This window comes from Cebus imitator, unplaced genomic scaffold (genome assembly GCF_001604975.1).
Source record: "Cebus imitator isolate Cc_AM_T3 unplaced genomic scaffold, Cebus_imitator-1.0 Scaffold22, whole genome shotgun sequence".
In the NCBI taxonomy this organism is placed as follows: domain Eukaryota; kingdom Metazoa; phylum Chordata; class Mammalia; order Primates; family Cebidae; genus Cebus; species Cebus imitator.
This window is the reverse complement of record NW_016107337.1, coordinates 10,676,063-10,733,784: the sequence shown is the minus strand read 5'-3', so window position 1 is coordinate 10,733,784 and position 57,722 is coordinate 10,676,063. Positions and strand designations below refer to the sequence as shown.

Genomic DNA, 57,722 nt, shown 5'->3' with positions numbered 1-57,722 from the left:
TTTCCACTAACCACGGCCGCAATTTGGCTGGTCCTTGGGCAGAGGTCTCAGCGCTTGCTTGTACACAATAATTTTTCAAAAGGTAGGAAACCAGTTCCTGGCTTAGAGAGAACTTGGGGAAAAGAAAACAAAAATGAAACAAAACAAAACAAAGCTTACATTCTCTTGGGCCCATTTCTAACGTATCTGTGCATTCAGCAGATGAGTCCATTAATACTTTGAGCCCTTAATAAACAAAGGAAGCCCACCCAGCTTCACTGCAGATACGCCTATGGGTTCACCTGATTTTAATATAACTAGCCCCCCTTCTGTACTCACTCCACCACATTGAATGGAAAACTGGACAGCTTCTTTGCTCTAAAGTTCCACTAGCTCTTTGTGTCCTTTAAGGAGCCATTTACTTTATTGAAATAGTGATTGGAAAAGTGTTTCAGCCCCTAAGAGATTCGCTCTATTTCAGAGTTTAAACAAGAGGTGGAGGCTTTGCTAAGGCACCAAGGGGAGTATTGCTGTCATAAACACATTCTCTCTTTCTCATCTGGGGTTGGCTTCAGTGTTGGCGCAGTCTTTCCAAGGAGCATATGAATTTCTCACACACTACAGACAATACTCTTGTCTTCATATTCTGCCTTTGCACACACAAGTATATCTGGGACATTTTTGTGGAGGCTTCTGTGGTCTCAGCTCATATCAATACAAAACAAATAGCTTCTCTGGGTGTTGTGGAAGAATAAGAGCCTCAGAGTTGTTTTTCCAGTGGAGTCTCCCACACTGACCTTCTTCATAACAGGTGGGAAAAGTTTTCTTGTATACTTTGCCCTTCTTCCATAGAGGTTCAGCGCCACTGGAAGGACAAAGTGATGAAAGAATGAACTGCAGATTTCTGGAAAGTGAGTTGGTGTGAGTGAAGATGAAGGAATTATGAGCCATTGTGACGTCCTGGCAATGTCCATGTGCTTCTGCTGCTTGGGTCTTTTGCTGTTCTGTGTTCCCAATACTCTGGCATGCATTCATTCAGGAATGTCTAATTGGCAGTACATGTTGTATACCCGTATTTTTTTGGTTTATTTTTGGCTACAGTATTTACTATACTTACTTCTATTTGTAAGAATTCAGCTTGAAGAAAGACAGTCAATGAGGCTTGTCTGAGCAGTTGGCTACAGAGGAATCATCCCATACCCTAGAGCAGTTCCTGCCACATGGTGGGCTGAAAAATAGGCCTGTGGATTGAATAGCTTCTGCTTTGTTACTCTATAACATCAACTACTCTTTCAGCCCCACGACTCTCAGACAGTGTCACTTAACACTTAGGCTAACACTAAATGTCTGGAGCCTTCTACTTAAGCAAGAAGACAATAAGAGAACTTAGATCTATGCTAGGTGAACTTCCAGAGTACTACAAGACATAGTTTGGATCTGTGTCCCCACCAAATCTCCGTCAAATTGTAATCTCCAGTGTTAGAGATGGGACCTGGCAAGAGGTAATTAGCTCATGTGGGTGGATTTCCCATGAATATTTTAGCAGCCTCCCTCTTGTTACTCTCTCTGTGGTAGTGCGTTCACATGAGATCTGTTTGTTTAAAAGTGTGTGGCGCCTCCCCCTTCTCTCTATCCTGCTCCTGTTCTTGCCAAGAATCCTGATCCCCCTTCACCTTCTGCCATGATTGTAAGTTTCCTGAGCCCTCTCCAAAAGCCAAGCAGATGCCAGCACCGTGCTTCCTGTAAGCCTGCAGAACTGTGAGCTAATTAAACCTCTTTTCTTTATAATTTACCCAGTTTTAGGTATTTCTTTATAGCAATGTGAGAACAGACTAATATACAACTGGTGTCAAATTTTCCTCTGATTTGGTCTTGAGGTCTCTCTTTCTGGAGAGTGACTATAATTCTAGCCCTGACCTGTTGGTTCCATGGGAGGTGGTTGTGGATGTTTACAGAATGCCTTTCAGGGGATACTTCTTTACCTGGTGAGTGGATGGCCTAATAACTAAGTGTCTAACCCATGATCAGATGTTTCTTTCACAGGAAACTTGTTTTAACTAGCAGGTGTCCTTGAAGCTCTTGGCTGACCTGTGTTCAGTTTATTCTAACCAAGATAGCTACCCTTTAGGATGGCTCTGAGCAGGAGGAGTGTTATACTTGGGTGTGTCCACCAGGTGAGACACAAAGAAGACCACACAACAAAACACATGAAATAACACAAGCAGTGTATTACTTACAGATCCAGAGAGAAGATGGCAGCACACTTTGCAGGGCCTGTGAAGGGAAGAACCAGGACACTTGGTTCAGCCAGCAGGGGAGAAGAAAGTGAGACAGCGAGAAGGACCTGTGGGCCAAAGCCTTGACTGGGGTCCAGGGCATTACACAAGCAGATTACCTGAAGGGGGTTCTAATTAGTTGGCTTACAGAAAGCAGGCACAAGTTCTGTGGATCACTGTGGCCTGTCTGAACAGTCCATGCAAGGCATGGGGATCAGTGGGGTGAGTCAAGAGAATTGTATCTAGCTGTCCTTAGGCAGGTGGTTACCAGGAGGTGGTTGTCTAAGGCAAATATCCAGATTGATCCCATTGAAAAATTGGGAGGAGATGAAGAACTGGAAACTATGTTCAAAAGGGACTAAACTCTACTTCTGTTATGAGAAAGTACAACTCATTCAAAAAGGATACTGAGGCAACATAAAATTGCAAGAATTCATTCCAACAGCCAGTCTAGGACCTTGGTGTTCTAGCCCTCCAGTTCTTGAGTTTGCCTTTTCTGCTGGCTTTCCTTTCTGCCCTTATGTATCCATTAACCCGGCTCCTAACTGGTTCCTCTAGTCCTTCCACAGAATAAAGTTCCACCTCTGAACTCCAGCCATCTTGTGACTATGTGTCTGTTAGCAGTGGAAAACCTCCTGTGAAACTACACATAGACAGTTAAACTTGAAACACTAAGGTTGATTGACTCCATTTTTTTGGCTCAAGCCACCACTGCTGGATAAATGAAATTCTAGGCACCGGAATGTAAAATGCCTAACAGCTTCTGTGTACACATTTGTTTTTCTCTTTTAATTGATATTCTGGCTTTAGCCCCACTGCAGAGTTATATCTATTGAACAAATAATTCTGATGCTCTTATTTTCTTTATTCTCAGTCCTGGAGAGATGAGGAAGGGAGGAAAGTAGGTAGGAGACAGGATTTTGTGGACTTTTAGCTCACCCCCTCCTAAACACTACTGTTCCATCCCGGTACTGTCCAATCAAGCTTGTTTATGGAATCTTTATACTGGCTTCCTAAAACCTCCAGGACATGGAAGAGGCAAAATAGCATAATGGTATTCACCCTGGAGCCAAAAGCCTTGATTGACTCTGACTTTGAGACTTATTCATTCTCATTCTGTGTAAGTTTTCTCATATATAAAATGGGGATAATAAAATATCATAGGATTATTGGAATAGTATGTATAAAGGGCTTCAAACAGTGACCGACTCATAGAAATTTTTCAGGAAGTGTTGGATATTCCAACTAGTCTTCGCTCCTGAAGAAAAGGTAATGATTTCTTAAGTAGATTTGTCCATTTTACAGGACCTCTTAGGCTAACAATAGTCCAGAAAACTGTTTCAGTGCTTTCTATTCTTAGTTCTGGATCTATTCTTTTCCTCTGCTTAGAATCGTCTTTTCTAGAGTTTTGCATGAATTATCTTTTATTGTTCAAAACTCAACTTGAATAGTCCGCCCCCATTAGAAAGACCTGCCTTGGCCATGCTTGATGGAGTCACCACTGCCTATTTTCTATATTTGACCCTGTTTATTATGTCCTTATAGCATAATTTATAATTATTCTTAATGTGATAGTTAACATTTTTGTCTGTTTCCTCTACCTGATAGTAAATTTAGTGAGTGGAGACAAAGTTTTTGGTATGTTTATCTAACATATATATATATATATATATATATATATATATATAAATATATGTACACACACATATAAACACACTGTATGAGACAGAGAGAGAAAGAAATATTGATTCATATTGACTGAATGTTGACATACTGCAAGACCATCAGAAATTTCAAAAACGAAACACCCATGTTACATTTGTTTCCTTGAGTAAAACTGAAGAAATGCAGATATTTTCAGAAAATTGTCAGAACGATTTTTATCTGATTTTCCCCAAATAGCCCTATATTGGTTTAATATTTGCTAGTTTTGTTGATTCTTTCAAAACCCTACCTCTAGTTTTGTCAGACTTGGGCTTGAGCTAGAACTTGACATCACATTAAAGTTTGCCTAAGACACTGTTTAAAATATGATTAACTGGCAAATTTATTTCTCCTCCTGACCCAGGAGAATTTCGGATTGATTGAGTCAGATTCTAAGTAATGCAAATTCTGCCCTAATTGTACAAACACACTTCAGCTTCCTCACACTCTTGTTCCTTCTGGTTATCTGCTCATAACAAAAGAGAAAAAATAGGGAAAATAATTTGCTCTCTTATATCCCCTCAAGATGATATGTTCTAGGTGTGATTGAATATCTCCAAACCCTTATATAAATGTCAAGTCAATAACCTCTAGCTAATATTTATTAAGAGCCTAGTAGCAGGCACAATGCGGTTAAGTGTTAAGGATCCAGTTGAATAAGATACAACACTCCTCATAATTTACAAGGATAAAATCGAATCAGATATAGTTAGATACATGTAAAATGTAACTAAAATACATTACCAAATATAGTATGATAATGCTACCACTATTCAAAAACTTGGAAGGTACAGTAAAGAATATGATAACTAAAACAAGGCTTCTCATGTTCCTTTTAAAAAGAAATTATTCCTGGCTGGCCATGGTGGCTAATGCCTGTAATCCCAGCACTTTGGGAGGTCGAGGTAGGTGGATCACCTGAGGTCAGGAGTTCAAGACCAGCCTGACCAACATGGAGAAACCTCATCTCTACTAAAAATACAAAATTATCCGGGCATGGTGGTGCATACCTATAATCCCAGCTACTCGGGAGGCTGAGACAAGAAAATCACTTGAACCTGGAGGCAGAGGTTGTGGTGAGCCGAGATCATGCCATTGCACTCCAGCCTGGGCAACAAGAGCAAAACTCCATCTCAAGAAAAAAGAGAATATGATAACTATCATTTGTTACACAGTTAAACTCTATGTAGTTACTGGGCACTATATTTTTAATTTAACATTTAAATTTGGTTTTTGAAAGATGCTTTTTCCACGTATACTTGAGGGATAGAACAGGAAACGTGCATTTGTGAAACAGCAAGCAGTGTGGTGTGATGAAGCAAGGGCTCCCTTCCAGAGAAGCAGGAAATAGGACTGCGCAGGGAGGTCATGTTCAGGGCCTGTGGGACGTTTCACAGCAAGGAATCAAACAACCTCTATGGCCAGAACATCTGCATTCATTCACCAAAAATGTATGTGTAAAGACTGCACAGTAATTTCAAAAATACGGTATATTGGCTATTTAATTATACTTTTAATAGTAACACCAATGCCTTGCAAAGTATGAGGAGGTTTTGTTTACTTAGAATTATGGCATTATAAGCTAATTCTTGATTAGCTAAGCGATTTATATATTAATTTTGATGGTGTCAATTGAAGAACTGATATTTAATAAGAGCTAATATTCTCAGAGGAAACACATTTTGACACCTAAAGTTAAGTCTTTCTTGGTTTTGATTTTGGCAGCGTTTTTGGAGAAAGGATTTGAACAGAGCCAATTTGTCCTAAATATTACAAGGACTAGAACTTGACCACATGGGAGGACATTTCAGATTAAGAGGGATATTAGGCCCTTTTGAGAGGTGTAAGTTGTGATCTCTTCTTACAGATGAGCTACGGACATTAGTCAGAGGTTTTACGCTCTGGATGTGTGTTATGTATGTTATAGATACCATTTTGAATCTTTTGTTTTCTTTCTTTAATAGAGTCTAGGAGGCAAAGTTTCTGAAAACGTGATAGCCATTAATGAATTTAATAGACCTTTGAACCATAAGAGTATTTGGAATAATTTCTTTCTTTTTCTTTTCTCTTTTTTTGAGATGGAGTCTCGCTCTGCTGGGATGGTGCAATCTTGGCTCACTGCAGCCTCCACCTCCTGGGTTCAAGTGATTCTCCTGCCTCAGCCTCCCTAGTAGCTGGGATTACAGGCACATGCCACCATGCCTGGCTAAGTTTTTTATTTTTTAATAGATACAGGGTTTCACCACGTTGGCCAGGTTGATGTTGAATTCTTGACCTCATGGGGTCCACCCACCTCAGCTTTCCAAAGTTCTGGGATTATAGACGTGAGCCACTGCAGCCAGCCAGGAATAATCTCTTTTTAAAAAGAATGTGAGAGGCCTATTTTTATGACATTTTAAAAGATTCTAACCACTTTTTTGAACTACAGTTAGCATGATATGACTACATATATTTAAATTATGCAGCATAGTAAATGTTGGCATATGTATTTATCTGGAAACTATCACCGTAATCAAGATGAGGACCTTATCCATCATAATCAGGGAAAATATATATTTTTCACACTTAGAGACTCAAAAAAAATGTCAGATTCTAAAATTCGAAGTACTTTGTTTTATCCAAACAGTTGTCTGAGAATAACAAGGGGCATATTCTTCCTACTACATCTCAAATGAATACACAGGCATCGATTTTAATCATATTAGGACATTAATCTTAAAAAAAATCAATTGAGGTAAGCTCACTCCTGTTTACAAGACATCATTATAATTGGAGTAAAGAAAACTTAAAGAAGGATTAAATGACAAGCCATTTTCATTTTCATTTGAAAATTCAGACACGGAGAAGCATTTATCTTTTAGAATGTAATTGTCCAAAATGAACACATGTCGTTTATTACATGTATCTGTCAGTAAAGGAAAAAAAAAATACGTCTGAGATTAATGACATGCAGTTTCCTAACATAAGCTTCTGGGGGTTAGAGATGGTCTCAGAAGATCTCAGCCCTTCACTCTGCTGTCTCCCTGCTCTTAGAGGGTGTCAGTGGAAAATGAAGGTCCACATCTCCTCTCAATCCTGCAGACTTTTCTGGAGTGGCTTCATCATCTAACATCGCCACCCCTGGGGTGGGCCTGATTTGAGGCAGAATCTAGCATTCCCTTTCCAAGGAGCCCAATACCTACCAATCCTCAGCTGCTCTCTCATTTTTCCTGTCCTCCACTACAGGTTTCCTGTACGGTCTAGGTGGTGGTGAGGACGGCTAACTTTAAGTCTCATGGATTTTTAAAAAATTATATTGTTGTCTTTGGCTCAATAAGAAATTTGAGAAACAAGAATTAGTTTTCTGTTATCTGTGCTCCGCTGCCATCCCCTCACTGGGGCTGTGAAGGTGTAGCTGCTGCAGTGAGGGGAAGCTGAGGCGTAACTGGAATGCTAAAAGCAAAAGCATGACTTCCAAACTTTATCCCATGACTTTGACTTTGGTTGTTACTATTCTGTCTCCCATCAAATGTAAGGTCTGTGAAATAATCTTATTTTCAAATATATTGAGTGCCTTTTTTATATCATAAAAATATATTGAGTGCCTTTTTATAATATAAAAATATTTTATAATAAAAAATATATATATTTTTTAAACTAATTTTATTCCTAAAGTTAAAATCAGCTAGCAGGTAGCACTGAAAATACACCTTCACTATACAAAATGGTGTAAACTGATTACACATTAATAAAGAATTTAGCACACAGACTTCTAATAAAAGAAGCTAGATGCAGCCCTTGCTATAAAAAGCTATACCTGAACAAAAACGGACATGTGTAGTCTAAGGCCCTGGCAGTCGACTATAGAATGTCAGTTGTTCCCAATTATGTTTAAATGCAGAAACAGCAACAATGTGGAAACTTACATTCATCAAATGTTAGTTAGCATTTAAAATATACATGACTAAAAAAGCGAACATTCAGAGGAGCCCCCGCTCAGCATGTTCCATGTCGGCCACTTGTGGACACTGATCTCACCCAAAGAGGACAGAAGTTTCAAACATCTGAGCAGTTTAAGTTAAAAACAGGATGAAGGGGAAATAAGAGAACGGGGTAACTGTCCTCCAAAGACACAGTAGCTGTTGCCCACATGGCACAAGCAGGCTGACTTCAATGAGTGTTCAAGGGATGGGTGATAAAGCCCAGCTGAGCCCGGGAAGCTCATGTGTCCACAGGCAGACAGGCTCATGGCATGGACCAAGGTTTCCACAACTCAGCATGGATCTTTCTGTCCCCACTTAGTAGTGAAAATAATTTTTAAAAATAGCTTCAGCCTTTGAACAGTAACTTTCTAGTCCCTTCTGTAAATAGAAATGTTTGGGGTCAAGTTTGGGGTGACTGTCCTGTTGAGGGGAGCCTCCGTTTTAGGACTTGAACACATGCACGGCTAGCACCACATACTGCCGGCAGATGGGACACTCACTCACGCGCTTGCCGCACTCGGTGCAGGTAACCACGTGCCCGCACTCCGGCAGGACACAGTCGATGACGGCATCCATGCAGATGCCACACAGGCTGACGTCTTCCTCATCTTGCAGCTGCAGCCGCTCGCCATGGGACTTTTGATTTTCTTTATTCTCTTTGTATAACCGGTTTACTCTCTCTACCAGTTCCCATTTTTCACAACAGCCAGAAAAGTTGACAAAATTCCGAGCCAGGATTTCCTTCAGCTGGCGCACGCTCATCCCTTCCACATCATCGAGGCTTGACAAGTCAGACAGTGAAGCTCTCACTCTCTCCTTGGAGAGCCTAGGGGTCTCATCATCCACGTTTTCTTCTTCCTCATCGTCGTCATCCTCCTCCTCGTCATCATCATCTGTGTTTGCTGAAGTGATTTCACTTTCTACCTGTGCCGGCACTCCAGATCTGAATATCTGGTCTCCATCCATAAGCTTTACAAATATTGTATAATATAAAAAATATTTTATAATATAAAAAAGGCACTCAATATATTTGAAAATAAAATTAATAAGTAAGTAAATAAATAAATACTGAATTGGTCAAGACCTAATCATGCACACTGATTTTTCAGCTTCCTATTTTCTTTAGGTCAAAAATAAGCTACTAATTAAATAATTCATGCCTTAGTTTATCCAGGCTGCTGTCACAAAATACCATAAACTAGGTGACTCGTATAAACATTTCTCACAGTTCTAGAGGCTGGAAAAGCAAAGATCGAAGTACCAGCCAATTCATTGGGAAGGCAAAGATTGAGGTAACAGCAGAGCCAGGTACCACTTCCCAGTTCATAAATGACATCTTTTCGCTGTGTCCTTACATGGTGGAAGGGGCAAGGAGTCTGTCTCAGGCCTCTTTTATAAGGGCACTAAACCCATTCAGAAAGACTATTCCCATGACGTAATTATCCAAAGGCCTTATCTTCTAATACCATCACTTTGGGACTTAGGATTTCAACATACGAATTTTGAGGGAACACAAACATTCAAACTATAGCAAGTTGTATATTACTTTTTATGTCTTTGGGGGGATGCTTCCTTTACTTCCCCCTCTAAATGAATACACTTTATTTTTTGATTAATTTTAGGTTTTGATTAGTAGAAAGTACAAAGAGTTACCATATACCTCCTCATCCCACACAATTTCCCTTATGCTGGAGTGCAGTGGCACAATCTTGGCTCACTGCAGCCTCCATTTCCCAGGCTCAGGTGATTCTCCCGCCTCAGCCTCCCAAGCAGCCAGGACAACAGTTGTGCATCATCATGTCTGCTAACATTTTGCATTTTTGAACAGATGGGATTCAGGCTGGTCTCCATCTACCTTCCTCAACCTCCCAAATTTCTGGGATTACGGGAATGAACCAACATGCCTGACTAATTTCCCCTATTATTAATACCTTGCATTACTGTGGAACATTTATTACAGTTGATGAGCCAATATAAATTATGATTGACTAAAGTCCATACTTTACATTGGAGTTCCCTCATTGTGATGTATACTCTGTGGGTTTTGACAAACATGAAATGACATATATCTACCATGACATTAGGACACAGAGTAGTTTCACTGCCTGAAAAATCCTTTGTGTCCACCTTGTTATCCCTCCCTACCCCAACCCCTGACAACCACTCATCTTTTCAGTGTCTTCACAGTTTTGCTTTTCCCAGAATGGCATTAGCTGAGATCATATAGTACGTTTGTTTCCAAGTTTTAGCAATTATGAATAAAGCTGCTATAAACTTTCATCTGCAGGTTTTTATGTGAACATGTGTTTTCGACTCAAATACCTAGCAGTGCAGTGACTAGATCATATGGCAAGAGTGTATTTCATTTTGTAACTGCCAAAATGCCTTCCCCAGTGCCTCATTTACTGTATAATATTTATTATTTAAATGCATTTTAAGTCACTTTTAGGATGGTAATTAGAAAATGTTCGTTTTCATGTCTTACTCTTTTTTTCTTTGTGACTTGAGTAATTATCTGTGTGTGTCACAGTGTCTCACAATGGCAGTGATGCACTCACAGCCCTCAGCTCCCCCCACCATCTTCCCTCTTTTCCTGCACCTCAGCTGGAAAATTAACAAGCATTTAAAATTTATTGCTTACAATTAGGGAGAAGCACTAGAAAAGTATAAATGGAACTGTTTCCTAGTTGACTACTTGTCTATTTAATAGCTGTTTAACTTATTATTGCAGAACGTATTATAATTATTAAACTATTAACATTGCATTGAGCCTGACAAAGCGATTGTGCTAATTCCACATTTATTCAATAGCTACTTATTGATTTCCTACAATGTGTCACACATTATATATTTGTTCATCCTTTGATTAATGAGATTAAATGTTAGATTTTTGTAGGATTCTTTGTTATGCCCCCTGCAAAGCAAAACTACCGATTATCATATATAGGGATACAGGCTATTTTACTAGCTCAAAATGTAGTGTTTTGTATGTGCCTATAAGAATAGATAACACTCGTCGTAGGCAAACCCTGAGTCCTGTCCTGTCGCTCTCCTCCTGGGACAGCATGAGCTTCACCACTGGCTCCACCTTCTCCACCAACTACCAGTCCCCGGGCTCGGTCCAGGTGCCCAGCTACAGCGCCTGGCCAGTCAGCAGCATGGCCAGTGTCTGTGCAGGTGCCAGGGGCTCTGGTTCCCGCATCTCCATGTCCCACTCCACCAGCTTCCAGTGTGGCATGGGGTCTGGGGGCCTGGCCACGGGGATGGCCCGGGGTCTGGCAGGAGTAAGAGGCATCCAGAATGAGGAGACTGTGCAAAGCCTGAACGACCACCTGGCCTCTTATCTGGACAGAGTGAGGAGCCTGGAGACTGAGAACCAGCAGCTGGAGCGCAAAATCCAGGAGCACTTGGAGAAAAAGGGACTCCAGGTCAGAGCCTGGAGTCATTTCTTCAAAACTGTCCACCCGAGGGCTCAGATCTTCACAAATACTGTAGATAATACCCGCATTGTTCTGCAGATCGACAGTGCCGGTCTTGCTGCTGATGGCTTCAGAGTCAAGTATCAGACACAGATGGCCATGCGCTTGTCTATGGAGAGCGACACCCATAGGCTCTGCAAGGCCACTGATGACACCAATGTCACTTGGCTGCAGCTGGAGACAGAGATCGAGGCTCTCAAGGAGGAACTGCTCTTCATGAAGAAGAACCATGAAGAGGAAGCAAAAGGCCTGCAAGCCCAGACTGCCAGCTCTGGGTTGACTGTGGATGTGGATACCCCCAAATCTCAGGACCTCGCCAAGATCATGGCAGACATCCGGGCCCAATATGACGAGCTGGCTTGGAAGAACTGACAGGAGCTGGACAAGTGCTGGCCTCAGCAGATTGAGGAGAACATCACAGTGGTCACCGCGCAGTCCGCCAAGGTTGGTGCTGCTGAGATGATGCTCACGGAGCTGAGACATAGAGTCCAGTCCCTGGAGATAGACTGGACTCAATGAAAAATCAGAAATCTGAAGGCCAGCTTGGAGCACAGCCTGAGGGAGATGGAGGCCCGCTACTCTGTGCAGATGGAACGGCTCAAGGGGATCCTGCTGCACCTGGAGTCAGAGCTAGCACAGACCTGGGCAGAGGGGCAGCACCAGGCCCAGGAGTACCAGGCCCTGCTGAACATCAAGGTCAAGCTGGAGGCTGAGATTGCCACCTACCACCACCTGCTGGAAGATGGCTAGGACTTCAATCTTGGTGATGTCCTGGACAGCAGCAACTCCGTGCAAACCATCCAAAAGACTACCACCTGCTGGATAGTGGATGGCAAGGTGGTGTCTGAGACCAATGATGCCAAAGTTCTGAGACATTAAGCCAGCAGAAGCAGGGGACCCTTTGGGGAGCAGGAGGCCAATAAAAAGTTCAGAGAGAGGGAAAAAAAAGAAGAGATAACACTTTAGTTTTTTTGTTTGTTTTGTTTTTGAGACAGAGGCTGGAGAGCAGTGGCGAGGTCTCGGTTCACTGCAACCCCCGCCTCCTGGGTTCAAGCAATCCTCCTGCCTCAGCCTCCTGAGTAGCTGGGGTTACAGGTGACTGCCACCACGCCCTGCTAATTTTTATATTTTTAGTAGAGAGGGGGTTTCACCATGTTGGCCAGGCTGGTCTTGAGCTCCTGACCTTGTGATCCACCCACCTCAGCTTCCCAAAGTGCTGGGATTACGGGCATAAGTCATCATGCCTGGCCAATACTCTAGTCTTTAATTAGCATAGAAACATATATGTTGTCGGTTACATTTACTTTTCATACAATATACCATGTGCATGTGGCCTTTTTCAGTGACCTTAAATCATGTACTGTGGAAAACTGAGGGTTTTCTTTGGGAAACTTCCTCCACTATTGCTCTGTTGTTTTTCTTTCTCTGGTCACTCCACTGTGAATTGTGTTGGCCTCTCTTCCTCTACCTGCTGTAAAAATATTGTATTGCCCATATTTTCTGTCTTAGTACTTCTATTCTCTCTCGAGATGATCTACCCATTTCTCCAAATGTCGCTACACATTAAAGAATCGGCAGGGCTCGGTGACTCAACGCCTATAATCCCAGCACTTTGGGAGGCTGAGGCACTTGGATCAGAAGGTCAAGAGATCAAGACCATCCTGGCCAGGATGGTGAAATCCCATCTCAAATACAAAAATTAGCTGGGTGTGGTGGCACATGCCTGTAGTCCTAGTTACTCAGGAGGCTGAGGCAGGAGAGTCACTTGAGCCCGGGAGTCAGAGGTTGCAGTCAGCCGAGATCTTGCCACTGCACTTCAGCCTGGGCGACAGAAAAAAAAAAAAAAAATCACTAAGCTTTGTTTTTAATCTGCAGTTTCTTCTTCTTTCTCATCCTCTGTACTGCAATTGCAACTGCTTCTGAAAATATATCCCTGGATGTCCTGCAAATAGAGCATATTTTACTGATCTGAAGCTTAACTCATTACCTTCCTCCAAAGGTCCCCCTCCCCTTCCCCTTTCTCCCTTCCCCTTCCCTTCTCCTCCCCTCCCCCTTTCTTTTCCATGCGCATGTCAAAAAATGCAATCAGTACAAAGCAATTCCTCAGAGACAACCACTCTTGCCAGTTACTTATGTATTATTCCACAGACATTTGATGCAGATAAAAAACATATATGTATGTGTGTTGTCCATTTTGGGCACAAATGACAAATGATGACATACTGTGTACACTGTTCTGCATCTTGCTTTTTCTCATGTAATATATTCTGGAAATTAGTTCATAATCAATAATCACAGACTTGACTTATTGGTTTTAATAAATGTAAAATATTCACTAATGTGGGTGTACACACTTTTAACTTATTGATAGGCATTTCAGTTGTTTCCCATTTTTGTTCCTGAAGCATTTCTGAAATGAATGTTGAAATGTACAATGTGCATTTATTTACAGGTTTGATTTATAGAAGTAAAATTAAGTCAAAAGTATGTACATTTAAAATTTTAATGGGAAAAAGCATTAAAAAGCCCATGTGAGATCCTCCAGGGCGATGAAGAGGCAACATACCACCCCGCTCCAGCTAAAAGACAAAAAGAAAAAAATTAATAAATATTACTTATCTCCAACCTACCTCCATACTCTGGAAAAATATTATTTTTATAGTTTTCGTTTTATGATACATTTGATTAGAGAAAAATAATACCCCATTATAGATTTAGCTTATATTTCTCATCTTGTGTGTGTGTTTAACATTTTTAAAAAATAATTTTAAATGTTTACCCTTTGTCCTATTTGGTTGTTAGTGGTTGCTTTCAAATTTGCATAACCTTTTTGATCATTAAATATATTAACTCTTTGAAACTTTAAGAATATCTCTTTCATAGTATTTCATTTATATTTTGCAATTATTTTTGGCTTTTTCATATAGTGTTTGTTAAATTTTTGTGAAATAAAATTAATTTTTCTGTATTTTAATAGCTTTGGTATCAGTGTTGTATTGGGTTTATGAAAGAATGTGGAACTTTTGCTATTTTTCAATATTCTGACATAGTGTAAATAACATGAGTGTTACCTACTTTTAAAACTTTGATAGGAATTCTCTTGCTCTTATTTTTAGAAGAAGTATGTATTTAAATATCTTGTCTATATTTGTTGATGTCTTTAAATTTTCTAGCTTTTTCTACGTAGTTTTGACAAAAAACTTTCACTTTAATTCAGACTTCCAAATATAATTACGTAACTTTTTTGAGCCAAACAATATCTTTATATTTCTTTTCATTCTCAAGCATTTGTGATTCCTCACTGATTATCATTTGATTTCTGTGGATTTGTGGTATCTGTATTTGTTTAGATTAACTATATTTTTAATTTTCTAACATTTTCAAAAGATATGCCCTTTTTGTATTTAATTATTTTGTATTTAATGCTTTTAAATTTCATTAATGCTTTTTTTTTTTTTTCTTTTTTGAAATGGGTCTCATCCTGTCACCCAGGCTGGAGTGAGGTGGGGGGATCATGTCTCAGTGCAGCCTCCACCTCCTGGGTTCAAGCATTCCTCCCACTCAGCCTCCTGAGTAGCTGAAATTACAGGCACAACCCACCACGCTAGGCCAATTTTTCTTTCTTTTTTTATTTTTGGTAGAGATAGGATTTTACCATGTTGCCTAGGCTGGTCTTAAAGTCTTCTATGCTTTTGGTTGATTTTGTTACTTTTATCATTCTTTATTTGAATTTTTATTTATCTTTCATACTTCTTTTACTAATGTAAATGAGTAAAGCTATTTATTTCCTCTGATTTTGCTGTATCTATTCTATTTTGACATACAGGATTTTCATTGTCAAATTCCATATATTTCTCACCTTATTACCACACTGACATGGTATTTTAAAACATATTTTCTTTAAAATTTCCAGATGAAAGGTTACGTATTGTCGATTTTAACTCATTTTGTTATCTATTCCAACTTCTATTTTCTTATGGTTAGAAGAAAGTTTACACCATTTCTTTTTTTTTTTTTTTTGGAGGCAGAGTCTCACTCTGTTGCCAGGCTGGAGTGCAGTGGCACGATTTCGGCTCACTGCAACCTCTGTCTCCTGGGTTCAAGCAATTCTCCTGCCTCAGTCTCCCAAGTAGCTGGGATTACAGGTGTATGCCACTACACCGAGGTAATTTTTGTATTTTTAGTAGAGATGGGGTTTCACCATGTTGGCCATATTTACACCATTTCCACTCTAAAAAAAAAAATGACCATGTTCTAGGCCAAGTGTGGTTGCTTGATTCTGTAATCTCAGCATTTTGGGAGGCCAAGGCGGGTCGATCACCTCAGGTCAGGAGTTGGACATCAGCCTGACCAACTTGGTGAAATTGTATCTCTACTAAAAACACAAAAGAATTACCCAGGTGTGGTGGCACATGCCTATAATCCGAACAACTCAAACGGTTGAGGCAGGACAATGGCTTGAACCTGGGAGGCGAAGGTTGCGGTGAGCGGAGATTGAGTCATTGCACTCCAGCCTGGGTGACAGAGCAAGACTCTATTGCAAAGAAAAAACAAACAAACAAACAAACAAAAACCGTGTTCCTAATGATCAATTTTTAACAGTCTCTTTGTATAACTATTCAGTCAACTCTCAATTTTGCCCCCAACCCCTTTTCCTTCCCTACACCATGGGATGTGTGGGTCAATTACGATGTGTCCTGAAATAATTACAGTAGGATATCTGATATGTGTGTCACCATTTGTTCTTTCTGACCTTCAATAAGGTAAAGATTTGTCCTCTAAGCCTTAACCATTAGCTTTGGTCTATTAGCCTTAGTGCGTTTTGCTGGAACTGATAGTGTTCTCATGGCCTCTACTTGCTTCATTATCATATACTTTCATCTTTCTCGTAACCACTAAAGAATCTAATTGAAATTGAATGTTTTCACTTGTAAGTGGGAGCTAAATGATGAGAACACATGGACATATAAAGGGGAACAGCAGACACTGGGGCCTCTTGGAGAGTGGAGGATGGGAGGAGGGAGAGGATCAGGAAAAAAATAACTAATGGGTACTAGGCTTAATACCTGGGTGATGAAATAATCTGTACAAAAAAAACCCATGACGTAAGTTTACCTATATAACAAACCTGCATATGTACCCCTAAATTTAAAATAAAAGTAAAAAAATGAAAATGATTGGTCTATTGAAATTGGTTTTCTCAACATATATACTGATTGAGATGGTGAGGAGATATATACAACAAATAGAAATATAAATGCGTTGGATGGATGGATAAGTAAATAACTTTATTGAAGGTCAGAAAGAACAAATGGTGATACACATGATAGTCAACATGGCCCTGGAATGCCAGAGTAGCTGAGTCTGTGGGATAGTCCAGAGTGGGCCTACAGACTTCAGCTTAGATCAGTAAGTTGCCAGAAAAACACTGGGTAATTCTGAAACACTTTCAGCAAGGTGTGGAAACAGTTTTAAGGACCAGTCGGAGAGTAAACTTTCCTTGAGGAAAGGAGGATGAATAACACGTTGGTCTAAGACATAGGGATTGTGCAGGACTATGGATGTTGGCAGCAGATTGGGATTGAGGCCACTGTGCAAGACAGGAAGGTACAAGCTGAGGCCAGCAGGGACACAGCTCTCTCAATGCCAGAACAATTCATCAGCCACCCTGCCTACCTCTGCTTCCTCACTAGATGTTCTTTAACCAAGATCCTACCTCACCCCCTTGTCCTGGTAATAGGGGAAAAAGAAGCGGGTGCTGGAAAGAAATCCATGAGAAATCTAAATAGTTACCCAAAAAACACTGAGCTCTAATGGGGTCTGACTGAATTACACTGAAGCAACAAGTTACATTTTCTGTTACAACTGGAATTGATGCCTTATGAACAAAGTGACTTTTCAGGTATTAAGACATAAAGAGAATTACTTTTCATACATCTGACTTTCTGACTGTTTAAAGTACATGCCCATGTTACCCCTCTGGATGTGTGACCCACTTTGGAAAAATGCATGTTCTGTTGATTATTTCAAAAATCTGCAGCAATGGAATTACAGTAGTCCCTCCCTCCTTATCCACAAGGATATGTTCCAAGATCCCCAGGGGATGCCTGACACCATGGACAGTACTGAATTCTATATATATTATGTTTTTTTCTAGATGCATCTACTTTGCTAAAGTTTAATTTATAAATTAGGCACATAAGAGATTAAAAACAATAACAATCATAAAACAGAAGAATTATAACAATATACTGTCATAAACATTATGTAAATTGGTTTCTCTCTCACTCTCTTTCTATCACTTAATATATCCTATTGGCCGGGTGCGGTGGCTCACACCTGTAATCCCAGCACTATGGGAGGCCAAGGCGGGTGGATTGCAAGGTCAGGAGTTCCAGACCAGCCTGGCCAATATGGTGAAACCCCATTTCTACTAAAGAATACAAAAATTATCCAGGTATGGTGGCATGTGCCTGTAATCCCAGCTACTCGGGAGGCTGAGGCAGGAGAATCGCTTGAACTCGGGAGGCTGTGGTTGCAGTGAGCTGAGATTGCACCACTGCACTCCAGCCTGGGCGACAGAGCAAGAATCCATCTCAAAAAAGAAAGAAAGAAAGAAAGAAAGAAAGAAAGAAAGAAAGAAAGAAAGAAAGAAAGAAAGAAAGAAAGAAAGAAAGAAAATTCTACTGTACTCTACTCACCTATTTTCAGACCACGGTTGACTGTGAGTAAGTGAAACTGAAACTGTGGAAAGTGAAGCCATGAATAAAGGGATGACAACTGTGTCTCCTCCAATTTTTTCTAATCTCAATTTTATGGGTCACCAATCTCTCAGTCTCTCTTGTCAGAAAGCTTGGAATTACCCTAGAACATGCCCTTATTCTTCACATCCAATCTTTCATGAAGTTTTACCTCATATATATGTTCCAAATTCAACCTTTCTCTTTATCTAAAGTCTCTGTGACCCTCATCCTGTCTCAAAAAACTATGCAACTGCTACTAATTATTCTGCCTTCCAAGACTCTTCCTCTTCTCCCATTTGTTCCCAGGCATCTTGCCAAAAAAAATTTAATGTTCTTTCTCCTTTGTTTGCAACCCAAGCTGGCTTCTTCCTGACCACAGTGTAAAGTTCCAACAACTCACCATGATGTTGAAGGCCTGTCACCACCTGCCTGATGGCTGCTCTCCTCCATCGACACTTATGGATCCCACGCAGAAAACTTCTCATCATTCCTCACCTGCAAAACATATTAATATTTTCTGACAACAAGGCTGAATGGCAGCTGAGTTCTACAAGGCTCATCATCTGCACTGTCTGTTCCATTTATTTAACAGTTATAGCCGCTGTGACCCGAAGTTTTGTAGATTTACTAAAACAAATTTTTATTTTTATCAGAGTAATACAGACATTTCATTAAAAAGAGAAACATTTTTAAAAGGCTTCTATTAAAACAGACCAAGAATAGCACAAACCAGCCTCTCAGTCTGTACCCTACACAGCTGCAAGTCTAACTATTCACTACCAAGAGCCAGTTCAGCTATAGAGACCCCTACCCAGGCAGTGCTGAAGAAATTCAGAGGCAGACAGTCAGATAGAGCAACAAAGTGGGACTGTCCGAGAGGCCAGCAGCCTCCCAAGCTGGGAGCCTCAGGGGCTGACAGCATTCCAGGCTGAAGGCCTCAAGCAGATTCTGACCCAAACATTTATTCTCTCTGAACAGGTGATCACTATTAACAAACAGATGTTTGGTATTTTCTCAAAACACAAAATATGCCAAGTAGGCAGCTGGTGCCTGCTTACCACTGATCACAGACAAACTAAAAAGTATTCTCCACAATGGAGCCATGGGGGCAGGGTCAGATATCTTAATGAATTGTTTTAACTGTTATATGATATTTATATATTGTCCTGACCCTTCAGAATGCCCAATTGGTTTTCTGCTTGGTGGGGAGAGCAGCTAGATTTTCCTTGCCATTGTTCTTCCTAGCAAACAATATATTCTATCATGCACTCAGCATTTCTCCATATTCATAAACTTAACATTTCTCAACAATTTAATATTTCTCAACAATTCACACAGAATACTATGTGAAATAAAATGCACAACCAGGCTTTGCAAGGTACAGCATGCTCAACTGTACATGTACCTCTGTTTATATCTCTTCTTTAATGTGATCTCTTGTTTTCCATATCTGTGATATCACTTTAATCCATTTTTTCTCTTATAAATTCAGCTCATTAGCCATGTCTTATGAATTATGGTATTACCCAGCGTACATTGACTAGTGACTAGATTCACATTCACACTCAACATGGAAGTTTATATGTTAGTAAAATAGAAAGTAGCATTCAAAAACAAATCTCTAAAAAGTTATTTTGATTTGGTGATGGGGAGACTTCCAGAGATATAAGAAAATATAGTTTCTGCAGAAAAGTAAAGAAGTGTAGGAACTATGTTGCAAGGGATTAATTATAGTAGACTTGGGATTTCACCATGTTGAACAGTCTGGTCAAGAACTCCTGACCTCAAGAGATCTGCCTACATCGGCCTCCCAGAAGTGCTGGGATGACAGGTGTGAACCACTGCTCCTGGCCAACATTGTATGCTTCAAACCTAAGAAACACAGTATTGGAGACTTGTTTGACTAACTCAGTTTCTCCAAATTATTTTACCCTGAAATCCTTTTTTTCATTAAACTATTTTTGTTTTTACATTCTAATAATTTGGGAAACATTGGTTAAGGAACACGTTTTGAACAAGCCAACAAACAGCAAGACATGTAGCAGAAGTGAGGGCCCAGGGAATAAGAAAGGCTGCATGGAGTCATGAAAATTGGAGGTGTTAGAAGTTCAGTGCAGAATGATTTGAAGCTCAAGGGAGGAATCTATAGACCAGGAATGGAAATATCCTTCATTTCAAAGGAAGCTAAGTAAACTGTATGGAAAAATACACTCAATCCTGGAATCAGAGTGTAAAAGCAATGTGCTTGTATGTTTAAAGCTATCCCAGAGGTAGCTTCTGAGAGTGTGTGATTCTCACTAGCTCCTGAAACAGTTTCCTTTGGTAGTCTCAGTATCATTGCGTTTCAACCAAGCCAAGTCAATGAGTGACAGAACTCAATTTGCTTGTCTGGTGCCAGCTAGAAAGACTGAGGAAACTTTTAAATTACCTTTGGATAGCAATTCAGTGTTCTGTAAGCCATTATTTTTATTTTAATTATTTTCTTTATTTCAATTTGTTTCCTTCAATAAAATATTTTGAAAATTGCCAATCTGCCTGGTGAGAAAAGGGATTTTTTTTTTTTAAATAAACTGATTTCAGTAATACTACAGTGTGTGGTGGTGTTAGCAGTGGATTTTCCAATCAGATTCCACTAAAACTGGTAAAGCTCTGGGATAGTCTTGAGGTAAATCCTTCAGACCTGAATTATTTAGAAGAGCTATCTGTCTCCTTTACACAGACAGGGTCTGGCTTTCTTTATGTTTCTCCCTAGTTGGTGGGCAAATCATCCAAATTATGTCCTCTGTTTAAAAAGTATATAGCCCTGGAATGTTAATTCACATACGCTGTATAGCTCAAAGTTTCTTACTACATTCTTACATGTTATACGTAAGGATACAATTTCTTAACATGGAAGATGTATTTTTAGTGCTAAGCACACCTTAATGTGCCACACGTATTTAAATAAGACTAAAATAGAAGAACATATTTATTTCTCTGTCAATAGATGTCATAGGGTTTTCTCTCTCTCTCTCTCTTTTTTTTTTTTTTATAATGCTACGCCTTGGAGGGAAAGAACCAAAAAATGGAACTCCTTTTTAAGTATAATAAGACTTTTGGAAAAATTATCCAATATAAGAAGAAAGTTAAAAAAAAAAACCAACAACAACAACCCCACACAACCTCCCATTTAAAATGTACTAGTTTGATTTCCAATATAGAATTTGTGTTCATATCTTTATTTAGCAGCATTACGGTTGTTTTTTTCCATTTGCTGTCCTCATAATTTGGTAGTTAACCTTCTTGTTTTTTAAAAAGAAGTTCTGCCAAAACATGCTGAGCAAGTTGTTTGTTTCTAAACCCTAAAAAATCAAAAGTAGCAAGTGAACTTTATTATTATGACATTTTAATTATGAGTATATTTATGTATTTTTTCTTTTGATCTTTGAATCACTTCATGATTCTAAAGTTTAAATTTGTGAACCTGGGGGGTAATAATCATTTAACTAAAGAGTAATTCTAACCTATGTTTATGTATAAACAAAGTTATATAAATAAAATTATCCCTCAACTTTTCAAAGTAATTTTAGCAATTTGCATTCATGTCATGTCAAGACTTTCATATATACAGTTTCATTCAATTACCAAATAGCTTTGACACTACCAGGTCAAAAGTTGCTCTTCCTTCAGGGCTCTCCTTACCTTTGGTTTGTTTGTTTGCTTGTTTGTTTATATAAATAAGAAAACTGAAGCTTACAGATGGAAATGATCTCTCTATGGCAATACAAACAGGTGATTTATCCAGATATAAAGATAAAAATTTATCCCTCTTTCCATAACTCTAGGCTCTCTTTTAGTATGTAACCAGTTTAACTTAGACTTGGAAACGGTGGAATGAAAAATATAATTGCTCTTTCCTAAGCTGGTTATGAACCAAAAGAAACCTTTTGAATAGGTTGCAGAAAGGAAATGAGTAGCCCTTTGTTACAGGGTGAGAAAATAGTGCAATGGAGTCATGGAAGTGTGGAACCCATGCTTTTCTCAACAAATCATTTTTTGTTTTGTTGAGTGACTACTATGAGTGACTACTATGCAATCTGTGTTACATGCTCAGGATAGAAAGATAATATGACATGATCCCTGTGCTCCAGGAGGTCATACTCTGTGTAAATACAATCTACATATAGATAAATGTCTCTGATAATGTGTGATAAGTTGTTTTGCCTCTACAAAGTTCTTTGGAGCACAAGAGGGGTGGATCTGGTTTGTGGGGCCTGAAGCCTACACGATTTGATGTGTGTATAGGAGCGGCAGAGGTATTAGGGGAGATATTAAGGAAAAGACTGCAGGAACTGTAAATATAAAATTAGGTACAGGGTTTCAGTGGGGCTCATGCGAAGGAGAGTTGCTGACCTTGTAGTTTCACAATAATCTTGATAATAGAAGAGGGAAGCGCCTAGAGGAGACATCTGAGCAGTCATCACAGACTGGAGGAGCGTGTCAAGAGGAAAGTGGTCATAGCGGCTTAGTGGCATCAAAGACAGCAGCAAGGGATCCCAAGGAGAAGAAGGAAAATTAATTGATTCCTTACAGAAAGGGCATCAATGACACTATAATTCCCTAATGTAGTCCTCTGCCATAGAAATTATTCTCTAATGTTTAAAAATAAAGTGGTTCTACTTGAGTAACTACGACCACTTTCTTAGTGGGTAAAAGCAATGGTAACAAAAGCCAAAATAGACAAATGGGTTCTAATTAAACTTAAGAGCTTCTGCATAGCAAAAGAAACAATCATTAGAGTGAACTGGCAACCAACAAAATGGGAAAAAATTTTTGCAAGCTACTCATCTGGCAAAGAGCTAACATCCAGAATCTATAAAGAACTAAAACAAATTTATAAGAAAAAAACAAACAACCCCATCAAAAAGTGGGCAAAGGATATGAACAGACACTTTTCAAAAGAAGACATTTATGTGCCCAACAAACATGAAAAAAAGCTCATCATCACTGGTCATTAGAGAAATGCAAATCAAAACCACACTGAGATACCATCTCACACTAGTTAGAATGGCAATCACTAAAAAATCAGGAGACAACAGATGTTGGAGAGGATGTGGAGAAATAGAAATGCTTTTACCCTGTGGGTGGGAGTGTAAATTAGTTCAACCATTGTGGAAGACAGTGTGGTGATTCCTCAAGGATCTAGGAATAGAAATGCCATTTGACCCAGCAATCCCATTACTGAGGATACACCCAAAAGATTATAAATCATTCTGCTATAAAGACACATGCACACATATGTTCATTGTGGCACTGTTTACAATAGCAAAGACTTGGAACCAACCCAAATGCCCATCAAGCATAGACTGGTTAAAGAAAATGTGGCACATAGACACCATGGAATGCTATGCAGCCAAAAAAAAGGTTGAGTTCATGTCCTTTGCAGGGACACAGATGAATCTGGAAACCATCATTCTCAGCAAACTGACACAAGAACATAAAACCAAACACTGCATGTTCTCACTCATAAGTGGGTGTTAAACAATGAGCGCACATGGACACAGGGAGGGGAGCATCACACAATGGGGTCTGTTGGGGGTGGGGGACTAGGGGAGCGATAGCAGGGAGTGGGGAGGTTGGGGAGGGATAACTTTAGGAGAAATACCTAATGTAGATGACTGGGGATGAAGACAGCAAACCACCATGGCATGTGTATACCTATGTAACAATCCTGTAAGATCAACACATGTATCCCAGAACTTAAAGTACAAAAAAAAAAGAATTCTTTGTCACCTGCTATGGTTTGAATGTTTATGATCCTCTCCAAATTCATATGTTGATACCTAATCCCCAGTGCTAAACATTAAGAGGTGGGGCCTTTGGGATGTGATTAGGTAATGAAGGTGGAGCCCTCATTAATGGAATGTGTACCCTTATTAAAGAGACCCCAGAGAGCTGGTTTGCTCCTTTCACCATATGAGGACACATAGAAGGTATCATCTATGAGATACAGACCCTTACCAGACATTGCATTTGCTGACAACTTGATTTTGAACTTCCCAGCTTCCAGAACTGTGAACAATAAATTTATATGGTTTATAAATTACTCAGTCTAAGGTATTTTGTCACAGCAGCCTGAACAGATGAAGACATTACCATATTGCAAAATATATTTTAGAAAAAGTAATATCCTCAAACAGTCTTTGTTTTTAAAATGTGAATTTAAAATAAGTGTGGATGAAAATGATGAAAATGTTTGGTTGTGTGTAACAAGGCCTTGCTTAACAGCAAAAATAGGTAAAGGGTACAGTAAAGGGTGTAGTTGGGTGAGGAAGCAGCTCTGGACTTTACGAGAGCAATTTAAAAAAAAATACTGATGGAAAGATAGTATGGGGAAGTTCCTAATGTTACCCCTAATCATTAATTCATTAATTAATTTTCAACTTTTATTTAACTTTATTTTTCAGTAAAAGATTTGATTTATTATTTATATAACAAATGTAACAAATTAACAGAACAGGGTTGTAGACAATCTCAGACATGACATACACATACAATGAGTTAATGTATCCATCCAGCCATTTTCATACTTAGCACTCAGGACAACCCTGAGCAGTTGATGTTCATAACCCTGGTTTTATAGATAGGGAAACAGACTGCAGGAGGTTAAGGAATTTGCCCAAAGAAGTGAAAAGCTCAGGAAAGCATCGCTGGGATGCTTCTTGAACAACTGGGTGACGCTCTTTACCACATCACAGTTGAAGCTGTACAAGAAATAAATTTTAAAAATCACCTCAAAGTATACTTTTAAAACTTTTTTTTTCTGAGGCAGGTGGATCACAAGGTCAAGAGATCGAGACCATCCTGGTCAACATGGTGAAACCCCGTCTCTACTAAAAAAAAAATATAGAAAATTAGCTGGGTATGGCGGTGCAGGCCTGTAATCCCAGCTACTCAGGAGGCTAAGCCGGAGAATTGCCTGAACCCGGGAGGCGGAGGTTGCGGTGAGCCGAGATTGCGCCATTGCACTCCAGCCTGGGTAACAAGAGCGAAACTCTGTCTCAAAAAAAAACAATAACAAACAAAACAAAACAAAACAAAACAAAAAAACTTTTTTTTTTCCATTTTTTTTCTTTCTAACTTTTATTTCATGTTCATGGGGTAAATGTACTGGATTGTTACATGGGTAAGGAATAAACCTGATTTCATGAAGCTCGTTTTATGTAGAGAAAATGGTCAAAAATAACAAATAATTGAGTAAAAATATAGTATGTTTTGGAGAAAAATGAATACTTTGGAAAAAATAAAGCAAGAATGAGGGTGAGCATGTGCTGAGAAGGTGAGTGTTGCTATCTTAAAGAGTGCTACTGGGAAAGCCTCACCTATATGGCAAGATTCTAACAGAGGTGTGCAAGAGAAGAAGTCGTTCCAGCTAGGTCCCACATGCTGGAGTGTTTTAGGAATTCCATGATAAAAACATACGAACAACACAATTTCAATGCATTTAGTTTGTGGCTTAATATTTATGTATGCATAGATGTAAACATATTATAATACTGAATATAACTGATGAATAAGCTGTTATAAGTAGAATTCATTCATATTTTCTGTATGATTGGAAATCATTCAAATCCAAGCAGGTGAATTTCTTTAATACTGCAAGTTTTGTGTGCATTGTTTTCAGCTACTTGGGAAAGTAATCCTGTATAGTCCCTGAGCCTAACACACATTTTGTTTTATTCAGTGCTGAGTATTTTAATAATAGGCCCTGTTCTACATATTTTAAATATCTAATTAGGACATTGTTAGCTGGAGTCACTCTGTCCTTTGGGGTTGACAATGAATTTAAACCCCGCCTTCCATATTCCTCTGGGTGTTTGATGACCTTTTGATGATCTCTCCAAATTCTTGTGAACTTGTGATCTTTTTCAAGGTCCATCATCTCCCTGACTTCCTGTCTCCCCCAGGGTCTCATTCTCAATTAAGTCTTATTGCATTCCATTAGTTGGATCCTTTTTTCTACTTAAGGCCAGATGTGGTCCCAACTGTCCCTTAGGCTTTATTTCCCCAGACAATATTCTCAGTGGCATTTTGCCTGCAAGAGAATCGATTAAGTTTTCAGGCAATAAGGTCACTCTGCATCGCTTTACTGTTCTTTAGAAACACCCAACACTGGCAATTTCTCAGCACTGGTATTTCACCAAACCATCTATCCCTTCACCTACACCTGTGTCCTTGGACCCTCCTGACTTCCCACACACCCACCTTCTTTCTTCCCTGCTCTTCCTTACTCCAAAATGTCTATTCAGGAGTTTCACTTTCTCTTTTTTTTACCTCCTGGAAAATTATCCCTCAAGTGTTTTGTTTTCTTATATCTATGGGGAAAGATAAATTCATCATCTAGAACAGGGATTCCCAACCACTGGTCCATGGCCTGTTAGGAACCAGGCCACAGAGCAGGAGGTGAGCAGCAGGCCAGTGAGGGAAGCTTCATCTGCATTTACAGCTGCTTCACATCATTTATATTACTACCTGTGCTCCCCTTTCTGTCAGATCAGCAGAGGTATGAGATTTTCATAGGTTCGTGAACCTTACTGTGAACTCTGCATACAAGGGATTTAGGTGGCACGCTCCTTATGAGAATCTAGTGTTTGGTGATTTGTGATGATTTGTCACTGTCTCCCAACACCCCAGATGGGACTATCTAGTTGGAGGAAAACAAGCTCAGGGATCTCACTGATTTTAATTATGGTAAGTTGTATAATTATTTCATTATATATCACAATGTAATAGTATTAGAAACAGAGTGTACAATAGTAACGCCCTTGAGTTGTCTTGAAACCATAAGCCCACCCCGATCCATGGAAAAATTTTCTTCCATGAAGCCAGTCCCTGTGCCAAAAAGACTGGGGACCACTGATCTAGAAAGAAATGACACACTTCCTTTTCTTCCTCTCAGTTTGAATGTTAACGATTATTTTACTCTGTGCTGCACCTACCATAACTCTTCAAAGCTTATTATTTTTGTTTTATAGAAAAGGAATCTAAAACTTAAGGAAGTTCAGCATTTTCCCCAAGGCCGAAAAAGAAAAGTTGGGATAAAGCTCCAGAAGTCACATCTAGATCCAAATTTAAGGGATACTATGTTATATGCCCATTATTAAGATTGATAGCCTTGTATCCCAAACAGTGCCATGGGCTTTCCTAGCAGTTTTAAAATGTTTAATTTTGATTAAGATCTCCCATCATGAAGTGTAGCCTGACTCTTCCAAAACAATTCCCAGAATGATTGACTGATATGAACAGTAATTTTTACTACTATTACATGTTATAAAAATGGAAAATGCCATTTTTTCACAAGTTTTCTATTTTAACAGATATTACAATACAGAAAAAGCTTCTGTGAATGGCTAAGAAATAAAGAATGCTTTAACCTGTTGGTGTTGACAATAAGTAATGTTTTATTATTCTGAGCTTAATTTAGACATGGAGATGCGCGGTAAATTCTAGTATCTGGTAATTTACAAAGGATAATTAATGTGTGAAATTTGTGTGTGTTAACCTATGCCAGTAATAAAACCAAGGTATCCTTTGAATTAAATGATATATCTCAAACCTGAAGTGCATTTTCCCTAAATTAGAGAACAGTGTTAGTTGTCTACTGATGTAAAACAAATCACAACAAACTTTGTGGCTTAAAACAACACATATTTCTTATCCTGAAGTTTCTGTGGATCATGAGTCCTGGCATGGCTTTGCTGGGTTTCTCACAGGCTGCAACAAACTTTTTAGCCAGGCTAAAGTCTCATATCAAGACTCAAGTGGGAAAAGATCCACTTCCCAGCTTACATGGTTGGTAGAAGGATTCAGTTTCTTGAGGGTTGTTGACTTGAGCGCCTGACTTCCTTGCTGGCTGTTGGCTGGAGGTCACCCTCAGTTCCATACAGCCTTTCCAGATGCTGGCTTGCATCAGCAAACACAGCAAGGGAGAGACTCTGCTGGCAACATGGAAGTAAGTGTTTTGTGTAATCTAATCCCAAAAATGACATTCTGCTACTTTTGCTATAGTCTGTTTGTTGGAAGCAAGTGGCTGGGCCAGTGCACACTCAGGGGAGGAGATTAGGCAAGAGTATGCTAGGAGACCGGGGTCATCCAGGACTATCTTAGAGTCTAGTCACTGCAGGGATACTGAAAGACAAGACATGCTCCATGACAATCACAAGAAAGGCATTTTACACTCCATGCCCTTTAGCAACACCCAATTAAGATGAATTTCTCAATATAAGTAAGATAATGATATACTGAGAAAGTAGGGATGGGGAGAGCACTGATGCTCAATAACGCTTGATTGATCAGTTGCCTTTTTATGCTTTAATTCTGAGTTTCTAGAGGTTATCTGGTAGACCAACTTGATATAGTTTGCCTTTGTGTCCCCACCCAAATCTCATGTTGAATTGTAACTTCCAACGTTGCAGGAGGGGCCTCGTGGAAGGTGACTGAATCATGGGGGCAGACTTCCCCCTTGCTGTTCTCATGAGATCTGGTTGTTTGAAAGTGGGTAGCACTTCCCCTTCTCTCTCTCTTCCTCCTGCTTCCACCATGTAAGACATGCTGGCTTCCCCTTCACCTTCCACCATGATTGTAAGTTTACTGAGGTCTCCCCAGCCAAGTGTTCTTTATAGCCCATGGAACTGTGAGTCAATTAAACCCCATTTCTTTATAAATTACCCACTCTCAGGTAGTTCTTTATAGCCATGTGAGAATGGACTAATATGCTACTCTAAAAGTCATTTACCTCCTTTGATATGGTTTCATTATCTTTTTGTTTTTGTCCTATTGTTACTACATCCTTAAAACTAACCTGGTAGCTTTATCTTTCTGGGTTTTTTTCTGTATCATTGTTTATTTTTTTAAAAATCCCTTTTCAATCTCACAGGAATATTAAATACAAGATACATAAAATTACTCTAAGCTTCAAAAAATGAGACACTATACAACACAAAGATTGCCTAGAATATTATAAAAATTACAATATGGGTGACACTTTCTTGAAATCATTTAAAAAGTGTGATAATAGTAAACCCCAGATGCATGCTTAGATCTTTAACCTGATGTTGCTTACCTATGTATAGGTTTAGTAAACAGAAGAGTGACCTTTAAAAATGATATTTGAGAGGAGAAATACAAATTAACCACTGTGTGGTCATCAGAAGCCCATGTGTAGCCAGAAGCTTATACACACACACTCACCACCACCGCAGGATACACACAGGCTGTAGCTCTTTGTGCTCTGCCTTGGTCACTCTGGGGACAAATTCTATTAACAGCTATGCCTTCAGTATGATCTTGGCTTGTGAGTACTGAACACCAACTTGTCCCTAGTAAGGGATTTTACTATGTCAACATTCTAATTAGCATCCAAATGGAAGGTGCCTGTTATTGTTGGCTTAGTTGCCTCTGTAATCCTGACAAACCAGTCGATTGAAGAGTACTGTTGATGTAGTGTATAGCAGCCTGTGGCTTTCTTTGAAAGGGTATATTAAAGCTGGATCCAGATTACAAATGTTTAACCTGGCAAACAGCACTATGACCTCTAAAACAAATATTGTGTCATTAATATAGCAGTGTCTACAGATGGAATTGGCAACGTAAAATGCGCTGTCTGTAAACATTTTCAAATTATATTTGAGGTCCTTAATTAACCCCATTAGGCTTACAGTTTGAGGCAACCACTCAATCAATATAACAGAACAATTGAATAAAGACAGAGATTTGGTTATTTTTATATATTATAAATTCCATGGAGTCTGTAGTTTTACATCAAATCTGATGTTATTTAAAATTTACATTTTCCCCCTGAGAGGTAACATTTTATCATGTCAGGACAAAACAAAATTCAGAATAACTGAACCCATCACTGAATCATGGAGTAAGCTTATAGTTGGGAGTTACTTAGAGCTCCTCTCTTCCAACTCCCTCAACTTACAGATGAGAAAACCGAGATCCAAAGTGGCTAAGTGACCCGGATACAAGTTGAAATGAAGAACAACAATTGCACTATTATGCTCAATAAATTATCTACAGATATATTAAAAATTTTTCAGCCTGGACTCACTTATTCAATTGGTTAGAATTTTCTTTCCAGAATGAATGTAAGCTTATGATTGGTATTTTAGCTCTGTGTTATCTAAAATTACACTGCAGAAACAAACTATCATTATTTTTACAACAAGAGATGGTGCATATGAGAGTTTTAATCATCTGTAGACATATACATGTATTTTTTAATATAGCTCTTTCCATCTGGGATTTGTGTACTGATTTCTCCATTGTGCAGACATGTTTTCTTCACTATACTAAAAATTGTTAAGAGTCCTCTGGTTTCTTGTTTTTCTTGTTATCCATCTGCATAACTTGGCATTTTTGGTAGCTCTGACTTATCTCCTGGACTACTCATTCTTGGCCTGCTTTACATTGGGCTAGTTGGTCTCCAACTGCGGTTTCCTAGCCAACTTCAAGTATGCCCCAAGATGTGAAGTTGTGTTTCATTTTTTAAGCAATATTTCTTCTCTGCCTGCCAATCTTCCTTACGTTTGAAGGTCCACTTTATTTTATGATACAGCAGCTATCTGAAGCTCTCCTGCCCTGTATTATTTCTTAATGTTTATGTGGACTGAATTTTGTTGCAGTGGGCTTTGCTTCAACCACGTTTACCCTGTTACAATTTAAATTCCTCTCACCACACATTCAATCATTTGTCATCTAGCCATTAAGAACAAAACCAAATGAAACATTAATGAGGACTTATACATTTTTGGTCAAAGTACAACCAGATTTAAAAATCACAAGTGAGTCATGAATTGGGTTGGGGGAAAAGACCACAGATTGTCTTGTAGGAAGCACATGAGTACACAGAGAAGTCTCAAAGTCTGACGCCTTCCCTACATATCTCTACTTCAGATACCATGCTGCCTCATCTATTTTTGAATCAGTTTGAATAACAGTCATGTCAACATATTACTGCAAATATTGTTGAAAAGGCAGCACTTGGGAGAATGTATTCTGAAGAAATACAGGTTTCTCTAGATTTTCTCGATATCTGAGTATAGCAAAATAAACAGCCCAAAACCAAACAAACAAGCAAAACAAACAAAGAAAAAGACAGTTCTTGACTATAAGGAATTCTTCATTTAGGAGGGACAGAAAATCTGACACATGTTATGCTACAAAGACACATCTGAATGCAAAGTTTGCTACAGAGCATGGAGGTGAAACTTCTTAAGGAAAAGGACATGTTGAACAGTAGGGTTTAACTACATGAAAAAGGGGAAAAATTATTCCATTAAGCTAGAGCAGTATGTGCAAAGGTACAGAGCCATAAGGGGCATGGCATATGAATTCTGAGCAGTCAGCCTTGCTAAACATGAGTTCATTAAGGGAAATTAGGGCGAGTTAGGGCTGGAGAGGTGGGCACCACCAGGATAGCCTGGTGGGTAGTGCTAAGGAGTTTGAATTATATCCTGAAGGCGAATGAAAACAATAGAAAGAGTATTAAGCATCATTTCCTAATTATTTGCATTTTCTGATTTATAAAATATTTACTGTGGAAATGTTGGGAAATACAGAAAACTATAAAGAGATTTTTAAAAATCACTCATTTTATATCCACAGAAAATCAATGTTTAAATTTCTTTCATTTGAATGTATAATTTTCTGTTTGACTTTTATATAGCCATATTAAATTTATCATATAATGATTTATATAAAATATAAAATATAAAATTCATCACGTAATATAATTGAAATCATTTTAAGATTCTTCTTATTCTCGTAATATGTTGGCATTTTACTTTCTGTTAAATATTTGTTGAAACAGTAACCTTTAGCATTTAGACATGTTGTTACCATAGAGTTATTTCATCATCAAATTATTGTGGGTGGTTATATCATTTCCAATTTATTATCATTATACATTAAGTAAGACCCAGATGTCATCAGGGGGCTTCCTTGTTTTTAAGATCTTGGTAAGTATACCCAGATGACTGCTACTTCCATGGCTCATGGGAAAGTAAAACCCTCCCCATGATTCCTGAGAATTCCTGGGGCTCTTTTGCTCTCAGAGCAGCAATTCTGCAATGTAGTTTTTCAGTGAGTCTGCAAGGTCAAAACTATTTTTATGGTATTACTAGAAAATCATGTGCCTTTTCATTCTCATTTTTTCGCTGGTGTACAGGGAAGTCGTCCAGATGATACAGGACATGAGATGCCAGGTAATGAAATACTTCCTTGCATAGACTTGGCTTATTTTTTTAAGTTTAATTTTGAATACAATAAAGATTAATAAATACAACCCACAGGAACAAAAGCCCATTGAGATCCTCATTTCTTTTAAGTGTGCGAGGGCTCTTGAGATGAGAAAGTTTGAGAACCACTAGTGCAACAAGGTACTTTTTCAAAGCAAAAAATTCTGTCTCTAAGAGTTAATATGATGTCAACTCCTAATAAAGTTTTGTCCACACTAATGCATAACATTTTAATTTTGGATAGTAGTGAATGATAGAGGGTGTAGCATACTCACATTTCTGCTTTAGAAAGTTAGTGGAGAACATAGTAAATATGCAGAGAGGCCAATTATGAACCTATTTTGTAAATTAGGTTCCTAATGGATAAATGAGAGTCAGTGTGATTGCGGAGGAGCAGGATAAATGGTATGTAGGAGCAAGGTATATGCAGTTTTATTGTCTTCATGTTACAGATGAGAAAACAAAGGAACAAAGCAGGTAAGTAGTGGCCAAGGTGGAACTTGAACTGGCTCTTCTGGCCCCAGGTCTCTCTTTTCTTCTACTATTACCAGAACTCATCAAGGACTCACTGTCCATGAGAAAATACATTTATTGTTGGCATGGACACGAAAACGATGCAAATCTAACAACTCTTTCTCAAAGCCTCATAAAACTTTACTCACTGTTTTAGAACCCTCCATAACATGTTCATTTACTCATGGATGCTATCCACATGGGTCAGTGAGTTTCACGTAGTTCTCATTCATTCCCTTTCTCTTCTCTCTCTGTGTGTGTCTCTCTCTGTAGCAGTATTCAGTGAAGGTCGTAAGCAAAGCTCATTGGCTTCTCATCTTTGAAAAACATCTTTGGATTTGTATCACTATCAAAGGTTATGTCTGTTCTTTGAGAACAATCCTTTGCAGAAGAAAACATGAACAAGTGTGGCCTTGTTCAGCAAAATTTTGTAGGAGTAATAATTATGAGGTCTGGCATCTCTTAGAGTTGGAAAGTCACCTTCAAATATTAGTTTGTGGTTTCTTGGTTAGGGTAGTTCTTTATAGTGTTGTGGAAGCTATTGAGTTGGCTTGAACTTTATGAAGAAAACAAAAGATATTAAGTTATGTCCACAGAATACTAAGTGTTTGTCACCCCGCTGCTCTTTTTGAAGGAATATCTTCTTCTGAAGGCTTAATTATACAGTCATTGTTTACACTTAATTATTTTTCTATTGAATTATTAAGAGTAATGGGGGAAGTGTGAGATACTGTGTGTTTGTTCTGTACTATCTGAACTACAGTAAAAATATTTGCAAAAACTTAATGTCTTTATGTGCAACTTTATTAAAGTTTATAGTTAGCAACATTCTTAAACAAAGTTTATATAGTATATTTCTGGAGAAGAAAGAAGGGAAAGAAAGAAAGAAAGAAAGAAAGAAAGAAAGAAAGAAAGAAAGAAAGAAAGAAAGAAAGAAAGAAAGGGAGAGAAAGAGAGAGAGACAGAAAGAAAGAAAGAAAGAGAAAGAAAGAAAGAAAGAAAGAAAGGAAGGAAGGAAGGAAGGAAGGAAGGAAGGAAGGAAGAAAGGAAGGAAGGGAAAAAAGCAACAAAGAAAATATTTTTAAAAGCTCATAAAATTCTAAGGATTGCAGAGAAGAAGAGGTATGTTTACATTTTCATTTTTTCTTAATATATTCTATTCTTTCCAGGACTTCTCCGAATGAACATATGCATGCACTTAGAACTTATACATTGTCAGATTTCTCAGTATGGGTAATTATGGAAAATACATCTTTATTATCACAAAGCAAATGGAGTTGAAAACTAGGTAGAAAGAACAAGAAAATGAGAAAACTGGAAAGTTTCATTTTCTTATTACTCTGTAAAACATATTGCCCAACAAAAACCCTATAGATTACTGGAAAAATCAAGGCTGAAAACAAAGGAGTAATTTTTTCATAGGGGGAAAATGCATATATCCATTTCCATAGTTCTCCTTTCATTTCAAGAGCTCTTGATATTTTTCCAGAATCTTCTTCAGACAGGATATTTTTTGTTAATATGAAATCAAATTTACCTCAGGTCTTATTGTTCATGGTCCAACTTCTTCTGTCTTAAACAAGGGAAGTTCTTTATGAGCTTCCTAATGAAATCTTATTTCCCATGAGTACTACCTCCAGACTCAACATAGAAGACAAATAAATCTGGAAATGCTATGGTTTGGAACAAAAGTCTCTGTGGTCCAAAAGTACACAGTAGAAACAAAGAAATATAAGGTAGCATGCCAGGCACTTTTTCTGCTCTTAGCCTGGAACTCGAACTACTGTTACACAAGCACTCTTAAACTCCGTAGGGGTATGTCTTATGTCTATGATGGTAGCAGTGGGGATGGAAATTAAAGAGAAATTAGACATAAACTTGGATATCTAGTCCTGAGCTATAACTAGGTAAAATAATAAGATAACCTCAAACATCACAATATTTCTTATTAGAGTTTGAGATAAATTTTGAAAAGTTATAATAATTTAAAAACATGTCTCTCAGCTTTGTCTGAGGAAGAGGTCCACAGGGTTTCTGATTATTTCAATTTAAGGTACACATACAGGTGCTAGCTCTGTGAGGAACAAGTCCTGGTCCTGGGATGGAAAAGTTTAAATCACACTCACCAATCTAGCATACACTATGTATTTACTCGTTTATATGTGTATTTCCCGTTTCCACACTCCTAAATAGAAACACTATGGCAAAGACTTTATCTACCTTGTTCACTGCTAGAGAATACCTCCTGGCACATAGTAGGTACTTCATGATTATTCCTTAAAACAATAAGTAAACTGATTTGCCACTTAATAGCTCAAGCTCTTTGCTTCTTCACCCCCTTCTATTGCCTATGTTTATTTGTTTGTTTATTTATTTAATTTTCATGGGCATGCTCCTCAAAAACTATGTTATAAATACAAACTGGGGGCAATAACTAGCCACCTCACTTGGTGGGTTTACTATTTAGATCCTTCACTTTAGCATATTTTGCTTTCTAGATCATAAGAAATACCCACTGCTCCCCTAGAGCAGCTTCCTATGGGTGCCTGGCCCATGTCACTTGTTTCAAAGGATGTGAAGGAGAGTCCATGTCTCTCCTTGTGAGGGGCACTCTCAGAGCAGTGGTGGAGTCTGCATGACAGTGTCTCTCACTGCGATCTCCCACGACCCTTGTGCTCTGTGACATGGAGCAGTACTGTGGGCCTTGCCAAGCTTTGGGATTTTCTCTGTTTTTCTACCCATTCCCCCAACCTCACAGAAAAATCTATTTTTTCCAGTTCCCTCTATTCAGGTTCTACTGCTCCATTAAATCTAGCTGAAAACAATTTCAGGAAGACTTTTCTAATAGTCTCCATGTAGCTCATTTTTATTTAATAATTTTTTTTTTTTTTTTTTTTTTTTTTTTTTTTTGAGGCAGTCTTGCTCTGCCACCTAGGCTAGAGTGCAGTGGCATGATCTCGGCTCACCGCGACCTCTACCTCCCAAGTTCAAGTGATTCTCCTGCCTCAGCCTCCAGAATAGCTGGGATTACAGGTGCCCACCACCACACCTGGCTAATTTTTGTATTTTTTAGTGGAGACGGGGTTTCACCATGTTGGCCAGGCTGGTCTTGAATTCCTGATCTCAGGTGATCCACCTGCCTCGACCTCCCAAAGTTCTGGGATTACAGGTATGAACCACCACACTCAGCCTGTTTTTATAATTTTTTATATCCCTTAGCACTTTATTTGTACCTCTCAAATGGTGTGTTCTCCTTTCAGCAATATTATTTATATGTATTTCTCATATTGTCCCAAGATCCTTGAGGGGAGGACAACATCTGCTTATCTTTCATATATGAGCAACGTCTGTGTTCTCATGGAGTTTAGATACTAGTGAGGATTTATAATTAAGCACATAAATAAAGTAATAAGAAAGAGATATGCCAGGTTTGGCAAGTGCTTCACAGAGAATGAAAATAAGGTGGCATGAGAAAGGGTCATGTGTTATAAATGGTCAAGGTGGTAACCTGGAAGCAGCAATCTGAACGGGGGGGAATCAACCAGCTCTGGGCAGACCCTGAAGCAGAGGATTCTAGGTGGGAAACAAGTCCCATCCTGCCACCAAGAAACAGAAACAAACAAACAAAAGACCACGCAGCTGGAGCACTTCCATGAGAGTAGGCTAAGCTAGTATCAAGTATGAGGTTAACAGGGATCAGATTATGCAGGGGGCTGTATGTCAAGATAAAGAGTTTACATTTTATTTTAAGAGTGAATGGGGCCGGGTGTGGTGGCTCATGCCTGTAATCCCAGCACTTTGGGAGGCCATGGCAGGAGGATTGCTTAAGCCCAGCAGGTCAAGGCTGTAGTGAGCTGGGATCATGTCACTGTACTTCTACCTGGGTGCCAGGGTGACACAGCGAGACCCTGCCTCCAGGGAAAAAAATCAAAAGGAAATAAAGAAAAGAAATCAAATCTCAGCAGTGATATCCATCATTTTTATTTATTTAAATAATATAAATAAAAATTTATTAATAAAGGAAAGCCCTCTGAGTGGTCTAAGCTGGGGAAAGAGGTAATAAGATTTGTTTTCTTAATTTCCTTCCTTGCTCTCCCCTCCCTCCCTCTTTTCCTTCCTTCCTTCCTCCCTCCTTCTCTCCCTCCTCCCTCCCCCCCTCCCTCCCTCCCTCCCTCCCTCCCTTCCTTCCTTCCTTCTTTCCTTCCTTCCTTCCTTCCTTCCTTCCTTCCTTCCTTCCTTCCTTCCATTTCTTTTCTTCCTCCTTCCCTTCATTTTGTCTGTTTGGGTATTTTGTAAACATTCTGACTGCTCTGTGGAGAATGAATGGTAGGAGGGGCCCGAAGCAGGCCTGGCAGGAAACACGGCAGTGCCTTCTTTGTGGCTCTACCAGTTCCTGACACACAGTAGTGCTGGATGCAGTAAAAAGTAGAAAGCTAGAGCAATTTGATGATCATGTAACGCCATTTAACAACAACCCACCAGTGTTTGCCTTCTTGACGCACAATGGCCTCTTCCAGACAAATAAATAGTGAAAATGAGATGCAATGCGTGTTATTGCATGCGTTTCCCACTACAAAACACTCCATAAGAACATTGACTTTAGTCAGTTTTGTTTACTGACATATGCCAAATGCCTAGGAAAGTTTGTGGCACTTAGTGGGTGGACTCAACTTATTTTCAATGCAACTAACCATGGTTGGTTGAATTAATGAAAGTATATGTTTTTACCCTCTTCTTTTCTGAACCTTCTTTTCATTGGCTTCTGACAACTTCTTTAATTTACCAAATGGAGCTAAAATGGGTATAAAGGGGAGGAAAGTTATTGGAACAATACCCCTGCCTCCCAGCCCATAATGATATGCTCCCCATAGTGGCTAAATCAAGTCTCACAGTGTCCTTTGCATTTGTGTATCAAGGTTTCTGTTAACTTAGGTAATGAATAAATGCGTTTATTTTTCATATTTTATTCTTTTTAATTCAATGACTACTATTTTCTTTTTTCTTCTGTTGTTTTTAACATCATTTCCATAAATCTCTCTCTCAGCCATTTTCTAAGATTCTTCTCTTTCTTGTTTCTAATGTCCTTCCTCCTCCTCTCTCCCCCATTTCCCTTTCCTCTCCCTCCTCTCTTCCTCTCCAGTCAAGGCCAGCAGCTTCAAAGAGACTTGATTAGTTCCATATTTTCATTAGGAAGCCCTTTTTAGAAGTAGTGATTACAGAGAAAACTAAGGTTGTACATTCTTAACATGCTTCATTCCATTTGGAGCTTTGCTAGAAATGTTTCCTGTTTAATACTAATAAATCTAACTTTAAGCTTGGGCAACTAGGAAAATCAATTACATGGAAGTTGTCAGCGGGTAAAGGGATGTAGCTATAATGATGATAAGGGAATTAAATTATTCGAGGAAGCTCTATATTCAAAGCAATTTGCCCCCAAACAGTTTCATCTTAAAATAGCAACATCTATAGTGTACCTACTGTGTGCAGGGTATTATAATCAAAATAATTGTGTATGTTTATGAGTTTCATTTTAACATTTGCTTTTTTATAACTATCATTTTTAAATTTAATTTTGTTTGCTTCTCATCACCTACAAATAGAAGATATTATATCTACTTTAAAGGCACAATCCATATAGGTAAATGAAACACACACTCATGCGTGCACACACACACAGAGACTGCCTTTAAAAAAGGAAAAAATTGAGAGTGAATATTATAAAAGGGACAGAAAAAGAGAATAAAAATATTTGAAATACAAGAAGCATTTCTGTAGGGAAATATTTTTTGAATCTGATTTCTACAATAATTAGCGGAGGTTGAAGATGAAATTATTTACTCTTTCAGGGTAAAACTTATCAGGTGTCAGTAAGAAGCAGATCATGAAGCCACTGTCAAAGAGGACTGGTAGATGACCAATTTTATAAGGCACGTGGCTACTACCATGAGGCTTGGTGTGAGTGCTTATCAGAGAGCAAGGGGAGAAAATCTGAAAGGACAGAATACATGGATCACAGGTGACCAACAAGGAAGAAAGTTACCCATTCCATAAGGGAGGCAGCTGTCTAAATCAGTAAGGCCAAGAGACACGTTTGGACTTCAGTTCAACTCAAGTTAATGTTGCTACTTGGGGCCATTGATCTGAGAAAAGAGGGTGTGGTATCAGGAGGATTAATTGATAAGCCATGTTCAGATGCTCTGGCACCTCTTCCTGAGAAGAATAGTAGAAATAGTCCCAGGGGGCAAAGAGGCAAGAGGAGCAGATGGAGAGGTCTGTGTATCTACTTACGAAGTGGGGCTTAGGCCTGGACACTACTCCAAACCGACATCTAAAATAAACACTAGGAATGAAGGTGGAAATTTAGTAGGACGTAATGATCCAAATTAATATGAATCATGCAAAGAAGCTATAATTGATCTCTCACAGGTAATCTGGGATTGAATCTTTGTCACCACAACTACTTCTAAAAATATTTGGTCTAGAAATAGCACACTGTTTCCAGACTCCTTTCAGCACTAAAAAGGAGACCCACATATTTAATCAGCTCCGATTCACATCTGAGTGGTGTTCTGCCTTCAACTAGATGGTCATTATCATTTGCAGGTGGCCAGGACTGCCAAACACAGAGGCTTGATATTTCACTCATGAAAGGGTTGTCGTAGAATCAACCATAAGCAAGCGCACAGAGGGGGATTGTTATTCTTTGACTAACTAGGATGGTTGTGGTGGGGAGAAGTTTGAGACTGGGGCTGCAGCTAGGAGGTCCAAGAGTGGGGCTGTGAGTGTATGAGAAAAGAATGTGACATGGGAAATGAAAAGATTTGAAGAAAGAACATGTTCTCTTCCCACAGAGATTGGGCGAAGCTGTGACTTAGAATTCACCTCCCAGAAAGACATAGTGAGGGTAATTACAGTTTAAACAAGAGGGAACGCATTTCCCCTGGGTGCAGAGGACTGAAGAATCTCCTTCCTATCAATCCAGTAATTTGTTCCAGAATGAACTTACTTTGTATCCTTAAACCGAATTTCTGTCTTAACATCCCAGTCTATGAGGGGACTAGGATCTGGAATAGTTTCTGAACATTTCTCGGAAAAAAAAATAATGACATTAAAAAATTGTAATAATTTTTAGTTATGTCTCTCAAAATTGAAGATTATTAAAGCTCTTTATATAATCTGATGAAAAGGTACACCAGTGAGGCCAAACAGACAGCTAATTTCTTCCTTGCAGTGGAAAAAAAAAAACCCAAATTCTTCCTTAAACTTAACATAAGTATGACTTTCATTCTTCTTTATTATGAAATATCCCACTTGATCTTAGCGAAGAGGCCAGGAAGCGATATAAAATACACCATACAAATGAATGTATGTATTATGTGCATTTTGTACATATATATACATGTGTTCATGCATGCATAGTCTAAATGATAAAAATGCTAATACTTGCTCCCACCATTAAGAAATAACTTAAGAAAGAGAACATTATCCAGAGGTCACCTCTATCCTGAATTGTTCACAATTCATTTGCTTATATGTACCATGTGTATATATCTCTTAGCAATAAACTACTTTCCATTGCCAATTTTTTACTTTATGTAAAGTAAATGCTTTAGTACGAATTCTTTTGGTGATAATTATGAGCATTTTTATGGCTCAGTTTATGTTTCTAAAATTCATCCTTGTTTATGCCTCTAGCTATGATCCCTTCCATGTCACAGTTGCTTCACATACCATGCTGGGAATACATTGTCACCTGTTTATGCATTCCTATGATGGATATTTGGCTTACTTCTTTTTTATTATGATTGTGAAGAATAATGCTGCTTTGAATATTTTCTTACATGCTTCCTTGTGTTCATATGAAATATTTCTTCTTAAACTAAAAGTCAAACTGCTGGTTACAGGGTGTGTATATTCCTTTGTTTTACCTGATAATGCCAAATTGTTTCTGAAGTGGGAGTCCAATTTGTTCTCCCCAAAGTGGTGCCTGAGTTACCACTGATCTTCATTTAATAAGTTCCCTTCTTATCCACGCTTAATATTGACAGATTCTTAATTATATTTTTCAATCTGCTGTGTATAATAGTATTTCATTATCATTTAATTTGCAGTCCCTTGATTATTGTACATCTTTTATTATCATAAGAATGAGCATCTGTTAGTATTTTTGCCATAAACACCTTCTCTATTTTACCTAAAAGTTTCTGAGATCTTTTTATATTTAAGCCCTGATTGCTTATCTACTTGTAATTTTTTTTACTCACCTTTCGAATTCCATATTAAAATCTCTCTAAGTGAAACTTTAGAATTCAAACATCACATCAATAGTCCTTATCAAACTTCCAAAATGCATCAGTCATTTCTACATTACATGTGCAAAATGGCATCTGGTCTTGGCTTGGTTGCTTGCAGCGACTGAGAGCTCATTATTTCAACAATTATAATATTTTTCCTACAGATTTGTTGATTTCTGTCTCTGTGTAAATCCCAGCAATTGACTAGAGTTTATTTCTGGAGAAATCTCAAAGAAGACTGTGGTATAATTGTAAAAATACCTCTGATCATTACATTTCCCTGTATTTATATCTCTTGCATCTCTGCCCATCAAGAAGTGGGGACCATTTCCCTCCCCCTTAAATCTGAGCTCATTTTGTGACTTAGCGTGACATAAGGACATCACCAGATGTGATGGTGTATCAACCATGAGCCTTGGCTTCAAAAGGCTGTTTGTGCTTTGTTTGGCTCTCTTGGAACCCGTGCCATGCCATGAGAAGAAACACAAACTAGCATGGTGGAGGATGAGTGATCATCTGGATCAAAGACGAGTCATCCCAATTCTGCCCATCCTAGATCATCAACTCATAGCTGGCCCAGTTGCTGATTGTGAACACGTGAGGAATTGCAGTGACAATCACCTGAAACCAGAATGTCCCATCCAAGACCAATTTAAACTGATCCACAGAATTGAAAGCTAAGTAAGTTGTTGTTTTAAGCCACTGAACTTTGAGGTAGTTTATTAGACAGCCATAGCTAACTGATATTAAGATAAATTCTCTTTCTATATGGCAATCTTTATACCTATGATGTAAACAACAATTTTATAATGCTCTTATTAAGAAAAATACCGTGTAATTCAATACCACTTTTTTTCCAATTTGATTATACTAACCAGTGTTCATGTAATTATGACTGCATGAATATGTAATTGTCAGCTAGGAAATTCATGAATCAATATGAAAATAAAATACCACCACAACAATAAAAGTAAAATAGAATTCTACACATGAAGAATCAAAGCACACATTCAAAAGCAGTCATATATGTATCAAAGTTACAGAATTATTTTTAAAGTCCGGTGGTTTATAAGTAATTCTGAAACTAATTCTATGAAGTAGATGATACTATTATCACCTGTTTTACATATGAGAAAACTGAGGCTTAAAGAGATTAAATAATGTATAATCGTTTACTGAGCTAGGAAATGGATGGAGTACAAATCAAGTCTCAAATTTCTCTGACACCAGAGCCCATGATCCTTACTACTGTGACAGGAATTCTCAGCCCTGGCTCCATATTAGAATCATTTTGGGAAGCTTTTTTAAATGTCATTTTAAAGGCACGTTCTGAGAAATAGAAATCAGCATCTCTGGGAGTTTGCAGAAAGATGGGCTACTGGTTTTGTTTTTTAAAACTCTTTAAATATAATAGCTGTAAAAAGCCAGAGTTAAACATCATTTCATTATGTGTGACACTTACAAGGAAATTGCTAATTCTTCATATGGGCTCGATGACCCTTCATGGCTTAACTTCTGCTCATCTCCAGACTCATCTTGCACCTCATTTCCACTCCATGGATTGTTAGTATTATTACCATACAGCTTTGATTTTCCAAGAAACAGCATTGTTGACCTGTACCCCCATGGACGACAGCTTTAGGAACTAGAGTACTTATGTCTATACACAGAGTGCTATGTGCAGTTCTGTCTACCTTTAGTCTTACAGATGCCACACATTTTCAAAGTAACTTGGTCGTTTCCTGACAAATGAACCTTAACTTCTATAGATAGTAGAAATAGATGTTCCTAGATATATTTCCTGAATGGGATATTTAATTATTTCAGTAGGTTTAGTTAGTCTCGAATGATAATAGGGAGAAATCTCATTTTGGATTATCATTTTTTCCCTTCATCCTTTCAGTAAGATCACTTCATACATCTGTAATACAGTTAAAGTCTCTTGTCATAATCTGCATTCCTTCCTGGCATCCACTGATCTCAAAAACTATTTTTTAAAATTTGAATACATTAAAGTTCACACTTTGTGCTTGTAAAGTTCTATGAGGTTTGACAAGGCATGATGCCTTATACCCACCATTATAGTTTTGTGTGGAATAGTCTCACCACCCTAAAAAAAATCCTTTTTGTTTCACCTATTTAACCCTTGCTTCTTTCCCCCCACGCTAGCAACCATTGATCTTTTTACTATCTTTTTCGTTGCTTTTTACAAAATAGCATATAAGTGGACTTATACAGTGTGTAGCCTTTCAGACTGCTTTTCTTACTCAGCAGTACGCATTTAAAGTTCCTCAAATGTCTTTTCATATTTGAAAGTTCATTTTTTTGTATCACTGAATACTGTTCCATTATGTGGATTGCTAAGGTATGTTTATCCATTTATCTATTGAAGTTGCTTCCAATGTTTGGAGATTATGAATAATGCTGCTATAAATATTCATATGCAGATGTTTTGGTGGGCATACATTTTCAAATCAGCTGGGTGAATATGTAGGAGCGCAATTTCTGGCTCACAGTTGTAAGAAACTGATGAACTGTCTTCTAAAGCAATTGTACCATTTTACTTTCCTACCAGTAATGAATGAGAGTTCTTGTTTCTCCACATTCCTGACAGACTTTGGTATTGTCAGTGTTTTGGATTTTAGCCATTCTAATAGGTGACTAGTGGTATCTGGTACTTCTAATTTGCATTTTTCTAGTGGCAAATGAAGTTGAGCATCTTTCCATATGCTTATTTGCCAGCTGTATATATTCTTTGAGGTGTCCATTCACATCTTTTGCTCGTTTAGACTTTTGTTTCCTTATTACTTAAAGTGTTCTTCATTTTACTTGGATCAGGCCGTTTATCAGATGTGTGTTTCGCAATACTTTCCTTCAGCCTATGGCTTGTCTTTTCATTTGCATTACAGTTTCTTTTGCAAAACAGAAAATTGTAATTTTAATATAGTTTGACTTAGTATATTTCGTGAATCATGATTTTAAAATTTTATCTAAAGTCTCTTCTCAAACCTAAGGTCATGCACATTTTTTTGTTTTGTTTTGTTTTCTTCTAGAAATCCAGAAGTTTTGCATTTTACATTTTAATCTTGATCTATTTTAAATTAATTTTGTGAAAGGTGAGGTCTCTGGCTAGAGTTCCTTTTTTAAATTTCTGCATGTAAACATCTAACTGTTCCACATCACATTTAGAAGGATATCTTTTCTCCATGAATTGCTTTTGCCCTTTTGTCAGAGATCCATTGACTACATATGTGTTTGAAATCAATTCTAAACTATGTATTCTGTTCTGTTGATCTATGTTTCCCTTTTTTTTTTTTTAACCAATATTATTATTTTTTGTTTACTGTAGTTTTTTGTTTTGTTTTGTTTTTTGAGACAGGGTCTGGCTCTGTCACCTAGGCTGGAGTGCAGTGGCATAGTCTCGGCTCACTGCAACCTCTGCCTCCCTGGTTCAAGTGATTCTCTGGTGATCATTGATGTTGAGCACCTCTCCATATGCCTGTTTGTCATTTGTATATTTCTTCCGAAAAATGTCTATTCAGATCTTTTGATCCTGAGGATCAAAAATTAAAAGGATCTATAATTTGTTCCTTTTAATCAGATTATTTAATTTTTTCCTATAGAGTTGTCTGAGCTGCTTATAGAACTCATTATTAATCGCTTGTCAAGTAGATAGTTTGCAAATATTTTCTCCCATTCTATGGGTTGTCTCTTCATTTTGTTGATGGTTACCTTTGCTACGCCGAAGCTTTTTAACTTGATGTGAACCCATTTGCCTATTTTTGCTTTTGTTGCCTGTAACTGTGGGGTATTTCTCAGAAATCTTTGGTCAGTCCAATGTCCTGGAGAGTTTCTACAATGTTTTCTTTTAGTAGTTTCATAGTTTGAGATCTTAGATTTAGGTCTTTAATCCATTTTGATTTGATTTTTTGAATGGCAAGATTTTTTATATGACTTTGGATAATATGGACATTTTAACAATATTGATTCTTCCAATTCATGAACATGGAATATCCTTCCATATTTTTGTGTCCTCTCCAATTGATTCCATCAGTATTTTATAGTTTTCATTAAAGAAATGTTTCACTTTATTAATTACTAGGTATTTAATTTTATTTGCAGCTATTGTAAATAGAATTACTTTTTGATTCTTTTTCAGATCATTGTTGCCATATAGAAATGCTGCTGATTTTTGTATATTGATTTTGTATCCTGCAAATTTACTGAGTTTGTTTATCAATTCTAAGTTTTTGGTGGAGTCTTTAGATTTTCCCAAATATAGGATTATATCATCTGCAAACAAGGTTAATTTGACTTATTTCTTTCCAATTTGGATGCCCTTTATTTCTTTCTCTTGTCTGATTGCTTTAACCAGAACTTCCAGCACTATGTCTAATAACAGTGGTGAGAGAGGTCATCCTTGTCATGTTCTGGATTTTAGAGGAAAGGCTTTCAGGTTTTCCCCATTCAGTATGATACTAGCCGTGGGTCTTTCATATATGGCTTTTGTTATGCTGAGGCATATTCATTCAGTTTTTTGGGGTTTCTTATCATGAAGGAATGTTGAATTTAATAAAATGCCTTTTTAGCATCAGTTGAAATGATCATATGAGTTTTGTCCTTTATTCTGTTGATATGATGTATCACATTAATTATGTATGTTTAACAATCTTTGCATCCCTGGGATAAATTCCATTTGGTCATGATAAATGATCATTTGTTGTGCTCTTGAAATCAGTTTCTAGTATTTTATTGAGAATTTTTGCATTCATATTTATCAGGGATATTGGCCTGTAGTTTTCTTTTTTTGATGTGTATTTGTCATATTTTGAGATCGGGGTAATATTGGTCTTATGAAATTAGTTTGAAAGTACTCCCTCCTTCTCTACTTTTGGGAATAGTTGGAGTAGGATTAATATTACTTTTTCTTTAAATGTTTGGTAAAATTCAGCAGTGAAGTCATTGGGTCCTGGGCTTTTCTTTGCTGGGAGACTTTTTTATGGTGTTGTACTTATTAGTTGTTGTTAGTCTGTTCAGTTTTTGGATATCCTCATTGCTGAATGGCGGTAGATTATTATGTGCCTGGGAATTGGTACATTTATTCTAGGTTTTCCAATTTATTTTCATATACTTGCAACTTACTGTAGCTTCCAGTGGTCCTTTGACTTTCTATGGTATTGGCTGTAATGTTGCCTTTTTATCTTTAATTTTATGTATTTGGGTCTTCTCTTTTACTTAGTCTGGCTAAAGGTGTGTCAAGTTTGTTTACCTTAACTAAAACCAAAGTTTTCAGTCCATTGATTTCTTGTTTTATTTCCTCATTTTGATTTAATTTATTTCTGCTCTGATCTTTATTATTTCTTTTCTTCTGCTAATTTGCGGTTTGGTTTGTTCTTGTTTTTCTAGCTCTTTAAGCATCTTCAGATAGTTTTTTAAAAGTTTTTTTATATAGATACTTATAGCTATCAAATTCCCTCTTATTACTGTTTCACTGCATCCCATAGGTTTTGGTATGTTGTATTTCCATCATCATTTGTTTCAAGAAATTTTTAAATTTCCTTCTTAATTTCTTCATTGACCCACTGGGAAATTCAGGAGCACACTGTTTAATTTCCATGTTGTTTTACACTTTCTAATATTCCTCTTGTTATCAATTTCTAGTTTTATTTTATTGTGGAGTATCTGATAACAGTTTGGTGTTTCTTTTTGGGGTGATAAAAATTTCCTGAAATTAAATCCTGATGATAATTGTACAACCTTATGAATATACTAGGAACTACTGACTGACACATTTTTAAATGATTAATTTTATGTTATGTGAATTTTATCTCAATTTTTTAAAGTGCAAAAAAAAAAATAAGTGAAATTCAAGTTAAAACCACAATGCGTACTCCTGCACTTTCCCCAGAACAGAAAAATGAAAGGACTGGTCATAACAAACGCCTCAACAATATGGATTCCTGGAACTTCCATACATTGGCGGTGGGAGGTTAAATTTGTTCAAATCCTAGAAAAATTCTTTATCAGTATTTGCTAATTATATATATATATATAGAGAGAGAGCATGGAGAGATATCAGGAACATAATATGTGAACAAAAGCTGGCTACTGAAAGATTTATGCAGTACAATGCAAACTTCCAAAAAACCTGACAAATGAAACAATATCATATTAGATGCATATGTAAGTGTGTAAATGACAAAAATCGTGGATTCAAGGCAACATGTTAGAATTGTGGTTGCCCTTGAGGAATGAAGGAAGGGAATAATAGAGTTGGTGAGACTAGAAAGAGAACTTCATAAAAGTTTTGTAAAAATATTTTTTCAAAAGAAGAAAGATAAAAATAAAATTTTCCTATTTTAATAAAATCTATTTTAATAACATAGTGAAAAATGTTCTTTCATTTTTCACTTTAACAGAGTAAACTGAAATCAGAGGCAAAAGCACATTTCCATTGCTAATACATCTCACAAGGCAAACTAAGGTCATGTCTTTCAATAACTTGAGCAAAGTAAGCAGATGACAGACCAGCTGTGGCTGGGGTGGAGGAAAAGCAGCTGGTGGAGAGATGTGAGAAACCGGAAGGACTCTGAAAAACATCAGTGTGAATAGCATAATATATTGCTGAATGAACAAGATAACTCCTAAGCAAGAATTTGAAAATCTAGTTAAGATTGTTATAATATGTACCCCTTGATTTTAAAAAGAAAGTCAAATTATTTAGAAAATAAATCTATTTGTTAATACCACAACTCCAGATCTGTTTGTCAGAAGGAGCCTTTTAACTGCCTGGTTCTATTTTTTTCTGTCTGCTAGACTTTCTTGTTTCTCTTACTGAAGGCATCACAGAGATATCTAATAAGCCTAAAAATATATTGTTTTTCTTTACTAGCTCCCTGTGCCACCAACACCTCCTTACAGAACCAGTCACGTGATTGCAATAAACACATTTCTGTGAAGGCACGTTGGGACCCACCAAAGCCAAAGGATTTGCTGGGAGCTTTGCTGGCAGTAGGGAGATGAAAAAATGATTCCAATATCTCAGTTCTCTCTCTCTCTCTCTCTCCTCTATCTCTGTCTCTCTGTTAATAATTAACAATTATTAGTAATTGTTATTGTCATCAGAATTTCTGTGAAATTCTAAAAATTAAAAGTTGATTCCCTAGGACTTCAATCATCAAGAAATTCTAAAAAATAAAAAGCTGATTCCTTCAGACTTCAATCATCGCAAATCATTCCCTCATATTTCAACCATTTAAGACAATGGTTACTAAATGAAGGTGAAAATTAAATGTTATGAGATATTATTAATCATATATACAATCTTACTCCTTAAAGTTAAAACGGGAACTCATAAAATTTCTGCCAAAGAAAATAGCATTTGCATAAATGATGTTTTCACACTTATGCCACTGTATGAATATCATTCTTTAATTGCCATAAAATATTTACAAGAACTAAAAAACTCAGTTAATTCATAAATGTCTGCAGCAATGCAAAACAAGTTGGTCTTTCACATCTGTAACAACATCTTGAGAATTGTTTGGGAATAATCTTTATTAAACTGAATTCAGCCAATAAATCAGGCCAATCTCTTATTATCATTTTTGTCTCCCCTTCAAAGGGCCTTGGCCAAGACCTAATGAACTCATATCACCTCGGACTGCTAAAGACTTCCTTTTTTAGGATCAACATTTGTTATAATAATTCAAAATTAGGTTATTTACTTATTTAAGAGTAAAAACTCCCTAGAGCCGTCTATGGTCTTTAATGTATTAACTGAGCATGCCATCTAGATTACATTTACTGCTGTGGAATTATCTTCCTCTAATATGCCCATGGAGCTCATTTTTTGGTAAACTTCTGTTTTCCATCTGCATTCTCTGTTTTGATGATCTCTTACACAGGAATGGTATTAAATAAAATATCATCTCTAACCTAGTAACTCAAAATCTTATCCTAGAATCCTCTTCTAGGATAAGATTACAAAAAAATCATTGAATTGTACACTTGAATTGGGTGAATTTTATGATATGTAGAATATACCTCAAAGAAGTTATGAAAAAAATCTAGTAAATGGCTCCCCAGGGAACATAGTTCAAACTCCTTCAAGTAATGAAGAAGGCCCTTGGCTTTCTGGCCTTATTCTAGGCCTTTTCCACTAGTGTTTTTATTTTTTTTAATGTATGGTCCTCTTTAATCACTTAGACTTCTTAAGGGTCATTCTCTTTGCTTGATATACTCTTCTCACTTCCATTTCCCTCATCATTTGTTCTTATTTTGCTAAAATTTTAGGTCTCTGCTTGGATGTTACTTCCTGCATCAACACCTCAAGACTTCAAATAACTAACATGGTTATTACAACATAGGGGATACTTAGCAAATATTTGCTGAACAAGTGAATGACTGAATATATAATTGTTAGTTTATTTTACAAGAATAGTTTATATATAAAGTGGCTTTGATTATGTAGATATAAATTATGTTTGAATGTGTAAAACTGAAATTCTGTCTAGTAGATGGTTATAAAATTTGCTATTATTTTACCCATTATTTTCTTCCAGAAAGACGTTGCATTGTGGTAAATATATTTATATACAGTAGTAATTAAAAATCACATGCATGATATTTCCTTTGCATTGCTCCTTTTTGGACAGGGCTTTTTAGTGGGAATGAATTTGTCTAAATTCAAAAACCTTGCCTTACATATCATGACTTAAGATTATCTGATATTGAAATTAAAAACAATATAATTTGAAACATTATCTCAACTAGTGCTTTAGACTTTATTGATCAAACCCTGCAGTCATGGATGCCATTAATTCAATGAGTAGAAAGCTAGTGTACAACAACATTTACAGAGAATAAATGAGGTATTCATTTAATATGTCACAAATACTATCTTTTGGCTGGGTGCCATGACTCACACCTGTAATACCAGCACTTTGGGGAGGGTGAAGTGGGAGATCACTTGAGGCCAAGAGTTACTTGAGAGTCTGAGGCAGGGGCTTCACTTGAGCCCATAGCAGTGAGCTTTGATCCCTTCACCCCAGCCTGGGCAACAGTGGGAGACCCCATTTTCTTAAAAAATATTATCTCTTTATACTTTGAGTGGAATACAAGAAAGAGAAATAGTAATAGTAAAACCAAATGGAAGATTGTTCTTTTCTTTCTTGAGCCTTTATTTCTCTGTCTTACAATGTATAGAGATCTCATGCTGAAGTCTCAGAAGCACAAAAGTCTTAATATTGTGATAACATCACATAATCTTTAAATGATAGAGTTCCTCTGCATTGAGTCATAGACATTATTCCTTCTTATTTTCCTTATGCACTGTTGATACTCCTTGTACACTGTAAAATTTCTATTCTTAAATCATGCCATTTATTTCTGAAACTTCAGGAATATGCCCATGACTGGGAATCAGTCTAGGTGAGATTACCTTGAGCTACAGAACTTTTCATCTACTTGATATATCTAATTAGATGCCCCATTTAAGGTAGGGATCTTAAATTCAAATGTTCAGAGTTCAACTCCTGACCTCCCATTAATGGAAATAAATTCCTCCTCCACTATATTTTATGTGAGGAAATGGAAGCTTAAGCCAACACATGGCTGTCATCTGAAGCCTAGGAGTCATCTTTTACATTTTTCTCTTTTTTCCATTATCTAATTCATTACTGTGACCATTAGTAGGTGGATTCTTCCACTAAAATAGATAATGAACTAATCACTCTCTCAATCTCTCTAGCCACCACCAGTCATTATCACAGTTAAATCTTCATCTTCCACCTAGAATTTTACCCACTACCATGCTTCTCTTGAATTTATGTTCACACAGTAGCCTGCCTAAATTCTATTTATCTTTCAAGTTAATCTTTAATGTCACTGCTTCCAGAAACTATTCCCTTATACTCCAAAGTAGATTGTTTCCTCATGTTACACATTCTTCTATTTCCCTATAATTATGCTTCATATTGGCATTCACAGTTTCATTAAATATTTGTGTAATGATTTACATTGTAAAAACACAAAAAAATAGTTCACTACTGGTCATTAATGTCCAGAGTATATTTGCCACTGAGTGAACATTTGTAGAACAAAGAAGAAAGAAATCTGCAGATGGATTCTACCTTTGACATTGTCCTTAAAAATAACTTGCCCAGTATATAATGTTTAACTCTATTTTTACTACCTTTATATATTTAATTCTTTAATATGAAATGTATTTTGATATGTTATTTAAAATTTGAAATTGTGACTTGATCTCACTGATTTTTTTTCAAATTAAAAGTATTTGAAAAACTGAAATATTTCAAAAACTGAAATTTTTTCTCTAATTTCCCCTGCCAGCATTGTCTCATATTTTACAGTTATTTTGTGTTCATATTTTTAAAACATTTTTGTTCTGTTCTTTGGTGCCATGATACATCACCTGGAATATTATAGCTTTAGAATATAGTCTAATGTCTGTTACAACAAACTTACACTCATTTGTCAAATTTTTTCAAAATTTTAACATATTTATGCTTTCACACCAAATTCTAAAACTATATCATATAATTTAAACAAAATTATGAGAACTTTCTGAATGTTGCATTTAAATTTATAGTTTAAAGGATATAGTTCTGTTTAATATCTAAAATATTCATGTAGAGAAACATATCTCTTCACTGATTCAAGGTTTCTCTTATGCTTTTGTATAATTTTGAAGGCTTACTGCTATAAGCCTCAAATATTTATTTTACTTTATTTTATTTTATTATTTTAAAGAGACAGGGTTTTGCCATGTTGTCTGGGCCTCCCTTGAACTCCTGGACCCAAGCAATCCGCCTTCCATGGCCTCCCAAAGTGCTGGGATTACAGTTGTGAGCCACCATGCCTGGCCTTAGGATTTCTTTTCATGTGTATTCCTAAATGGTTGCCATTATATTTTTAAATTATTATTGTTATATCAGAAAACGATTGGATTTTCTACAGTAATTTTTTGACTAGTAAATTCACTGAACTCCCATAATTTCTAACAGCATTTCAGTTGACTCTTTTGTCTTTGTAATACAGAGTCATCAGTAAATAATTACAATTTTTCCTACCTTTACCTATAATTTTACCACCTGTGACTATATCAGACGTTGTATTAACTATCACTTCTGGAATGATGATACACAATCGTGAAAGGCAGCCTTGGTTTATTTCTCATTAGAGAAGAGACTTCTAGGCACCTCCCAAACCCTAGTTTCTTTTCCTTCTTGGTATGCAGCTAGGCTATATTTTCTATCCACTTTTGCACAAAGATGAGACCAAAGAAGTGAATGGGATGGGGACAGAAGTAATGTACACCACTCCCAAGTCTGTTCTCTAGAAACTTCCCAAGTAATCCTCCTTAGTTTCTCTATTCCCACCTGAAGCTAGAGGCCAAAAGTTCTGATTCCTTGGTGCATTTTGAGGCCAAAATAAGGAAGAGAATGAATCTTGAGTCAACACTTAGAGGAGAGCTGCCAAGCAGAACTGTCAGAACAAGAACTCTAATATAGAAAAGTGGTGTGAGCAACTTTATCGAATAAACTACTAAGATTTCAGGGCTGGCACAGCAATGACCATATCCCACTTATTTCACCATTTTAATCAAAATGACACTAATCCAAACTCCTAAACAAAATCTCAACCATTTGATGAAATAGGATTTTCTAAACACTCTTTAATTCCTATTGCCTCAATAAATTTATGAATGGAAAATCAACCTGAAAATCTATGAAATAACTCTTTGAATATATATCAAGATTATCTAATAATTTTTTTCAACTGTCTTATTTTGTAATAAACTATATCCATAGATTATCCAGTGTCCAATCATATTGGGCTTTTAGAATAAAACTTTCCTGGACATTCTGAACAATTACTTTAATATATTGCTGAATTCAGTTTTCTAAATTTCATTTTTGATTTTCAAATTTTTACTGATATTGACCAATTGTTCTTAATTTGTCCATGTTTCTTTTCCTTCCTTTATATATTTTTAAGACATTTCTATGAGGTTTTTCTCAGCATTATACATTCTCTGTAAACTTCTTCAGTGAAGCATTTTTTTCTATTTTCTGCAGATCATTTTAAATAGGCCATAAACATGAATTCCTTGAAGGCTTGAAAGAATTTTACATTGAAGTCACCTTGACCCAATGTTTTATGTCGGCATGGAGTGGTAGGTATTTGGCAACATGCTTAGTTTCTTCTATAGTCACTTTGATATTCAATATCCTGCCTTTTCAGCAAATTTTAAACATCTGTGATTCCTCTAAAATTGTCTACTTCATAATTTATTTATTTATAAACTCTTTTCTTTCCTTCTTCAATTTCTAAATTTATGACCAGAAAGCAAAGCAATTCCATTACCAGGTCTTAATAATGTACACAAAATTATTAAAAATAACACATTCCTAGCTAAATCATGTTTAGGTTCTTCTTCCTAAATGAGAGAATTATAAATAGTATTTATCTGAGCATTTCTCATAACAACTTGACTCCTACTCTGCCTTTCTCATTGCTTAAGATGAGGCAATAATAAACAGAACACAAAAATTTTCCTAATCACTGTGGAAGCAGAAAACAACTCGATTACATTTCAGATGAATATGAGGGAATTACTGTCAACATAGAAGTACCAAATCTGAAAGCCAAATACTCAACAGCTGAGGAGATGCTCAATAAATATTTGTTGCAGAAGTAAATAGTAAAATCACTATTCTTATAGTTTCTTGAATATATTTCTATAGGCTGTTTGAAAATTAGCAAAGAACGTAATTTTAGTTTGATAAATTTCAAAATATATTAAACAGTGACAATGCATGGTTCTTTACATAATATGCAAGTTCTATTGTAAGAGATGAGTTCACATGGAGAAGTCTAACTCTATCCCAAACCTAAGATTTGTTAAACAATAATTTATTTGGTTAAACATTCTCTAAAATCTGAAGCTAGTGATCTCTTTATATAATTTGGAAAAACAATATCTTATTTAAACATAGCTTGGAAAATTAAATGATTAAAGATATCAACATGAAGAATGAAGCACAAGTCTTCGACTCTTTTTAGTAAATACAAGCTTTTAATTCACACCGTCCCATCATTTAACACCCGTGAGGTAAGCAGATGGTGACAATTTTACCTAAGGAAATGTCATATTTGTAGCACAAAGAAGCTTATTGTTTCCATATTTTCTGCCAAGGGCATTCCTTTGCAATACTTCAAACGTGTACTGATTCTAATTGGGATCACAGTGCTGAAAAGATAGTGGTTCTGTGGTTGCCTGTTGATTTACTATGTGGCCCCATTCCAATTGCTCTCATTATCAGCTCTCCACCTAAAAGCAAGAGGTGCTTTTCATTGACCAAAGATAGTGTACTGATATTGACTTTTCTTCCACGCACTGAAGCAAACCAAGGCAACCTTACTGTCTTTATGTAAGGGAGGCAATTCTCAATCTAACAGGGTCAAAGTGCTCTAACTTCTTTCTTCACAAAGAGAAAAAGAGAAAGAGGGAGAATCTGCCATATATATATATAACTGGCTATTAACTAGTTAATAGCCAGTTTTATATATATGATGCTGCAATAGCAAGATCACACTTGGTCCCTGTCTTTCTGAAAAAAATGTGCAATACATTTTCTATTGTAAATGTCTTGCTTCCTCTGTTGAAAAGGTAAAGCATTACTCCAGTGGCCACCTAGTAAATTTATGAGTCTGGTTCTTTTCTTCAAAACTCTAAAGTTTTCCTAAATGCACATGTTGTCAAAACAATTCCCTAAACGTGATGAGTAATTTAGGAAAGAACAACAAATAGGCTTTGGAAATATGTGTACGTTGAAAAGCAATGATGAGAGAAGAATGTTAGGTAGCATAAGATCTTGGCTTGAATCTGTGGATGTTTGTGCAGCTGGTAAAATACACTGCAATCTGTATTTATACTGGTCATGAGTGAAAAGGATAGTTTCCAGATTCTCTGCTAGTGTTCGTTGCTGGATAAGCACATCTACATGCAGGATTCATTAATGTAATTAAAAATTAAAATAATTCTTATGTGATAATTCTATTGAGTGTAGAGAGTTCTAAAAATCATTTGCTTTTTATTTTTTTTTTCCTTCTAAAGAATTGGAATGAATTTCTGCTGAAATATTTATATGAGTAATTCTTAGATTAAGTTACACTTTAAAAAATCTTGAGAGAATTTACCAACTAAATAAATCTGGAGTCTGCCATAGTAGCTAAACTTTGACTTGTTCTAGGAAACATTTGAACTCTTAATTTCATCCATTAATAACAAAACCATATGTGTGGACAATTGTTTCAAATATCTCTTGATATGCTTTTCTAAGATTTTGCTGATATTTCAAAAAGCAAGTGTCATTTAGGAATTTTCTTTTCTGTCAATAGTTTCGAGATAAAAAGTGAAGCCACTGCATGTTTTCTGATTGATTTCTTCATGTCTGAATGCAAAATGTCAATAGTTTCATTGATTTGTGTGATTATTTTGAAAAGACGGCCATTGCGGAACAGTTTTAAATTTACAGACAGGTTTCAAAGATGGTATGTGGAATTCTCATATGCCTTCTCCTATATCATTGAGCGTCCCTTAATGTAGACATCTTACATAACCGCAGTACATTTCTCAAAATTAAGAAACTATCATTGGTACAATACTGTTGGTTAAACTATAGACTGTATTCGGATATCATCAGTTTTCCTCTGATGACCCTTTTCTATTCCAGGATCTTATCCAGGACACCACATTGCATTTACCCACCATATCTTCTTTCCTCCTTTGAACTGTGATTTTTCAACGTTCTCTCTCTCTCTTTTTTACTGATTTTTGAGTGTTTTGAAGAGTATAGTCAGGTATTTTGTAGGATATCTCTGAATTTCGATTTGTCTGATATTTTGTTAGGATTACATAGTATTATGGGTTACGGCAAAAACACCACAGGAGTAAAGTGCCTTTCTCTTTACAACGTAGTAAAGGATGCTTGGGTAGATAATATCAACATGACTTATTATTGGTAGTGTTAACTCTGATCACTTAGGTATTAAGGTGATGTCTGCCAAATTTCTCCACCATTAAATTAGTATTTTTCCCTTTCCATATTCTATTATTTGGAAGTAAGCCATTAATTCCAGCTTATACTCAGGAAGAGGGGGATTAAGCTTTACCACCAAGAAATGAGAATTATCCAAATGTATTATTTGAAATTCTTCCATAAGAATGATTTTCCCCTCCCCACCGCATTTATTTATTTATTCAATTATTTACTTATAATAATTGTGTAACTGTGCATATTGATTCTGATTTGTAGGCCTAATTCTTTGGATCCAATACTATTATTATGCATTTGTTGCTAAAATTGTCTTAGCTTGGCCACTGGAAGCTCTTTCAGGTTGGCTCCTGTGTTCTGACATGCTCCTGTCCATTTTTTTTTAATGGAGTCTCACTCTGTTGCACAAACTGGAGTGCAGTGGCATGATTTAGGCTCACTGCAACCTCCGCCTCCCAGGTTCCAGTGATCCTTCTGCCTTAGCCCTTCTAGTAGCTGGCATTACAGACATGCGCCACCATGCCTGGCTAAGTTTTGTATTTTTAGTAGAGACAGGGTTTTGCTATGTTGGCCAGGCTGGTCTTGAACTCCTGACCTCAGGTGACCTACTCACCTTGACGTCCCAAAGTGCGGAGGTTGCAGGTGTGAGCCACTGCGCTCAGCCTCCTGTCCATATTTTGTGTGGTGGTGGTTGTTTTGTAACTTTCTGGCAAAACAAATGCTTCAGCTTCATCATAGATTTACACTTTCCTGGTCTTTGGTATGTCATTTCTCCAAGATGCCCTGGTTCTTTCCATCGGATTATGTCATTTGGAAAAAAAGCTGTAATTTAAGACATTTTTAAATAAACATTTTACTTCAGAACAGAAAATGTGATGATAGTACAAAATGAAAATGTGATGGTAGTACAAAGAGTTCCCATATACCCTGTGCCTAGTTTCCTGTATTATTAACATACCGTATTGTTATAATCAATTAACAAACATTGATACGTTAGGATTAACTAAAATGTGTACTTAATCAGATTTCCTGAGTTATCTAGGGTTCTTTTTCTGTTCCAGAGCCCCATCTGAGATAATGACTTTACATTTAGCATCATATCTTCATAGCTGCTATGTAGACTGTAACAGTTTTTAAGACTTCGTATTTTCTGTAATCACGAGAGGTTTTAGGAGTACTGGGTCAGACGTTGTGTGGAATGTCCTTTTAAAAGATTTGTTGGGTATTTTCCTATTGATTATACTGGGGTGATATGATTTTGAAAAGAAGACCACAGAGGTGGGGTGCCATTTCCATCACATCTTATCAAGGGCACATGGGCTCAATGTGATTTATCATTGCTGATGTTGACCTAGATCATGCGGCTGAGGCAGTATTTGTCAGGTATCTCAGGGTAAAGCTACTCTT

At 37.2% G+C, this 57,722-nt stretch overlaps 1 protein-coding gene and 1 pseudogene across 1 annotated transcript; one reads left to right on the top strand and one right to left on the bottom strand.

Annotated features, from left to right (window-relative positions):
* Nucleotides 1–8,077: 8,077 nt before the first annotated feature.
* LOC108299545 (E3 ubiquitin-protein ligase RNF34-like) lies at nt 8,078–8,888 on the bottom strand. Its single transcript, XM_037736102.1, has one exon. It carries the CDS (start codon nt 8,885–8,887, stop codon nt 8,363–8,365), a length of 525 nt encoding a protein of 174 aa, XP_037592030.1. The 5' UTR covers nt 8,888; the 3' UTR covers nt 8,078–8,362.
* A 2,061-nt stretch (nt 8,889–10,949) lies between these two features.
* Nucleotides 10,950–12,326, top strand: LOC108299472 (annotated as a pseudogene).
* Nucleotides 12,327–57,722: the final 45,396 nt, after the last annotated feature.

Excerpts from the sequence above, each read along its gene's own strand:
- LOC108299545 (XM_037736102.1), bottom strand. The coding sequence starts at position 8,887 with ATGGATGGAGACCAGATATTCAGATCTGGAGTGCCGGCACAGGTAGAA.